At 36.9% G+C, this 62650-nt stretch overlaps 8 protein-coding genes across 10 annotated transcripts; 7 read left to right on the forward strand and 1 right to left on the reverse strand.

The window, feature by feature from the left end:
* Nucleotides 1-1510: 1510 nt before the first annotated feature.
* On the forward strand, nt 1511-5700 carry LOC129360943 (frizzled-7-A-like). The gene has a single exon (XM_055031475.1). It carries the CDS (start codon nt 1982-1984, stop codon nt 3686-3688), a length of 1707 nt encoding a protein of 568 aa, XP_054887450.1. The 5' UTR covers nt 1511-1981; the 3' UTR covers nt 3689-5700.
* A 6597-nt stretch (nt 5701-12297) lies between these two features.
* LOC129361226 (olfactory receptor 6N2-like) lies at nt 12298-13256 on the forward strand. The gene is made up of 2 exons (XM_055031972.1): nt 12298-12836; nt 12884-13256. The coding sequence occupies exons 1-2, from the start codon at nt 12298-12300 to the stop codon at nt 13254-13256; spliced, it is 912 nt and encodes a 303-aa protein (XP_054887947.1).
* A 1473-nt stretch (nt 13257-14729) lies between these two features.
* On the forward strand, nt 14730-15677 carry LOC129360944 (olfactory receptor 4E1-like). The gene has a single exon (XM_055031476.1). It carries the CDS (start codon nt 14730-14732, stop codon nt 15675-15677), a length of 948 nt encoding a protein of 315 aa, XP_054887451.1.
* A 3894-nt stretch (nt 15678-19571) lies between these two features.
* or64a1 (odorant receptor, family 64, subfamily A, member 1) lies at nt 19572-20498 on the forward strand. The gene has a single exon (XM_055031478.1). It carries the CDS (start codon nt 19572-19574, stop codon nt 20496-20498), a length of 927 nt encoding a protein of 308 aa, XP_054887453.1.
* Nucleotides 20499-21997: 1499 nt separating this feature from the next.
* LOC129361227 (olfactory receptor 4P4-like) lies at nt 21998-22930 on the forward strand. The gene has a single exon (XM_055031973.1). The coding sequence runs from the start codon at nt 21998-22000 to the stop codon at nt 22928-22930; it is 933 nt and encodes a 310-aa protein (XP_054887948.1).
* A 5812-nt stretch (nt 22931-28742) lies between these two features.
* Nucleotides 28743-29690, forward strand: LOC129361228 (olfactory receptor 4P4-like). The gene has a single exon (XM_055031974.1). It carries the CDS (start codon nt 28749-28751, stop codon nt 29688-29690), a length of 942 nt encoding a protein of 313 aa, XP_054887949.1. The 5' UTR covers nt 28743-28748.
* Nucleotides 29691-31504: 1814 nt separating this feature from the next.
* Nucleotides 31505-32434, forward strand: LOC129360945 (olfactory receptor 52D1-like). Its single transcript, XM_055031477.1, has one exon. It carries the CDS (start codon nt 31505-31507, stop codon nt 32432-32434), a length of 930 nt encoding a protein of 309 aa, XP_054887452.1.
* Nucleotides 32435-38023: 5589 nt separating this feature from the next.
* Nucleotides 38024-60173, reverse strand: agpat3 (1-acylglycerol-3-phosphate O-acyltransferase 3). 3 transcript variants are annotated; one of them, XM_055031479.1, is made up of 10 exons: nt 59936-60173; nt 47278-47335; nt 46328-46559; nt 43648-43817; nt 43387-43548; nt 41973-42126; nt 41787-41889; nt 41243-41318; nt 40939-41137; nt 38024-40824 (listed from the first exon to the last, which is right to left on the reverse strand). In XM_055031479.1, exons 3-10 carry the CDS (start codon nt 46503-46505, stop codon nt 40733-40735), a joined length of 1134 nt encoding a protein of 377 aa, XP_054887454.1. In that variant the 5' UTR covers nt 46506-46559; nt 47278-47335; nt 59936-60173; the 3' UTR covers nt 38024-40732. The 3 variants fall into 3 exon arrangements, with proteins under 3 accessions (XP_054887454.1, XP_054887455.1, XP_054887456.1); XM_055031480.1 differs by lacking the exon at nt 59936-60173 and adding an exon at nt 54402-54862; XM_055031481.1 differs by lacking the exon at nt 43387-43548 and having other exon boundaries at nt 43600-43817.
* Nucleotides 60174-62650: the final 2477 nt, after the last annotated feature.

Below are 62650 nucleotides of genomic sequence, written 5' to 3' on the forward strand. Positions count from 1 at the left end.
CAGGTTTTCAAGAACTCTGTATTTATTTTTCTTTTAATGAGAAACAACTAAAAGCTTGGGCTGTTGGAAGAAAAAAAGCAAAACTATATTAAATATTTAATAATAAACAATAAAACGCCTATAGTTAAATTAACGATAAAATTAAAAAAGGTGTCCAAGATATTTTCCTCTATTTTTGTCAGTTGAATCAGTGTGAAATGCCAAAGATAAGACCATAACCATACATACCATAACCACAGCCATAAGATAAGACTCTTGAAAAACCAAAGAATTCCTAAAGAGTTTTTAGCAGAAAGTTTGGAGTCTTTAAATACATCTGAATGATCAGTGGAGGGGAAAAACAACAGAAACCAATCAAACCTCATCATCTTTGTTTCAGTGTCACAAAAAGAAAAAGATGAACTGCAAACATTAACGTCAATAAAAATATATAAACGGTAATCAGTCAAAGACTTACTTTGGGAAGATTGTGGAAATATTGTCTGAGCTTTTATTAAATTTAAATTCATTTTTGGATGTTTTCAACAGAAACCAGTGTCATAACACAAACAAAAAGTGGTTATTTATTTTCATCTTATAAAATATCATTGAAGTATGAGCTGTTTCCTAGGTCAAAAAAATGGATAATTATAAAATCAAATTTTATTTCTTTTGACTTAGTTTCTTTCATAATTAAAAAGAATCAAACAAAAAAATTAAAGAGAAACTATTTCCCAATATGCATCCCAATATTTCACCATGAGATGTTTCTCTCTATAGAAGCTATGTTAGGGGTGATATTTTCAACAACAGGCTCACAAGCCAAATTTACAACAAATAAATTTTTAAACATTTTTTTTTAAGTTATTTTGTAGTTAATATGCTAGATACAACCTTTTTTAGATATGGTTGTTTGGGGAATTAGAAAAAGAAAAGAGAAAGTTTTCTTTTGATGGTTTCACAGTTAGAAATGTTTAAAATTTGTCCTTTCCTTTTCTCTTCATTGTAATCGTTTAAAAATTATTTTTAGACCAAATTAAAACTTGTACTCATCTTTTATTGAGTAACAAAATGGAAAACGGTCTATTTTTTATTTGTCACTTCATATATATATATTTTATTTGATAATAAATAATCTAATAAACTCTTTTTATTACAGATTCCCAATGACAAAAACGAATTAGCAAAATATGCCATTCAGTCTTCAACCACAAATCTCTTTTTTTAGGGCATCACAGGGGTAACATATTGATCAGATTAGGTGCACCAAGACGAAAGATAAGGACTTAATTAAAACGAGCAAAGATCCCACTAGAAAACTTAATTGTTTGGGTTTTAAAAAGTCTCTGGTGTAATGTAATTACTGTAACATACTTTCCTGCGGTGGGGAAATGAACACCAATCAACATCGAGTCCTGTAGGAAAACAAACGCTCTGATTGGCTGAAGCGCGATGTCGGTTTCAAGGCGGCCCGCGCTCGGTGCTGGAGAAGGGGGGGTGTCTGGTGAATGGAATGGGCGCCTTGAAACCGGCGGAATCCTCGCGGAGAGAGGGAGCGAGCCTCTGGACTTCCAACCGCCCAGCATGTGAGCCGACGCTCGGCGTGAAGTTTAGCCGAAAAGCCCTGGAAATACTGCCCGTTTCTGAGTCTGGATTTTGGACTGAGTAGCAGCTGAACGCGCTGGGGTGGTTTCATTTAGATTTTCTTTCAAACAGAAGTGAGCTGGACTGCAGTTTTCCACGGAGTGTGAGAGAAGAGTGGAGTGCTTGGAGTCACTTACAAAGAACATTAAGAAGTCATGACACGACGAACGTTTTACTCGGATTTATCTTCGTAAACTGCGCGTGAAAAGTCGACACAAGCCGCTGAAACTCAAACAAAGTGGACTAAAAGTTGGGGCTGTCGACGTTCATCGTGGATTTCCCCCCGTTTTCGGACGTTTTTAAGTCAACTTGGATCAAAGTTTTCCTATCCCACCCCTCCTCCTCCTCCTCTTCAGCTATGGCGGCGGCCAGGTTCACCGCTGGCTCCGCGCTGCTGCGGATCGTGTGGCTGCTGTGCGGGATTTCTCTCTCAACCACTTCTTCTGCTCAGCATCACAACAGCGAAAGTGGGATATCCGTTCCGGAGCACGGTTTCTGCCAGCCCATCTCCATCCCGCTCTGCACCGACATCGCCTATAACCAGACCATCATGCCGAACCTCCTGGGCCACACCAACCAGGAGGACGCCGGGCTGGAAGTGCACCAGTTCTACCCGCTGGTGAAGGTCCAGTGCTCCGCGGATCTCAAGTTCTTCCTGTGCTCCATGTACGCCCCGGTGTGCACCGTGCTGGAGCAGGCCATCCCGCCGTGTCGGTCGCTGTGTGAGCGGGCACGGCAGGGATGTGAAGCCCTGATGAATAAATTCGGCTTCCAGTGGCCGGACCGCCTTCGCTGCGAGGCTTTCCCCGTCCACGGAGCTGGGGAGATCTGCGTGGGGCAGAACACATCGGAACCCGGCAGCCCGTCTTCCTCCTCGTCTCCCCCCGAACCCGTGACCCCTCCACCCATAGGTGGTGGACAGCACCATGATCTGATCCCGAAGCCCAACTCGCCCAACCAGTTCTCCTGCCCCCTACAACTGGAGGTGCCGCCCTACCTGGGCTACAAATTCATGGGGGTCAGAGACTGCGGTGCCCCCTGCGAGCCCGGGAGATCCAACGGGATCATGTATTTTCGAGAAGACGAGGTGAAATTTGGCAGACTTTGGGTCGGGATCTGGTCCATACTGTGCTGCCTGAGCACCCTGTTCACGGTGCTCACCTATTTAGTGGACATGAGGAGGTTCAGGTACCCTGAGCGGCCCATCATCTTCCTGTCCGGCTGTTACTTCATGGTGGCCGTGGCCTATGCCGCTGGGTTTTTTCTGGAGGACAAGGTGGTGTGCGTGGATAAATTCAAGGGGGAGGCCTTCAGGACTGTGGCTCAGGGTACCAAAAAGGAGGGCTGCACCATCCTGTTCATGGTGCTCTACTTCTTCGGCATGGCCAGCTCCATCTGGTGGGTCATCTTGTCCCTGACTTGGTTCCTCTCCGCCGGAATGAAATGGGGTCACGAGGCAATAGAGGCCAACTCCCAGTACTTCCACCTGGCCGCGTGGGCCGTCCCAGCCATCAAAACCATCACGATCCTTGCAATGGGCCAGGTGGACGGAGACGTCCTGACGGGAGTGTGCTTCGTGGGAATATTCAACGTGGACGCCTTACGCGGTTTTGTACTAGCGCCGCTGTTCGTCTACCTGTTCATCGGCACTTCCTTCCTGTTGGCTGGCTTCGTGTCGCTGTTCCGGATCCGCACCATCATGAAACACGACGGCACCAAAACGGAGAAGCTGGAGAAGCTGATGGTTCGGATCGGGGTGTTCAGCGTGCTCTACACGGTTCCGGCCACCATTGTGATCGCCTGTTATTTCTACGAGCAGGCCTTCAGGGAGCAATGGGAGCGCACCTGGCACATGCACACCTGCAAGCGCTTCGCCGTCCCCTGCCCGGTCCACAACTTCGCCCCCATGACCCCGGACTTCACCGTGTTCATGATCAAATATCTGATGACCATGATCGTCGGGATCACTTCCGGTTTCTGGGTCTGGTCCGGGAAGACCCTCCAGTCCTGGCGGAGTTTCTACAAGCGTCTCAGCAACGGGAACCACGGAGAGACGACGGTGTGAAGGCGAGACATGCGCGGAAATGAGGTCAAAAAGCTTTAATTTCATTAATCCTAGTTGGATTTTTTTAAAAACTGACTTATAGTGTTTTACCGTTGTGGCAGCAGCACGCAACACCTTTAAGGAAGTTGGACAACCTTCCACTATATTCACTAACTCCCCCGTTACCCATTTTGTCAAAGAAATCATGGCTTTTGTATTCTTGGACCATAAACTGCTATGAAATGGCCATGCAAAGACTTAACCCTTTATATATACACACATATATTCCTATGTTACAATTTGAATGTACTCCCTATTCGCCCTTGAGTTTGTCACTTGAGTTTGTCAGTGGACTGTGCCAGAACAACAATGTGATAAAATTCATAAATTCATTCATTAGGGAAATTACTGCAAAGCTTTAATTGATGTTAGAGTTTGCAGGGTACAATCTCTTCTGCTTTAAATGGGTGGAATAGTTAATCATCATGTTTATGTGCCAAGTGGCTGCCTAGATTTCCCTCTTTTTTTAATCTTCCGACTGATGAATATTCACTTCTGTTTTGAATGTTCACTCCGAAGTTGAATGAAGTTATGTACTGGTTTGCACAGTGATCGTAGATGTAAAAAAAAAAAAAAAACTGTTACACCACAGATTGACCTGGATCTTGCTTTTTTGGGGGGGGGTTTAAAGGCCACACACACATGCATACTGAAACCTGGAGACACAAGGCTCATTGTTAGTCTCTGTGTGTGGTCTCTCTACTTTTGGATTACCCATCAAAAAAGCTTTTTTTTTCCCTCTTTAAAGCCTTTAAGGCACCCAAAGCACCATTTTAGTGATCCAGATTTAATCCATGGGAGTGCAAATGGTTGTTCTGGAGCTCTAATGTTATTTTATCCGGGATAAAATTGTACTCTGAGTTCGCACCTGCTTTCTGCTTGGTGTAACTCGCCTTATTTTTCTTTTAATTTCATGAAGTGTTACATTCTTGCAAGCCGACTGAACATTTTTTAGATGTTTTATTTACATGTTTTTAATTATCTGGGGTTTTTTTTTTTTTGTTTTTTTCACAGAAGCCTAAAAATCTGAGAAGTTGCATGTTGTTTCTGTGTTAGAAGGAGGTCAAATAGAAGAGTTTGTTACTGAGGAGAGGGTTGTTTTAGGAAATAAAAAAAAAAATGGCTTACCAGATTGTGAGAAAAGAAAGTTAAGGTTGTGTTGTACCTGACTTTTAATCATGATAATTTCCTAGTTTTTTGATACAGGATTGTATAGGAATAACACCTTATTTTAGGCTTAAACCAGAGGTTAATTGCTTGTAGTTAAAGCGAGACGACTCCTGTTGAACGTCTTTGTCTTATCTTGATTAGGAGACTTAATCGCCGGAGTCCTCTTGACACTTGCAGCATTTAAAACAAGAGACTTCGTCATTCAGACTAAACAAAGAAAATAGTGGCGTTTTGTCAGGAGTCAGCTGAAACTGCCTGCTTCTCGTCTCGTAACACATTTTCTCTAACAATGAGAGCCAGTCAGCAGTTTGACCTTCGTGGTTATTTAAATTCCTAAACATGCCCTGTTGTTTTGTTGTTGTTTTTTGCATATATTCTCACTAAAATTGTGCATACTTGGTACTTCATGCTGTATTTAAAGGCAGTTTGTATATACCATGCTGTTTTCTTCTTCTCCTTCTCCTCCTCACATGGATGTACTACATACCTCAAGACCTGGTTACGTTCTGCTCAACAGAAAAATGTCACTTCATGCATTTTTCCCAAACAAAGCAAAGTGATTCTGTTATTGCTACCAGACTGACACATTTAGTTTGTTCTGTTTGCAGAAGGAAAATTAGTTTTTTTGTGTTTTCAGAACATATGCAAACTAGCCAGCAAACCGAGACGCTTGATTTTTAAATGCATATTGTATTTAAGGGGGGGGAAAAATACTCATTTTGTCTTTTTTTACTTGTATTTTTTTTAAATGAGATAAGCCCATTGTACATGTACAGTTTGAATAAAAATGATAAAGTTTGTAATGTGGTGATTATCATTTTGTGAAGTGAACCTTGAGTTGAGCTAATGTTTAGTCAACACTAGTGATGTTTACAACAAAACAATAGATAAGCTAGTCTTCAGATCAGAGCTGGACATCGGACAATTAAAGTTTCTGCAAACGTATCTGGAAAAACATATTTTGAAGTGTTTGTTTCTAGGTGTCGAAGCTGTTTACTGTGCAGCAGCATTCAGTTTTACAGCCCTCTGAAGAAGTGCTTGAGGGATGAGTCAGATAACTTTATTAGTCCAGTCTGCAGATTCACTTTCAGCAAACACAGCAAAGAAAAGCTAAACGAAAGCAGAGGAGCTAATCCTGTAGGCCTTTAATGTAGATGTAATGTAAATAGACTGTCGTTTATGTTTAGCGGTCTATAAACGGGACGTAAATGTGACACATTCACCACTCTTAAAAGTTTTACAAAATCAAATAAATAAATAGTTATAGGAGGAACCGTTGTTGATTTGTTTTGCAGATAGTTGGTGAGTCATCAATGAATTAAAGTGCTTCAGATTATCCTTTACTTGGCAACTATGAGTCATAAAATTGTATTTTTAAAGTAAATACTCCTTGGAAAAGTGCATTAATCCTCGGGAGGTTCTTTCGTTTTGTGCTCCACCCTGCTCACTAAGAGCAGGGGTGTCCAAAGTGTGGCCCGAGGGCCATTTGTGACCCTTGAACTGACTTTCAGCGGCCCTTGAATTGATGCAGATGGAGACTTTTTGACCTAATTAGTACAAAACTACAACCCACAAATAAAAATGTAAGGCAACAACACAAAAATAATCTTGTAATAGCCAATCTTTCTGGTTTCTCTTTAATTTCTTAAACGTTAAAGCAAACTTTTTTGCACCTCAATCTGTTTTAATTATATTATTAACACTTAAACGAATACAGCAAGCTTTCAAATAAACAGGAAGCTAAATCATAATATTTATTGCTCAGAATAGTCTCGGTCTTTTTCAGTTTTCTTCAATTGAGCCCAAAATAAATTTGTGAGATTGTTGGTTTCTTTCAAATGAGAAAAACTTGCAAAAACCTTTTTGAAGCTTTGGATTTACAAGAATTGACATATTCCATTGCTGTAAAAAAATACATTAAAACATTTGACTATTTTGTGAATATTTTATTGTTCATTGCTGAGCAAGAAACAAATTCTCAAGATCTTAGTTTTTAAAAAATGTTTTGTATTTTGATCATTTTGGCCACCTTTGGATTAGAGACAAAAATAACTCTTTTTAAATATAGAAATATTATGTATCATAGTGTTTCCCATTTTATATATGAATGTCATTATATGCTTCAGTCCTCACTATGCACAACTATTCATTAACTTTCTGCAGTTTTGATACGACTTTGGAATATGCCTGACTTACTAACAATATACAGAAATTTAAAGAGGAGCAGCAAAAGCAAATGAGGTGGATTAGCAGAGCTTACCAACAACTGATGGTGTCATCCAGGATATGTTGCTGTGAAATATCCTGTCTACAGATCCTGAGCTGATAGCACGTCATGAGACTGTCATAAAGTAACAGTTTTGACTCAGAGGCATCTTTGGGTGTGCTGCAAGACTGACTGCTACTGGAAATCCATTACAAGTCTTTGAAGATTATTGGATAAAATAAATTGATTTCCCATTTGATTTCCCTTTTGGAGAAATAAAGAAATTTTTTGACTAGAATAAATGAACGTTTAAGCAATTAAAGTTTTTATTTTTATTTTTTTTAAATGTTCAAATTTCGCTTATTTTATACATGCAAACAGTTTTTTTTTCTGGAAATATTTTCATCAGGAATTTAAATTGGATCAGTTTTGCAGCTTTGATTAACAACTTTAAATAAACTTCTTCATTTGTGTAATTTAGACACAAATAAAACTTTTTAATCAATAAATCTTTTGTAAAGGTCGTTCATTTCAATCACAGTACATAGGACAAAAATGCATTAATTTTTATTAGATTTTTATTTTTAATTTGTAATCTTACAAAGCTCTTAAAATTCTCATCTATTTTATGGAAATTATTGGAAATCATTCCTTTTTTTTAAATAATTGTGAATAAAAACAGTTTTTCTAGTGTGGCAAAATCTGAAGACAGTTTGGTGTATTTTGTCAAACCCTTTAGAGTTAAACTTTGGTGACTGTTTTTAACAGAAATGGGAGTAAATTTATGATAAAATGTTAAATTCTGGTAAAAAAAAAAATCTGTTTTAAAGTTGATGGAAATGTGCATAGAATTAAAAAATGTCCTGGTAATGATTCTTTTTGTTTTTTTTGTACAGTAATTTTCTTATTGTGTAAAGAGAAAACAGCAGAAAGGCAAATTTTGTGATTTGAATATTTAACTGTTTACAGAATTTGAACCCTTTCTGCAATTAAACGAGAAGAAAATAACTTACATTACTTATTAATGTTCTAAAGGGAAAATATTTTCTTTTTGAAATTAAATTTAAATATGACAGCCGCACGTGCTTGGGATTTTTACCAAGAGAGAAAACATTTATTTTCAATCATTTAGCAGAAATCATTGAATGAAACACGACTACACTACAATAATCTTTCATATTTCTAACATTGTAGATGGTGGGACAGACTTTAATTTATTTTGCTAATGATATAAACAAAAGCAGGAAAAATGAGACAACAGTAAATTCCTAAGTCCACAACTTAAAAACTCTCCCAGTAATTGATCCCAAGAGTTCCACTAATTGATCCTAAGCGACTCTGTAATCCTCTGCATAAATACTAAAATCTCGGCTCATGTCTTGAGTGTTTCAAACCAGAACCACTGCATGGTGACAAGAGTTTGAGATTGATCTCATTTCGTCCAGCAGGGGGCGCACCGACATGGAAGGTTAAATCCACTTTGTGACGTGGAGCGATGCTTACATCTGGCGGCAGTAGCTGCTACATGCAGCTTTTCTTAATAATAAGCGCACAAAATTAATTTAGATCCAGGTTTCATGTTCGCATCTGTAAGGTTTCATATTTTTGTTTTTAAGAAACTTAATAGAAGCAAATCTGCATCAAAATTATGCAACTAAATTCTAAGAACCTTGTAGGAATGTTACATAAACTACACAAAGCTTGATAAAAATTAAGAAAAACTATTAATTAAGTAAATTAAGAATCATAATTTGTTTAAATTAAGTGCAAATTTGAGCTTACAAAATATTTTTAGTCAAACCAACTAATGAAAGAGTTCAATAATCACAGCAGTAATAAAAATATGATAAACTGAATTATTTAAAGACAAACGTAAAGTACAATAAAATTACAGCCATAACTACAGTTAAATTATGAATTAATAATCTTAACTGCTACAAATCAAATAAAAGCCAAGCTCAAAGAACATTTCCTGAGTTTATTTATATAAAAATCAATTAGTTCTTCTCTCAACTCTTCAGGAAGGCTATTCACAGGACCAGGTATAATAATAATAATAATACTAACTGATGGGATTAATACTATAATTGTTTTTAAAACCCCATTAAAATCTAATGTAAAATATGGAGTCATCCAAATAGTTACCTGAGATTTATTTGCTTATTGTATTTAAAGAAAACCAGAAAGCGGAGCATTGCAGTTATCATCTGTAGATTGTAACTCCCAACTCAACATTTTCACTCACTCATGAAAATGTGCAATTGTACAACCATACATCTTTGAAAAGCGGAAGTGGAGCCTCCTGCACAACCAACAAAAATAGAGCAAGTAGCTTTTGGACGGTAAGTGAACAACAAAACACTCGTCTTTTCCAGCAGCCATTGTAGAGCGCATGCAGTGGTAAGACCAAATGTGCAGGAACTCTGCCTGGGTTGCTAGGTAACGGGCTGGGCTTCACTGGGGTTGCTCGGTGATGCTACATTCTGGAGCATCTTGAAATGGCTCATTTTGAGACACCAACTTATTGGCAAAAAAGCTGGATGTTTTTACGAAAGCACTTTGACTGTTTTTAGAAGCAGTGGAGACCCAAATAAAAGTGTACAGATGTGCAAAATGTGAGTTTTGCATAATAGGTCCCCTTTAAAAATATATATCAACCATGACAACCCATTGGTTGATTTTGTTGAAGACCATTGGGCTAATCTGATTAAATTTTTGACCATGGTTTTAAATTTTGCCATTTGAACTGAAAAGAGTTAAAAAGAATGGAAGTCAATACAAAGTCCTAATATGGTCATAAATACAAATGTGTGTGTACTTGAATATCTGCCTATGTAAATATGTAAAATAATGTTAAATACTGAATGGAAAGGGATTTATATAAATACAATTACTTATTTCATGTCACTAATTTTAATTAAAATTTTAATGTTTTGTAAAAAAAAAAAAAGTTTTTACTGACATTAAAGGGATTTTTCTGTCAAAACAGCCAAATTTTGTTGATCATGATTGATTTGTAAAAGCAAAAAAAAAAACTATATGTGGTGTAGATAAGTAAATAAACCTAAATGTAGATCCATGCAAATGTATTCATAACCCCTGGATTTTTTCCCCTAAGTGAAACATATTGCAACTAGAGTCCAGTTGTGTGCATGGAAAAATTGAAGCAAGCAGCATGATAAATCTATGCATGTAATCTAAATATTTTTGGGGCAGGTTTGAGGTTATGCAGCATCTAAAATAGTTTCCATTAAAGTTTTAACTTGACAAATCTGTAATCTGAACATATCTGTGGAAAGTCAATCTGATGCAATCAGTCTGGACATCAGGGATTGTTATGTTTATGAAGCCAAAGCATAAAAGTTTGCTTCCTGTTGTGACATGAAAACACAATGATTAAACCTCTGGGTCATTAGTCCGTTCTCTCTGTATTCCCTGGACATTAATTTAAATTTAATGCCCTGGGGCTGTTTTCCATGAAGATGTAACTGTGACTAAACTCCCTTTACCCCGCTGTGGGGTAGCTGACATTAGAGAGAATACGAAAAGGAAAAACAACTGATGTAAAGGTTGTGTTTTAGTATTAAAGAAAATAAAACGATTAAAAACAATTTTTATCTAAATAAACAATAAATGTGTAATTTATGAGCAAATCTGTGTCTAGGTACGTTTCCATTGACCATATAAGAAACACTGCAATTAAAAAAAACTCATATTGAATTAAAAGTTTTTGTGCTAGGGTGCGATGGCTTCGTTAGGCTGTTTCACAAAACTGCAATAGAAACACTTATTTTGCATCACATGACCAACAACTGGATGTTACTACTGGCAGAAACAACGAAGAAGACAACAGGAAGTAGCAGGAACATGATGACGCGGTGTGTTTGTTAATGACATGATTGACCAAACTTATTCATGTGTGATTTTAATTACCCAAAATATTTGATTCAAATCAATCCCAGAAGAGTGGACTGATCAAAAATATTGATAACATCGATAACAGTGTCAATGTGTCAGTGTCAATATCAGATCAATAATAGTATTGTAAGATCGATACTTTAATTTCAGACTTCCTCATAAAATTTTACTTTCGTTTTGTATTATTTTGTGTTTTCTCTACCTCAAAAAATATTTTGTTTTGATTTATTCTCAAACGGCTCTTGCACTTAATTTAGGAAAAATCATTTTAATATGTTTTTAAAGTATTTTGTAGAAACGTATAAACTTTGTCCAAATTCTGTCTGAATTTTGAGCAAAATAAACCAAAGGAAAATTCTCAAAAACACCAGAAGGTGAGAAGTTTGACTTCATATCAAACTTAAATAAAAAGTATTATCGGTATCAGTATTGCATTGTTTATCCATTTTTGTAACTAGTCAAATGTCTGCAGACGTGAATTAGAATATGCTGTAAAAAATGATTTTTATTTCTTCAATAAAGTTTATTGTTAGAAGTATTGCAACTCTAAATAAACTAAGTTCTAAGAAAAGTACATGGATCTCTGAACAATTCTCTTTTTAGTCTGACATTCAGTAAATATTTCTGGTAGTTATTGCTGATATAAAAAGTTTACTGTGATTTGATGACAAAAAATTTTGTCCTTTTGTACAGAGGACAAAACTTTGTCCTCTTACAAAGTTTTCCTAAAGGAAAATAATTTTAATGTGTTTTCAAAGTATTTTGTAGAAACGTATACACTTCATCCAAATTTCTGGAAAAATCTGGACAATTTTTCCAGAAATTTGGAAAAATGAAAAATATAGAAAATGATAATAAAAAATAGATAAAAAAGGAAATAAATATCAAGCAAAGAACTATTATTCTGCAGCAAATGTTTTGTAAAAATGTTTGAAATGTTTATTGCTATATTGATATTGTGTGAATGTGTTTTATTTTACGGTTGGAGAGCCGAAGGAACATTTCCATCTTTTTGGACTATAATTTTATTTTATCTTTCACTGCAGTTACAGAAGTTTTCTTATTTTTCATGCCACCTTTTTGAGTAATTATGCTCTGGAGATGAACTGAGCTCTGATTGGACTCAACAGGCGCTAAATGAAAGACTCACGCAGATGTTTTTCCTGGGCAGGCGGTGAATTGTTGAAGCCGGCACATCCCTTCATCTTCACAGTCTGCAGCACACGTTCATGGAAAAAGCATCTAGGATTGACAGAGACGTGTTCAGATGAACATAATGGTCAATGCAAGCATGATGGGTTCATTCACCTTGTTGGGATTTAAGGACAGTTCAGCAAAATACCGCCTGACCCTTTTTGCTCTAACCCTGCTGTGTTACATTGTGATTATATTTGTCAATGTGGCTCTTATTCTTACTATCCTACTAGAGGAAAAGCTTCACAAGCCCATGTACATCTTTCTGTGTAATCTGTGTTTTAACAGTCTTTATGGGACGGCGGCTTTTCACCCTAAATTTCTCTTCAATCTGTTGTCCAACACTTATGTCATTTCTTACGCTGGTTGCCTCCTGCAGGTTTTCTTCATCTACTCCTATGCAACAACAGACTTCTCCATTCTCGCTGTGATGTCTTATGAACGGTACTTGGCCATCTGCCGCCCTCTGGAGTATCACTCCATCATGACCAAAGAACGGGTCACTTTCTTGGTGTGTTTCTCCAGACTGGTGCCAATGATCTGCCAGTCTGCTGTCATGATCATGAGCTCCAAGCTGATTTTATGTGGCTTCCAGATAGAGAAACTATATTGTGAGAACTGGTCCTTTATTAAACTTTCATGTCATTCAACAACGTTGAATAATATAGTTGGATTTTTTGTCAAGCACGTGGCCGCAATACAATTCTGTATTGCGGCCACGCTCTCTTCATTTTATGCTCTTACTTTCAGTTGGTTACGTTTGCTTTGAAGTATCCGGAACGCAGGAGGAAGTTCCTGCAGACATGCATGCCGCATCTAATATGTCTGATTAACGTCATCGCCACGCTTCTTTTCGACGTCATGTACGCTCGATACGGATCGGATTCGGTGTCGCAGAGTCTGAAGAGCTTCATGGCGATCCAGTTCCTGATCCTCCCGCCGATGCTCAACCCGATCATCTACGGTTTGAATTTAACTCAGGTTCGCAACAGTTTCTTCAGATTGTGCAGGTACAAAAAGCAGGTGGAGGGGAGAGGATGAGGTTGGCCATATGTATGAAAATATTCATCGCATTTGCAACGCAACTTGTATGTTTTTTTTTCCTGACATTTCGTTACACCATGACTCAATATTTTACAAGAACTATCTGCAGAAATGGTAGAAAATGTTTATTATTAGCTATTTTATAGGAAACTTGTGTAATATTTTGTTTTAAAATTACAAACAACAAAAATAAAAATAAAAATCCAAGATTATATCAATATTTTTGAGTGTTGCTTTAATAATTTTTTGCTTCCATTACTGTTTCTTCTTGTTTGTTTGTTGTTTTCCAAATATTAACAATTTAAATGACATTGTTTAGCACGTTTCCAAAAATGATAAAGGATTAGTAAAACAGTTCAGTGTGTTTGCTTAATGTGGTTGAAAAAGTTTTAATGCCACAAAAGAAACGCATGAAAACTAAAAAGTTAAAAACAAAAAGGTAAATAATTTGTCAATTCTTTAACAAAACAGAACATTCTGATTTAAACATTTAATATTAACACCAAACACATTTTTATATTTTCTTTCTTCAGGTTAATTTGCTTAATTTAACACTTAACTAGTGAAACAACCCAGTTTTGTACCTTTGACCTCTAAGTTGTCATGGAAAAGGAAAAGTTGTTGCTCATTCAGTTTGGGACTCAAATTAAGTTAGCTTAGTTTGAGATAACTTAGTTTGAGTCCCTGATTTGTTTTTAGCTGGAAACAGTCTGATGTCCATTTTCTGGCCAAGTTTAATCTTATTATACAGTCAGAAAATCCAATTAAACTTTTGGTTTAAACAGATTTTAAGAGGCATCTGTACGTGTGAATCTAAATAAATAATTACAGTTCAATTAATTCAGTGATTGTAGTTACATCTTCTGATTCCATGTGCCGTCACTTTGCTGCTGGAACACTTGAGGAGCAATGAAGAAGGATTTATATTTTTATTTTAATTTTTTTCGTCAGAAAATGAAAACCCACATTATGGATTTACTTATTTAAATTCAGTTTATTATAAAATTTGAAACTAAAAGTATGTCTATTCACTGGATACTTGATTGGGTCTCTTTTGAATGAATTATTGCATCAGTGTGGCGTGCCATGGACTTAGTCAGCCTGTGGCTCTGCTGAGGTTTTAGAAAACCTTCAGACTGTTTATAAATATAAATATTTGGGTTAATATTTGCGTTATAGACTATAAACTATAACAGCTTATAGTCTGTTATTTTTTGGACTACAAGCTGCTAATTTTTTCTCACTCTTTGAACCATGCGGCTTTGTAGGTGCATCTTATAGTGAGGTGTGCTCTAGTCTGGAAAAGACGGTAATTTTCAAAAAGTGAATTTTGTATCATAGGTCCCCTTTAAACTCCCACCCAGCAGCCCCCAATAAAGTGGAAGAGGAAGGAGGCTCCCTTCAGATTCAGCTATAAATTCAAACCTTACGCCAACAGCAGTGCAGATCAGACATTCACTCAGTAGCCAGATGAATCAAACGTCTGTTGTAGTTCTTTTTTCACTCTCAGGTTTCAATGCAACTACCAGCTATACAGTCACATTATTCTCTCTTACTTTACTATGTTATTGTCTTATTTTACTGGTAAATGTTGCTCTCATTTTAACTATAATCTTCTACCAGAACCTGCATGAACCAATGTACTTTATTGTGTGTAACCTGTGTATTAATGCGCTTTATGGGACTGCAGGCTTTTATCCTAAGTTTATGTATGACCTGTTATCTGGAGCTCATATCATAACGTACGCAGGATGCTTCCTACAAATATATGTTGTTTATTCTTATGCAATGGTTGACTATTCTGTTTTGGCACTGATGGCTTATGACAGATACGTGGCTATATGCAGACCTCTGACCTACCACTCTGTGATGACTCGGCAGAGGACTGTTGCTTTAGTTTGTTTGTGTTGGACGGTTCCTCTGTGGTGTGAGCTGCTGGTTGTCAGCCTCACATCAGTGCTCAAGCTATGCGGTTCCCACATCGACAAGCTTTACTGCGAGAACTGGGCCGTTGTTAAACTTTCTTGTGGTTCGACAAAAGCAAACGACGTAGTTGGACTCATCGTTATTGCGTTTTATTTTGCTCATGTTCTCTACATCGGCTGGTCGTACGTTCAGCTTGTAAAGTCGGCGCTGAGCTCCAAAGAGAGCAGAGGAAAGTTTATCCAGACCTGCGTGCCACATCTCATGTGTCTATTCAACGTCACCACTGCTTTGCTCTTTGACCTCATGTACTCCAGGTACGGATCGACATCTGTGCCGCAGGGTTTAAGAAACTTCATGGCCGTGCAATTTCTCATAATTCCACCAGTTGTGAACCCAGTCATTTATGGGCTGATCCTCACAAAAATTAGGAGGAGGATGATGCTTTTGTGTGCAGTGACATACCAACGATTCCAACTAAAAGGGATTGTCTGAAACATGTTTCTCTTGCACCTACAATGAATGGTTTTTACAGGGTTCAAAAGTGTAAAAGTGTGTGAAAAAAAATCTAATTAGTTTGAATACTATGAATAACCAGGATCTATTATATCTGTTTTTGTAGTAAATTGCCCTGATTTGACTTTTTTTTTTTATTTCATTAGCTTTTGACACAATTAGAAAGATTATTTTATCTGTTGTGCTTTGCCTCTTTCATGTGTTTGTTTTATTTTGATCTTTTGTTTTCTATGTTTGTTCTGCACTTTCAGTTTTACTGCTTCAAAAGTGCTTATAAAAAAGGTGGCTTGGCTTAAATTGATGCTACACTAAGTAAATGAACTGCAATGAATTGCATTACAACATGCACTTTTGTTAAACGTATCAATCAGTTTGGTCTGATCAAAACTCAAAGATGAGTGCAACTTCACTGAGAAAATAAAAATATAAATTTTACAGCTTTTTGTTTCTCTAAATGTCTATACATCAAGGTTTTGGACGTGTTGTAGTTAAGCTGTCTGGTTCGGATGAAAACCATTGGTGATTCTTTGTTTTGAACTTATGAACAAAGACATTAAAGATCTAAAAAATGTGCTTTGGACTTTTATGAATACCAGATCTGAAGCTAGTGAGATTGTGGTGACACCCATAGTTCCTTAGCTACTCTGTTGAACCCTCGGTTTTAAGGGTCGTAAAAGTTATTCTAGTGTTGATACTGACTTGTTTTGTTCTTCCTCCTCTCCTTTTGAGAGGAGAGAGGAGGAGGGGAAAAAAAAGGGAACACTAAATACTGGAGATGGGACAATCACAAGAAGGGGTTAACTGTATTGATTAATATAACAAACTGAATAGATGATTGTGTACAGGTCAATATCATCTTATGTGAATGGACGAGATGTATATTTTCTATGTTGTTCCTTAATAAAAACTTGAATTAAAAAATAAATAAATAAATAAAATAAAATAAAATAAAAAATGTGCTTTAAAAATATTTATTAGTCTAGGTTCAAGAGTTTTTTTTTTAGCCAGATTTTAAAATGAAGCTAATCAAAGTTTATCCAGGTTCTCACTCAGCATCACGTGTCCTAATTTAACATACACTCAGTAAATCCCATTTTGCAAAATGCTTTATTTAAAATGTACAAAACAAAAGAAAAGTGCTTGGAAATTTTTACATTTACAAACTTAAATCGGGAAAATTATCAAATTAAAAAATTTAAATTGTGTTGGAAAACTTTTTTTTTAAGAAATGCTAAAAACAAAAATGTATTGCATTCATGTAAAGATATACATAAAAAACTACAATAGAACCGATTAGAGCTTATGTTTGTTCATTCAAAACGTAAACCTACGCGTTTGCTAAAATGATCACAAAAAAAAAAAAGATTTTATTCATATTAGATTTTTACACAAATGTACTTCTAATCATTGGGTCATTAAGTATTTTGTAGGGGGTTGTACTTTCTTGGTTGTAGAGTAAATGTCTTTCCTGACAACAATATGGTGTGAAACATGTATCTAGTTTCGAGGAAAGTATTGCAGCTTTAGGGGATGATACTTTTGGATTACAGCCCAACATACTATTCATGCTTTCTATGAACTTTGAGATCATTTCACAGGATCTTGGAGCGATTTTGGATTTTTCAAGGTTTATACCTAATACTTTGGTATTAACTTTCATGGGACTTTCCTGGAACCTACCAGAAACTTTAATTGAAGTGCTTTCCCATAATTTATGTGAGACTTTTATGTAAATTGTCAAGTACTTTAAGGTAATTTATTTGGACTTACCTGGTACTTTGATAGAACTTACCAGGGTTTTTAATTGGATTTTTTCAGAACCTACTAGATGCTTTCTTCAAACTTATGAGTTATTTTCATACCAATTTGCTTTCAATGTAAATGTCTTCTACTTTTTTGGAACATTGTAGATTCCACAAAGTTCTCCCATGGAGTCTTCACAAATGAAAATAGTAAAATATAAAAGTACTTTGTTTTCAGCTTACCAGGGACTTTCATGAGACTTTCCTGGATCGTACCAGGTAGCTTAGATTGAATTTATCACTTACTTTCATAGAAACTACCAGGTACAAACATATAGCCTACTATTTATTGTTAAGGAGTAGATGTTTTCTTCACCAGATACTTTCCTGGAATGTCCCTGAAATAACTGCCATCACTTTTGTTCCACTGTGAAGGAATAAAAGTAATTTCCTCTTTGTAGATTAAACAATAGTTCAGTGTGATGTTCCAGAAGTGGCTGCAGTGGGAAATAGTTTCCTTCAGGGAACATTGTGGCCAATATCAAGGTAATTATTACCCAATGGTTACTCTATGCTGCCCTGTGGGATCAAATCAGAATCAAACATCTTCAAAATCTACTTAAACTGCACAGGATAATCAAGAAAGACATAATATTTACAATATAAAAGCCAGAACATTAGTTCTTTTTAAATTGTGATTCAGTGTCACATAGGAGGTCCTCAGAGAGCGTTTTGTTGTTCCTGTGTCTAAAGTGTTTTGTGGTGTAACTATAGTGAAGGTGGTCAACAGGTCATTAACAGTCCTCAGAGAGTAATTAATCCAGTGAGTCATTTTGAGCCCTGAAGCACAATAACAAACTCTTTGACAAGTTACTTTCAGTTACAGAACAGATAATAGTAATATATTAACTAACTCTTAATTCATTTTAGTTATTGTTATTCAATTCAGTTTTGTAGTTTTATTTATTTTTTTCCTTTCTAGTTAGAGTTTTCAGATTAAAAGGAGATAAGTCAGATGTTTAAAATGTGGGATTTTATTCAATAACCTAACAATGATTGTTTTCTCACTAATGTTACTCTGATGCATTCACAGAACCGCTGCATTTAAATTTAAATACAAGTACACAAAGGTTGACTTTCTTTACCATGTGTCCAAATAAAGGCCTGGGGGCCAAATCCGGCCCGCCATAGCTTTTTATGTGGCCCTCTAGATGCCAAATTACATCAATCAGTTTCCCTTTTTTTTTTTTTGTTTTTTTACAATTACAGGAATTAACTCAAAGTCAATAGACCCCTGGAATTTTTTGAGCACTAATGCATAATTATAACTTTCTTTTTTTTTTTTTTTTTTTTGCAAAGATTCCTCAAAAATGGTCAAAAACATTTGGGTTAAGTGACTGCTACCTCCCACCTGTAGGTGGCAGTACTCCTTTAATTTTACCCTGCTGCCTCAGCCTTACTTGATGCCAAGTTATAATTGATACCACAAGTAACAAAAAGTCACATTTACTGTCATAAATAAGCGCAAATGCTTCTAAATTAGAATCTCAAAATCAGTGAGTTTAATTGTGAAAAATCACAAAAACAATCATAAAATCCTGGATGGAATGATCAGTGTGAAAAGACACCAAATATTATTATCAATATTCTTTAATTCCAATAAGTATGTAGGCAGTTTGACAGTTTCTTATTAATACATACTGAGACAACTTGCCCTAGAAAACATTCATGGTCTTGATACAGCCCAAAATAAAAATGAGTTTGATTACCCTGATCTCAAATTCAGGTTTTGATTTGGGGAAAAATGGAAAACCATTTATTTATTTTCTATGCAGTACTTTGTATTTACTTCACAGTTGTATCTAAGTTCAATTTAAACAGCTGATACGTAAGATGCCACATTAATCCAAATTAAAGTGTTGGTTTGTGTGCCAATTCTCCAGAGTAGAAAGAAGAGAATGACGTCTGAAGCCAGTCGATGATAAAGACTCATTCATTTCCTGTTATTTTCACAACTCTTCAGCTCTGACTGAAACAGACGATACTACTGATGTGTTGCCTAACTTATCCGGTGTTTTCTGTTAGTGTAAACTTGTTGGTTTTGAGGCATTGCTGAATTTGACGGGATGAAATGGAAAACATCTCCTTGCCGTTCTACTTCAACCTCACCATGTTTGTGAACATTGGAAATTACCGCTTTGCAGCTTTCACCTTCTGCTTGTTGCTCTATAGCTTCATCATCTGTGCCAATCTGCTGATGATCCTGGTGATTTCCCACTGCAGCGCTTTGCATCAACCCATGTATTTATTCATCGCCTTGTTATCAGTCAACTCTCTGTACGGTTCTGCTGGATTCTTCCCCAGGTTTCTCATGGACCTGCTCTCTGATGTCCATTTGATTTCTCAACTGGCTTGTTTTACTCAGATTTATGTTATCTACACGTACGGTTCAAATGAACTGACCATCCTGAGCATCATGGCGTATGACAGATACGTGGCTGTGTGTCATCCTTTACATTATCACAGAAAGATGACGACTAGAGCTGTTGTTCTGCTGTCGATTCTGGCCTGGATCTTTCCAGCTCTCAGTCTTACGGCAGTAATACTGATGTCTACCCGCCTCCCTCTGTGTGGTAATGAGATCCAGAAGGTGTTTTGTGCCAACTGGAATGTGGTGAAATTATCATGTGTCAGCACTGCTCTACATAATGTTCTAGGAATGCTTCTGACCATCACGACAGTCTTCCTCCCGCTCTTTTATGTGCTTTACACCTATTTAAGGATCCTAATTGCATGCTGGAAAAAATCGACGGAGTTCAAGGGTAAAGTGTTGCAGAGTTGCCTACCACATATTGTTTCTTTCATGATTTATTCTGTCGCTGGATTTTGCGATATTGCCTTGAGTCGATTCAACCTGGAGGAGATAAATCCATTTGTTGCTGTTATTTTATCCTTTGAATTTGTCGTCATCCCTCCAGTTCTGAATCCTCTTGTGTACGGCTTCAAGCTGCCAGATATCAGGAGGCACATTTTAGGTTTATTTCTCCATAAAAGATGACTATGTACATTAACCCAAACCTATTTCTACAACTGAAAAGATTGTGGTAAAGCATCAGGAAACAAAACGTAACGATAGATGATGGTTAAAATTTGGCCAGACCATCACAGGAAACCAATTTAATCCATTAATGATTCAGTTTATTTGACAATATTCTACCCTCCAGTTAATACAAACTCATATTTTTATGCACATATAATTAATATAAAAAGTCTACACACCCAGATAAACCGCTTGTTTTATTTTTTTTTTAATGTGACATACAGATATGAAAATAATTAAGAGTACACTGCATTGAACCCCATTGAAAACCTCCTGGTTATCCCACCAAATATTGATCTCTGAACTCTTCCTGAGTTAAAACGAAAGTATTGTTGTTTATAAATGAATATAAACTAATTTTCTTTGCATTATTTGAGGTCTGAAAGGACTGCATCTTTTATATTATTTTGACCGTTTCTTATTTTGTGCAAATAAATGTTAATTTTTTTTTCTTGGCATTTCAGACGTGTCAGTAGTTCATAGAATAAAAGAACATTTTACTCAAACATATACCTATAAAAAGTAAAATCAGAGAAACTTAACCAAAGTGGTCTCTTCATTTTTTTTCCAGAGTTCTTTATCCAGGTAAATCAGGAGTCTGTAACCTTCAATCACAACCATTTTTGCCCTTAATCCAGCTAAAAGCTCTGCTTTATCAGTACATTGAGTGAAGCATGGAAATCAATCGATGTCCAAACATAAAACTATTTAAAACATTGTTAAAGAGGATGGCCATCACTGCATATCAACATGACAAAAAACTTATGTTGTTAATGAAGCTGTCATATGTGGTGAATTTATTAAGAAATAATTTTAATATGTTAAAAGATGAGCCTGTGCGAATTGCATGCAATTATGAATGGATGACTGTATAAAAATCTGTTATACTGTCATAACTTATGTCATGCCAGTGCAGTTGGGTAGAAGCAACAGCTTCTTCAATCATCTCTCCAGGACTCAACAACACAGAGTGTTACAGAGTGTTGACAGAGACCTTAAACCCTAAGCCTCTGCCTGAACCAATCAAGCTGGACTGCATGTTGAACTATGGTTTGCCGTCATCCATCCAGGAATTAGCTTTGGTTCAAGAAAGACGAGTTTGGGTCACCAATATGCAGACAACCTCAGTTAGTAAAAGGGCCACTGCAATTAATTTTAAAACACAAATGGAAACCAAGCGACTCCTGGTACTTGAATCACATGGTTGAATAAAGAATGTCTCTGTAGAACATGAGACATCCAAACTCTGTACTTAATGAGGCAACAGTAACTACTGTTGTGGAAGATCTTTTTTGGGGGGGGATGGGGCGGGGTTCATCTCGAGTCACCTGATGCTTACGCCTTCTGTGAAACACGTCACTGCGCAGTGTGAACTCCTGGCAACATCACAGATGAAAAGAGTCAGGCTGCTGATTCAACTTGTAATGAGCAGAGGCATGTTGAACCCATCTGCTGTGATGGATAATGTTTCGGTGATTTCCATGTTTACTCTTTCAGGGTTCAGTGGCATATTCAGCCACAGAGTCACTCTCTTTCTGCTCACTTTGCTGTGTTATTGTGCGATTTGGTTGGTGAATCTGACAATCGTTGTGACAATTATCATGGATAAAAACCTCCATGAACCAATGTACATCTTCCTCTGTAATCTGTGCATCAATGGACTCTATGGGACTGCAGGATTTTATCCTAAATTCCTCCACGATCTCCTGTCCACCAGACATTTAATCTCTGTTCCTGGATGTTTTCTGCAGGGATATATGATTCACTCCTCAGCCGGCGCTGACTTATCTTTGCTCGCTTTAATGGCTTATGACAGATACGTGGCTATATGTCGTCCTCTAGTGTACCACTCAATGATGAATACAAAAAGGGTTGGTGTTTATGTATTTTGTGCTTGGATTATTCCATTTTCTCTCATGTTTATCAGCACTGGCACAACAGTAACATCAAGGTTCTGTGGATCCCACATACCAAAGATATACTGCATCAACTTTTTGATTTCTAAACTGGCTTGTTCTGCCTCAATAGCTCAGGTTGTTGTTCCTGCTTTTAATTACACTTTTTATTTTGGCTATGCAGTTTTCATTGTGTGGACTTATGTTTTTCTGGTCAGATCCTGCCAATCATCCAAAGAGAACAGAAGTAAATTCATGCAGACGTGTGTGCCACATTTATTCACTTTGATAACTGTTGTTGGATCGTTGCTGTTTGATTTGTTGTACATGAGATTTGGCTTAGAGGAGTTCTCAGAAAATGTGAAAAATTTCATGTCGATGGAGATTCTTATCGTTCCACCAGTGATAAATCCCCTGATCTACGGTTTCAGACTGACTCGGTTAAGGAAAAGAGTCTCACATGTTATTTGCTGCCGAGGTTCAGAGTTTAGATAAAACTCATCATACAAGTCTAGTAAGTCTGTGATGTAAAATTTCATGAATAGCATTTTACAGTAAATGTAATTAGTTTAATTTCTTTTTTATTATATGCTGGTATTTTATACAGATATTTAAAGCTTTTAGTAAATTTGTAAATTATCACTGCAAGTAATCTGGCTTTCTTGTCTGTCTATTCTAAATGCTAAAAGTCATGGACATCTTACCTGGTAGATGCTGTGGTTAATTTTGTGCCTAAAATAGGTCTGGACTTTAAAAATTTAAATGAATAATTATTAAAATATTTTAGAAAGCTTATACTATGTAAATATCCATTTATCAACAAGCTTTTTGACGATACAAATTTTATGAATGGGTGCAGAAAAGAAGAGCATTAGACTTTCTCAATGTCGGTCATTTTGACTGATGGCGTCAACAAAATCTAGTCATAATTCATTCTTACCATTAAGTGCTTTTTGTCTGGAATAAAAGAAAAACATTTACTCACTGGGATGCCAGTACCTGCAGAAAAAAGAAAACCACTAATAAATTATATCATTACACTTAAATTATGAGCTATTCATCTCACAACCTCCTGGTTGAATGAACCGTTTGTTTGTGATGTCTCAGGGTTTTCATGATGATCTGGAAGATGAATACGCTGCACTGGACACCGGAATTATAAGCTAAAGGTCAGCCAAACTTTTTAAAGGTGGGAACATTTCTTCAATTGAAGCGATCAGAAGTCATCAAGACTCTGAGCGATAGGATTTCCTGAAATCCCCTCACAATAGGCCTTCCCTATCGCGGATAGGCTCTCCTATCTGCATTGAATATGAGAATCCGCAATGAATATGCGCAAATTCTCATATTCATCTTTTTGCTTTTCTTCAGGTACAGCCCACCTTTAGTGCACCTACAAAAAAGAGCCTGCAAAATTTGACTGTGGCATACAATGATAATACCAATACTGACTCTCAAAGCACAGTAGCACAATCATCATGGTTGTCTTTAGAGGCTAGGCCCGGCAGTGCAAAAAGGCCTTTGTCCTCTGGCCCCTGTTGTGTTTGCACTCTCCTGCCTTCAAAGAGGGAAGGATCATCATTTCAAGCAAATTCCTGCTGAAGCTGCCAACAGAATCTCCCCAGAGACAGTAAATCACTTTTCCATTCGTTGTTGTACTGTCCAGCTCCTTCTGTAACCAATGAAGCTGAGTAAAAGAGTGAGCTTTGCTTTACCTTCTAATTAAACCATTAAAAATATTTCTAATCTGAATATCATCTCCAGTTTGAACTCGCGTTTGGTGCAGCTGAGCCACAGCAGTGGCTTGTGGGAATTCCCCCATAAGATCAGAAAAAGCCCTCATTCAGTCTTGCCAACTTCTGATCGCTTCATTTGGAGAAATGCTACCCGATTTACAAAGTTTGGCTGAAGTGGTGCTTATACTTCCAGTGTTCAGTGTAGCAGAAAACGCAGATTTTTATATTCATCTTTTTGCTGGTTTTAAGAAACAGCCCATCCTTGGCACAACTACAAAAAGAAAACCCTGCAGAAGATAACTGTAGCAAACAATGATTCTCTGAGAAAACTAATACTGACTCCCAAAGCACAGTAGCAGTCATAATGTTTGTCAATTGTGGTGTTAGAAGAATAGAAGAAATGGATTGTCAGGAATTATTTGATGCTGTCAGCCAAAATAACATTGAGAAAGTTTAAAGACTTCTCTAACTGAGAGATCTGGAAGTTGACTCGTGTCTGTCCCACACTGCAGCCAGTGCACTAATGAACAACTAGCCCTGTCCGGTGACCCGATTGGAACCACTGCTCTCAGGGAGTAGGGTGGGAGCTGGGTGTAAATGTGAATGACAAAACGCCAGAACCGGGTTTGAAGCCAAGCAGGTTCAGAACCTGAGTGAAGTTGGCCCCCCCACCTTCTTCAAATCAGACAAAAATGGTGTCAAACGTTTGTGCTGCGTTTGTGCTGGTTTGTGCAGCAAAAATTTTCGTTTGTGCTGCTATCATTTGAAAGATATAACGAAATGTTTTAGAGGTCATCAAAGGTCAACCAGCCCCCCCACCTTCTTCAAATCAGACAAAATAGGTGTCAATCTACTCGGCTGCGTTTGTGCAGGTTTGTGCAGCAAAATTTTTTGTTTGTGCTACTTTGGCTTTGAAGATATTGATGAAAAGGTAAAGGTCAAAAGGTCAACCAGCCCCCCCACCTACTTCAAATCAGACAAAATTGGTGTCAAACGTTTGTGCTGCGTTTGTGCTGGTTTGTGCAGCAACAATTTTTGTTTGTGCAGCTATCATTTTAAAGATATAAAGAAATGTTTTTAGAGGTCATCAAAGGTCAACCAGCCCCCCCACCTTCTTCGAATCAGACAAAATAGGTGTCAATCAACTTGGCTGCGTTTGTGCAGGTTTGTGCAGCAAAAAATTTCGTTTGTGCTGCTTTGGCTTTGAAGATATTAATAAAAGGTTAAAGGTCAAAAGGTCATCCAGCCCCCCCACCTACTTCGAATCAGACGAAATAGGTGTCAATCAACTCGGCTACGTTTGTGCTGGTTTGTGCAGCAAACATTTTTGTTTGTGCTGGTATCATTCTGAAGATATTAAGAAAAATGTTCTCCAGGGGTCATCAGAGGTCAACCACTCCCCTGGCCCTACTCACATTTGGAAACATAAATAAATTTGGTGTCAACCAACTGTGCTATGTTTGTGCAGGTTTGTGCAGGAATTTTTTTTCATTTATACTGCTATTACAAATTATAGAACTATAAAATATTATGAGTTATATAAATAATAAGGTCATCAAAGGTCAACCAGCTCCCCTAACTTCTTCAAATCAGGTAAAATGGGCGTTAATAGACTTGACTACATTTGTTCAGCAAAAATGTTTGTTTGTGCAGCTAAAATTTTAAAGATATTAAAAGAAAAGTGTCTAGAGGTCATCAAAAGTCAACCAGCCCCCCCACCTTCTTCGTATCAGACAAAATAGGTGTCAATCAACTCGGCTGCATTTGTGCTGGTTTGTGCAACAAAAATTTTCGTTTGTGCTGCTTTTGCTTTGAAGATATCCATTATAGTTTAAATTTTTTGCTAGTTTTGCTTTAAAAGGTCAATGAACATCTGTTCATGCTGAAACTGTCAATTTCATTTAAATTGCCGTGTAAGTTGCTAACACATGAACATAAAGAATTTACTTTTAACATGGACGAAATTCAATTCAAATTAGGTCTCATCTAAAATGAATAGTTTGGTACATCACCTCCCAAAACAATCTCGGTGACCTGTATCTTAGCTTCTCATCACTAGAGGGTGCTATTAGACAAACTGTACTTTTGAAATACAAAAAATAAGAACAGAACATGTGCTTAGCATGTACTCAGCCTTTTTGAGGTCAATGTTAATGTTATTATCGACAGCAATCATCAGCACTTCTTTCAATACTTCATAGCAGTGCATCAAGGTAAGTTTGTCCACTTGGGCCTGCAGTATGTAAGATTCATAGCAAAAGCAGCACAAACAAAAATTTTTGTTGCACAAACCAGCACAAATGCAGCCGAGTTGATTGACACCTATTTTGTCTGATACGAAGAAGGTGGGGGGGCTGGCTGACCTTTGATGACCTCTAGACACTTTTCTTTTAATATCTTTAAAATGATAGCTGCACAAACAAACATTTTTGCTGAACAAATGTAGTCAAGTCTATTAACGCCCATTTTACCTGATTTGAAGAAGTTAGGGAGCTGGTTGACCTTTGATGACCTTATTATTTATATAACTCATAATATTTTATAGTTCTATAATTTGTAATAGCAGTATAAATGAAAAAAATTCCTGCACAAACCTGCACAAACATAGCACAGTTGGTTGACACCAAATTTATTTATGTTTCCAAATGTGAGTAGGGCCAGGGGAGTGGTTGACCTCTGATGACCCCTGGAGAACATTTTTCTTAATATCTTCAGAATGATACCAGCACAAACAAAAATGTTTGCTGCACAAACCAGCACAAACGTAGCCGAGTTGATTGACACCTATTTCGTCTGATTCGAAGTAGGTGGGGGGGCTGGATGACCTTTTGACCTTTAACCTTTTATTAATATCTTCAAAGCCAAAGCAGCACAAACGAAAATTTTTGCTGCACAAACCTGCACAAACGCAGCCAAGTTGATTGACACCTATTTTGTCTGATTCGAAGAAGGTGGGGGGGCTGGTTGACCTTTGATGACCTCTAAAAACATTTCTTTATATCTTTAAAATGATAGCTGCACAAACAAAAATTTTTGCTGCACAAACCAGCACAAACGCAGCACAAACGTTTGACACCAATTTTGTCTGATTTGAAGTAGGTGGGGGGGCTGGTTGACCTTTTGACCTTTACCTTTTCATCAATATCTTCAAAGCCAAAGCAGCACAAACGAAAATTTTTGCTGCACAAACCTGCACAAACGCAGCCAAGTTGATTGACACCTATTTTGTCTGATTCGAAGAAGGTGGGGGGGCTGGTTGACCTTTGATGACCTCTAAAAACATTTCTTTATATCTTTAAAATGATAGCTGCACAAACAAAAATTGTTGCTGCACAAACCAGCACAACGCAGCACAAACGTTTGACACCAATTTTGTCTGATTTGAAGTAGGTGGGGGGCTGGTTGACCTTTTGACCTTTACCTTTTCATCAATATCTTCAAAGCCAAAGTAGCACAAACAAAAAATTTTGCTGCACAAACCTGCACAAACGCAGCCAAGTTGATTGACACCTATTTTGTCTGATTCGAAGAAGGTGGGGGGGCTGGTTGACCTTTGATGACCTCTAAAAACATTTCTTTATATCTTTAAAATGATAGCTGCACAAACAAAAATTTTTGCTGCACAAACCAGCACAAACGCAGCACAAACATTTGACACCAATTTTGTCTGATTTGAAGTAGGTGGGGGGGCTGGTTGACCTTTTGACCTTTACCTTTTCATCAATATCTTCAAAGCCAAAGCAGCACAAACGAAAATTTTTGCTGCACAAACCTGCACAAACGCAGCCAAGTTGATTGACACCTATTTTGTCTGATTCGAAGAAGGTGGGGGGGCTGGTTGACCTTTGATGACCTCTAAAAACATTTCTTTATATCTTTAAAATGATAGCTGCACAAACAAAAATTGTTGCTGCACAAACCAGCACAAACGCAGCACAAACGTTTGACACCAATTTTGTCTGATTTGAAGTAGGTGGGGGGCTGGTTGACCTTTTGACCTTTACCTTTTCATCAATATCTTCAAAGCCAAAGTAGCACAAACAAAAAATTTTGCTGCACAAACCTGCACAAACGCAGCCGAGTTGATTGACACCTATTTTGTCTGATTTGAAGAAGGTGGGGGGGCTGGTTGACCTTTGATGACCTCTAAAAACATTTCGTTATATCTTTCAAATGATAGCAGCACAAACGAAAATTTTTGCTGCACAAACCAGCACAAACGCAGCACAAACGTTTGACACCATTTTTGTCTGATTTGAAGAAGGTGGGGGGGCCAACTTCACTCAGGTTGGTTACGAAGCAGTCTGTCAGATTTATTGGAAGAAAAAGTGAGCATGAATCTGAAGACGCTAATTGGATGTTTAAATCTCATGTGAAATACGTCACTGCATCTTAGTCTCACAAAGGAAGATAAGAGCAGAGCAAAGCTGGAAAAACTCCACTTTGCGCCATCTTTACTCTGTTCTTTATGTCTGTCAAACAGACATGAAGAACAACTTCATGTCTGAAGAACAACTTCATGTCTGTTTGACATGAAGAACAACTTCATGTCTGTTTGACAGAACATTTCTGCTGTGATGGATAATGTTTCGGTGATTTCCATGTTTACTCTTTCAGGGTTCAGTGGCACATTCAGCCACAGAGTCACTCTCTTTCTGCTCACTTTGCTGTGTTATTGTGTGATTTGGTTGGTGAATCTGACAATCGTTGTGACAATTATCATGGATAAAAACCTCCATGAACCAATGTACATCTTCCTCTGTAATCTGTGCATCAATGGACTCTATGGGACTGCAGGATTTTATCCTAAATTCCTCCATGACCTCCTGTCCACCAGACATTTAATCTCTGTTCCTGAATGTTTTCTGCAGGGATATATGATTCACTCGTCAGTCTGTGCTGACTTATCTTTGCTCGCTCTAATGGCTTATGACAGATACGTGGCTATATGTCGTCCTCTAGTGTACCACTCAATGATGAATACAAAAAGGGTTGGTGTTTATGTATTTTTTGCTTGGATTATTCCATTTTCTCTCATGTTTATCAGCACTGGCACAACAGTAACATCAAGGTTCTGTGGATCCCACATACCAAAGATATACTGCATCAACTTTTTGATTTCTAAACTGGCTTGTTCTCCCTCAATAGCTCAGGTTGTTTTTCCAGCTTTTAATTACACTTTTTATTTTGGCCATGCAGCTTTCATTGTTTGGTCTTATGTTTTTCTCATCAAATCCTGCAAAGCGTCTAAAGAGAACAGAAGTAAATTCATGCAGACGTGTGTGCCACATTTACTCACTTTGATGATTTTTAGTGTATCTGTGTTGTTGGATTTGCTGTACGTGCGATTTGGCTCAAAGGATTTGTCAGAAAACGTTCAGAATTTCATGGCGATGGAGTTTCTTGTCATTCCGCCGATTATCAACCCCGTGATCTACGGGTTGAGACTGACACAGTTACGAAAAAGAATTGCACATTTCTTATGCTGCACAGCTTCAGTGTGTAGATTAAAGGTATGAACAAGTCTAGCAAATCAACTCCTGCTACATTTGATACACTGGCAACTTCATTTGGTGTAACTTATCAAGTTACACTCAAAAATTACACCAATTATCGCCAAAAGTATAATTTTTTCTTCTGTTATAATATGGTCTATAGTCTAAGATCAGTGCAACCTGTAATGGCTCCTCTTTTGTAACCACAGTTTCTAAACATATGAAGGATTTTTTTTATCTGCTTAATGTCATAGTAGAGAACCCAAAAAAGCAACAAATGTAAAAAAAAAAACTTGGAGATGAAGAAAATAACAAAATAAACTAGAATAAATAAAGCAAAGGAAACGATTAAAAAATCTGTATTTGTAATGACAAACTGTGTAAACAACTTTCACTATAAGGTTGCATATTTTAGATTTTGTAGCACGTAAATATATGTAGTAAGAAATATGCAAATCCTCTCAAGATCATCGATTGTTGTTTTAACTAAAAGTTGCTTTTTATCTGCTTGAAAGTTTTTAAAGAGGACTCCTCTGCAACATTACAACAATGTTGATTTGTTTTGTAATGTCATGTTCAATAAATTAAAATGAGATAAGAAACACATTTTGAAAATTGCAACTTTTAAGCAGGATATTAAACATTTTTCATTAAGCCTACATTTCTGTGTTAAAAAGTTTTTTTCATTGGTCGGTTGTAATATTCTAATCTTAAATGTAATTTTTAAATACTCTTAAGCAGAAAAATATAATTAGCAGAAATAAAGGCTTGAAGACATCAGACAGTAATGTTTCACTTAGTGAAAATAAATACATTTTTCAAGAATATTATAATTTACTGAGTCTTACAGTTTGTATTTGAATCCATGCTTTTACAAACCTGAAATGAAAACAAGTTTTTTTTAAAACTTATTTCTTGTTTTCTACTGAGCTTCCCACAGCTGAACCCCAGATCAATGACAGCATTTTTTTTACATTTCCACAAATTCAATGTTAGTAGACATTTTGGGTTTGTGGCTTTTTCCCCTAACAGGAACTGTAACAGAATTAAACCTGTAACTGCGTCACATTTTTAAATGATCTTGCTTAATTAAACCTTTTCAGTCACGTAAATAAATCCTTGTGACGAGACTCTTAAATCTGGACTTCATTATATTTTTCTTGTATCTGTTAAGCTTTACACGTTTTTTGTTTGTTTTCTTATTATGATAAATTATTATTATTTTTCACGAGTCTGAGTTTTTGGCCATTTTCAAAAGGTACAAATTAACATTATTTCATATTCTCTAAGCAACCGCAAGAAATAAAACCTAACAACAAAACTGCAGGAAAGCAGATTAAAGGGGATCTACTACACAAAATTTACATTTTGCAGACATTTTTGGTTAAAAGTTAATGTTTTTGGTACCTGGAAAATTAGCTGTTTGGAAAAACCTACCAATTGTTAAGTCCCAATGGACATAACTACATAACTAGCAACTTGATCAGACTAAAATCTCATTATCTCAGAATTATGAAATAAACATTAAGAGTTATCGAGTTTATTTTGATTGAGATGATCAAAAGTCTCATAACTGACCAGTACTAATCATAAATGTGTCATTTAAACAGATAAATAGTTTGTTGCGAAGCCACTAAGGTTGGGGAATATTCAGTCGTTTTTCTGGCTTTAATTGGTTCGTTAAGTTTGCAGAAACCAGAGGATGGAGTCTGAGCGCCGCTCTGTCAGTCAGAGTGGTTATTAATATGTGAAGCGACGGGAGGAGAGCCAGAGAGCAGCGCACGCTGAGCTCCAGCGTGTTGTAACGTCTTACAGGCTGGACTCTTTGCTCTCTGATTATGGATAATGTTTCTGTTGTAAGAACCTTCACTCTCACAGGAATAAATGAGACTATGGACTACAGAGCTGCAATATTCTCACTCACTTTGGTGTATTACTGTGTGATTTTATTCCTGAACATCTCCCTCATTGTCATTATTGTCTTGGATGAAAACTTGCATGAGCCCATGTATGTCTTACTGTGCTGCGTTTGCATTAACGCGGTTTACGGCACCACCGGTTTCTACCCCAAGTTCCTGTTAGACCTGCTGTCGTTTGCTCAGGAGATTTCCTACGAGTGGTGTCTCTTCCAGGCCTTCGTCATGTACTCGTTCGCCTGCGGTGAGCTGTCCATCCTGGCCGTCATGGCGTACGACAGATACCTGGCTATCTGCCAGCCGCTGCGCTACCACTCGTTGATGACGAAGAGGCGGCTCTCCCAGCTGGTGAGTTTCTCCTGGCTGACACCGTTCTGCATCTTCTCCGTCAGTATTCTGCTCACTTCCAGGCTGGAGTTGTGCAGGCTGAAAATCAAGAGGCTGTTCTGCGTGAACTGGATCATCGTTCAGCTCGCCTGCCCCCACAGCGACACTCTCTCCAATAACGTTGTTTCATACGCAACGATTTTCATCTACGTGTCTCACGGCTTTTTCATCATTTGGACTTACGTGCACCTCGTCAGAGTGTGTGCAACCTCCAAGGATGACAGGGTGAAGTTCATGCAGACGTGCGTGCCTCACCTGGTCTCTTTGATCACTTTCCTGACGGTGATCGTGTTCGATCTGATGTACATGCGCTTCGGCTCGGCGGATATGCCCCAAAGCCTGCAGAACTTCATCGCCATAGAGTTCCTCCTCTTTCCCCCGATGATGAACCCGCTGATATACGGATTTAAGTTGACCAAAATACGAAACAGAATCCTGAGTTTGGTTTATCTTAGAGGCCAATGAGAACATATTGAATTATTGAGTGACAAATTGTGATTGTTTCTTAAGCACCACAACATAGAAAATGATTCCTGGAACTGAGATAAGAACTGATGAATGCAGAATGTAAACATAAGATCAATAAATCCTGATTTATTTATTGTTTTTCTTGTAAATTAGCCATTTTAATGCCAAATAAAATCGGCCCACATTACATAGTTTCTTTCTGTATCTTTTCAGGTTTCCAACACTGTAAAACATTTCAGCCACATTTAGTTGTGACTACCATCTCCTACTATTTAAGTCAAATAAATGTAGCCAGTTTTAGATGTTGTACCTAAATGTGCGTTTGGGAAAGATAAACTTGCAGCAGTGAGTTGTGTTAACTTTTTATTAATTTGATTAAGCCTCCAAGAGTTGAATATTCTAGAGTTTTTAGGTTAGCATTTAAAAACACTGAAAGAAGAAGAAAAAGACAGGAATACTATTTCCCAGAATGCTTAGCGGCATGTTTCTGTAGCCTGTGACGAAAATATGTTACACTGATCTGACTCAAGTGTTTTATTAAGGCAAAAGTTTATTTATTGTCCTGCTCACACTAAATATTTTTGATCCTAATTCATTGTTGTGTACAATAAAATTCATTATCAGATCAGAAATTTTATTTATGCAATTTGAAACAAGAATTTAAATTATTCTAAAGTAAAATATTTATTTTAACTTGACTTGATTGTGATTGAAAATATCAGAGAAATGTGGCTCTTTAGAAAGGGGAGGGCAGTTTATTTCTCATATATTGTGAAATTTGGTTCAAATTGCAGCATTAAGTTAAAACTCACAATTCAAGATTAATGAACTTAAAAACAACATTTAGACAACTTGTCTCTTGTTGTTAAATCAACTTCATAAAGTTTAATTTCTAACAAAAAATAATTTTCTTATTGACTTGAGTTGATTTTCAAGTTAAACCACAAATGTTAAACTTCAAATGTTTTACAGTGTAACTGAACAGGGGCCTCCTGAAATGTACCAATCTGCATAAGTGTTTCTCATTTTCTCACCTTTTTCCACTTAAACTGTAATATTTCTTCTAACTGACTAACAGAAAGTGATGCATAAAGGTGAAGTAGAAAACAAAAATCTAATAACTGTGGCGTTCATTTGGTTTTACTACTGTTTTTACTGCAGTCACAGCTGCACTTTGCACATTTTCCTTCAAAATAGTCGCTGATAACCATTTATTAAGCAGCGACTAACATTTATTTTTAGGTCTCAGTTATATTTACAGTAAGTATGAGCCACTGTAACATCTTGTGTTTAGCTATATTCATCCTTTCATCAACTATGAGCTCAGAATTTCTTATACTGAGAGCAAATTGGAGCTCAATAGTTTAGCAATATGCTGTAATAAAGGTTTTATTTTTTCTAGATTTATATTATCACATTACCTTTACATAAGACAGTAAATTCAGGTTCTGTCTTTTAAGTAACAGCTAAAATCAAAACAGACATTAACAACTGTAATTTGATTGAAAAAGTTTCAAATTGCATCTTTGCACTCCTGAATAAAAACTAAAAATATAGAAATATACTATTGAACACTTTGGTATTGGGGATTAATAAAGTTTATTCGGTCATCCATATAAACAAGCTTAAGCTTCCTTTCTGACATTTCAAGTTTTATCTAATTTATAGGTTTGTGTATCATTTCAGAGTCTGATGACAATCAATTAAGTCGATCTGGGTTTTGATTGGGTTTTTCAGACACATTTATTCAAACTTCATGTCAGCAATTAATTTTTTACTCATTGCTATTTTAACTCTTCCTACTTATGACACCAGAAACAAAGAATTTCACATGAGTTGAATCCACTATCAGTTAATCTCTCTTGGAAATTATATTAACTTTTTATGAATTTTTGAGGTAATAATATATTGTGCATATTATTTATTTTATTGTAAATTATGTAGTAAATTCTGTGTTCCTAAAAGTTTCCTTATTATTTGTCAGTTTAAGCGAAACGTGTCAAACGTAAAAACATTCCTCAGATTTTATTAAGGTTAACTGATTATATTTAAATGATAAATTAAGAAAGCTTTAAAAGTTTCCAAATAAACTCTAAATTTTAATATTAACTTGCATGTAGCTGCGATGGATGGATAAATAACATTTAGCCAATGATCTCCGCTATGCTGCAGTTGTTTATTTTCTGTGATGTTTCTTTAAAATTTTGTTCTTAAGACATTTCTTCAGCTTAAGTTTAGTAAATAAAAATAAATCCCGTTTGCATTGATTCTATCTGATGGTTATTTATATCATAAACATAAGGGGTTGCTCATCTACATGATATTAGTGATTCTTGTGATAGCGTACGTTTTGCTCATTAGTTTGGTTTCTCCAGCATCCTGAAACCCATTTGGATCGTCTGTCGAGGGGCTTGTTGCCTTTTGCTTGTTTGTTTTCAGAAAATGCAGAGTTTCTCTTTGAAGCTGCATCCTTTCTATTGTTGCCTTCAGCACTTTCTTTGTATCTTCGTTTCCTTTCTTCCTTCGTTTGGTTGCCTCTTTTGAGTTCTTTTGGTTCTTGTTTGTGATCAGTCATCGTTTATTCGAGTTCTTTATCTTTTCTCTTACAACTTGTCTTCAAAGCTGCTGTCTCCTTTGTTTTTTCATCCAGAACTTTCTTTTCCACTTCAGTCTTTTACTTGGTAGCTTTTATTAGCTTATCAACAACAGTTCTTTCTCCCCAAGAACTGTTGTTCTCCTTACTGTCCTCCAATAATCTCCTGCCGATCTCTTCTTCTGCTGTCTTTTTTTCTTGAAAATATGATCATTTCATTTTTTGCACAAAATCATTCTTAGATTATGAGATTTTAGCCATTTTCACACTCGCATGTGAAAATGGCTGCTGACAGATGCACAATTATATAACAGCACATCTTTGAAAAGCAGAAGTGGAACCTCCTGCATAATCAACAAAGATGCAGGAAGTGGTTTCTGGATGGTCAGTCAACAACAAAACACTTGTATTTTCCAGCAGCTATTATACAGCAGTAAATCCAGCTGACCAAACATACTGGAGCTCTGTTTGGGTTGCTAGATAATGGGCCGGGTTTTCCGGGTATTGCTCGGTAAGGGCATAGTGCCAGCTGATTTCTGATATTATATTTCAGAAGTTTTAGAAACAGCTAAAACTGTTTCCAAGCACCAGAAAACATTAATCCTTTACCAAAAAAGAATTGTTGGATGGTTTATTAAGCACTTTGGCTGTTTTCAGAATTAGCTAAGTCACAAATCGAAGAACCAAAAAGTGTAAAATGTGAATTTTGATTATTAATTCCCTTTTCACATGGAGATCAAACTTTGCCTTCCAAGCTTTTTTCCAACCAGCTTTTCGTTGGAAGCCAATTACATTTCTGTAATTACTTATTTAATTTTGTGGCTCATAAAATGGATTCCTTTTGGTAGATTTTTAACCAGGCCAATCAGAGAACAGAAGGAGAAGTTGTAAACTATAACGCTGAGTTTCTGGACCTTTGGCTATTGAGAAACATGTGCTTCCCCAGTCACTAAAATTTAGTGCACCACACTTTCTATTTTACCTAAATAAAAATATGTAAGTGCAATTGAGTAACTTAAATGTACAAGTGTTAGGTTACCTTTTTCTTAAATAAACAAATATATAAATCAAAGAATTATTCAAACTATAATTTTTAAGAAAATTATCAAACTTACGTCAATTTGAGCATTTTGATTGGAGTTAAAACTCTCCAGAGGGGGAATTGGGATTTTTTTTTCTGCACCTCTAATGACTGCATCAGACTCTTGACACAACCGAACTCATAAAATAAAACAGAACAAATGAGGCCTACCTTATTTTGATGACAGAAGCCTGTTGTTCTTCCACTGCGATGCGGTGGACCTCATCCAACTGGCAGGCGATAACTTCACACGGTTTCTAATCAGACTTATGCTTATTTGTTTATTTATTTTGTCAGATAAACATTTTAGATAAATAATTCCCTGTTGGGTACAAGCTGTGACTCCTCTAAACAGCAAACACCGAAAGCAGTTAAGAGATTTGTTAGCTAGCACTTACACTTTCCGTTAGCCAAGCACCCACGTACACTTGCACGCTCGCCACGTTCTTTTACGTCGCTCCTCATTGGCTGAATCCCCAAGGAGGCGTGGCCAAACGTCTTAATTATTCTTCTGCATGCAGGCGGGCATAGAGAAACGGAAGGCACTGATTAAATGAGAATAGCCCTTTGGAAAGACCCAGGGAGTGGTTCTGGTGTAAATTTCACAAAATGTGATAAATTATTTTTAATTTGTGTTTATTGGGTATTTTAACATGTTTACTTTAAACATGTTAAAATATGGCTTATCTCTACTAGCATACTTATACCAGCCGTCCCTGTCAGTATGTAACGTTTATAAAATGTTTTTACATATTTGTTAAAACTGTCACCATGTTGTTACAGTATGATATGAGACATATAATCTGAGAAAAGACAGACCTCTTCCACCTCCTGCCTGCACTATTATTGCCATCTGCATAAATGTACTGCTCCTGTCAAAAATCAACCAATCAGTCAGGGGGAGGGCCTTAGTGCTGTCAATCACCCAGGTATCCAATGCTAAACATGCTAATGCTAGATTAGGAACTTGTCATTGGGGGAAAACGCCATTTGAGCTGCAGCACTCATGGCGGGCTCTGATGTTGGATGATGCCTAGCAAAGTAAGTCTCATGCCATAATGTCACAACATAGTGACAATTTCAGCAGACAATGTATAAAAGTACTGTAGCTTTAAATAGTGATCAAAACACATGAAATCAATAAAACGGCAAAAGATACCAGAAACATTTTAGATAAAATCCCTTTAGATATCCAAAGAATCCATTAGAAATCAAGTTTTTCTGTTACACAAAGCATGATGACTACAGTGGCAAAAGCATCAAGAAACACACAGGCATCTTCCCCAGAAAGCCTCTTTATTCAGATTCAGAGTTAATGCCACAGCAGTTGCATCGTCAGTCTGTAAAAGAATCCCTGAGTCAGAATGAACTCAATTCGCTGCCTGTGCAGTAAAGCACATCATGCAATAAAAAGGAAATAAAGGAGTGCAGTAAGAAATGATTAATGACTGCTCGGACTGAAAACTGCTGTGGGAGCAAAATTTAACCTCAGTCTCCTCTGGTTGCTGTAGGTATTCATGTAAGCCTTCTGCTGCTGCCCCCGAGTGGTAGATTTGGTTGTAGCCTTAAATAACGGTGCAGTCAGAGAGTGCAATGTGGAAAACCAACTACTTCTAAACAAAGCATTGTAATTATTTACATTATGTACATAAAACCCATTGATTTTAGGGAGGAATACTAATAAAAGCAGCTACGCACAGCTCTAGTTTCTAAAGGACGTTCAGATTTAGCTTATTTACATATTAATGTGTCGCGTATTAATTTAGTGAAGTTTGTGGATGTCATGAAAAATAAAGGTGAATGAATGTGACTGAAGATGGGTGGAGAAGATGCGCTCCTTTCACCTGCATGGCTGCGTGTTCATGCAGAGAAACTCAGACAAAGCCAAAGAAATCCAAGGAGTAAGAGTTGCTTTGTGATTAAAACCTTTAATAATCTCAAGTGTTTAAAAGGAAGAAAACAAAATCCAAAGCTGTAGAAAAAAAACAAAAAACTAACCAAACAACTGATGCAAGAGGTGCAACTAACGGGAAGAACTGGAGGTTTTTCAAATGTGAAATGTTTATAGCTGGGCTTTAATTTTTTAATTAGAAATTAAAGAACAGAATAAAACAAACATTTTAGACTTTTTTTTTCCCCCCAGAAACCTGAATTTGTTTTTCAAGTGTGACAGAAATTGTTGGGAAAATTTGTATCAGTTCTGGCTATAATAGAAAGAAATATAAGACCCTTAAAAGTGGCATAAAAAAATCTGAATCGAAGGAAACTGCAACTTTACCAGATAAAAATGTCTTACATTTTCCAATTTGACATGAATTAACTTCTAAAATATAAATACTAATAATAATCAAGCAGCACTAATTTATTAAGGGCCTAAATTAAATAAATACAGCGGTCTATAAACATTAGATGTGATAATGTAGATAAAAATTTATGTATCCAATATTTCAGATTGGTGAAAAACTAACTGAAATTTGAATGCCTTTGTAAAAAATTTGAAATGTTTTCAACATTTACCAACTGCATGTTTAACAAAGAATATTTTCAATAGAAATTCAAATTACATTTAATGTTTTTCACATTGAATTACATTGTACAAATGATTGAAATACATTCCAGATGAATATTCCAAATGTATCCATCTATTTATTAATTTGCACACAATTCCAAATGAATTTAAATGCTCACATGTATAAATGCTGATTTAGGATCCATTTATTTCTTAAATTGTGTGGTTCTTTCGGCCCTTGATGCTAAAAAGGCTTGCACGAAATCTGTTTATTGACGACTACGGAAAAAAGAACTGGACAAAAATAATGATACTTTGCTTTCAAAATGTGGAAACCTGCGTGCAATTTTATATTCAAGAAATCAAAATCTTCCTATAATGTATTCAACAGTGATTTTTATTCAAACACAACCAAAAAGCTTCCTAGAAATCATCTGAAATTATTTAAAGTGGATAACAAAAGAGTTTTCTATATAAAAAACAGCTCAGATTTAAAAAAGTGGGTCTGATGCAACAAAAAACAACTTCCTATAAGTCATTTAATCAAATAAAGCAATTTATATTCTCTTACAGATTTTTTTTTTATTCCTAAACAAAACAAATAATTCCTTTTTTGTCCACTGTGAACATTTAAAGTGATTTTTCCCCCTTCAAAACAAACCCTCCCAAAAATAAAAATCCCTTCAATTAACATCTTCCTATTAGTCCACGGTTTAAATGATTCAGTCATTTTGCTAATTAACTCTTCCTACTCCACCATGCATTATTGTAATGACAGGAATGAAGGGTGAAGATTTAAAACATAACAAAAGTGGCGTTATGCGTTTCAAAGGGAGGTAAATAAGCAATCCCTTGCCTGAGCAAGCTTGATTTAAGGCAAAGGTTAAAAATACTCCTACTGCAGTCTATGCTAACAGCTGTGTGGCTACATGAGGTCAGTTGGTGACCTTTGACCCTTGAATCTTCTGCCATTCATGTTCCACTGTGAGCTGCGTTTCGGTGTCAAGGGAGAAGGAGGTCGAAACGGCACGCGTAGGAGGTCGGAGGTCGTCCGCCTTACATGTGGGAGAGAAAACGAACACTCCTAAATGTGGAATGAGGTCCGGTAGGAGAAATGGAGGAAAAATGGGAAATTTGTGTTTTAAATGAGAGCAGGTTTCCTCGGTTTTCACATTCAGAGTCCTTGCTGCAGCTCAGCAGATGCCAGCCCTTTTGAGAGACTAAAGTCAGGGTTATCACTTTATATTTAACTCATTTTTTTAAAGAATTTCCAACTAAATTAACAATTAATTTAACTTGAAATAGATTACAATGAAGCAGATGATTAGAGATGCACCGAAACATCACTCTTCAGTGTGGAAGTGGCTGCTGAAGGAAGAAAACATAAGTCGTTTACAAAAATGAGATTTTTTTTTATTTTTTAGCAACATTTGTTTTGAAATGTTGCCAAACTTTTGGAAACCTTTAGCTGGAGGTTGGATGTTGGGTTATGATTGGTGGATCTCTAATTGTCTTTTCACTGAATTATTTCCTATTTTTTTGCTTTTAGTTCAATAATTTTAGCCATTTTGCGGTTTAGTTGTAGAAATCTGAGCACTGTGTGAAACAGGCTTTGAGTGGTTTGTGTGAGCTGATAAAGGAAAGCCAGGCTGGGCCGAAAGGCACCGATTTCCATCAGAACCAGGGGAACGATGGATCCTGGTGTTGGGAAGAAGCACTGCCGCTGGATAACAGAAATTAATCAGTGTGGATCAGGATGCGCTGCATGAGTTTCAAAGGAATCAACAGCTGACAGGAAGTGGGCGTGGCTTTTAGAAAGTGACCTCAGGCTTATGATTCTTGTTTAACGGACTTAATTGGGAGTTTGGTGGCTTTACAGTACTGCATCTCCCTCCCTCCTTACAATCTGTGATACACCAGAGAGCATCATTCCCACACCCTCTCATCTTCGTCTCTTCCTCTGCTGAAGGCAGGATTTTCTTCTCTTTTTGACTCTAGTGTTGGTTTTGTTTTCACAGGTGGGCCTCCTCCCCGCCTGCCGACAGCAGGAGGAGGATGGAGTTGAGTGGGTAGTGAGACGAACACGGTGGGGATGCGGGGAGGTCACACAGTTTATTCTTTTTTCTTGGCCTCCGGGTCTCCGTAACTGGAGCCTGTTTTCTTCACCTCAGTGACCCCGATGAGACGGCGAATAGCTACTGAGGCTGGCAGAGGACAAAAAGAGAAACAAAAGACAAACAAAGGTAAAACAGGACGTCAACGTGAACACAGTTGGATTATATTTTCGTTCGGGTCCAGGCGGCGCCTGTTGAACCTACCGACGAGGAGTAAGATGATGAAACCGATGATGAGGAGCGGGGAGCCGCTGACGACCACGCCACATGCTAATTTGATGAGGGGCGACAACAGGACGGTGGCCCAGAACAGGAAGTTGAGCAGCGTCCACGGGCGGCGTGGGGGGATGATTGTGGGTCCAGGGAACTTTCCTTCCTTGCTGTACTGCTCTTGTAAGGCGTCCTGACACACAAAACAACAAAACATTGCATTCAACTCACAAAAAGACACGCATGTCTACTGAAACATGCATGACGAAGGTAAAGATCCGATTAGGTTCCATCCTACTTTCTCCTGGTAGAGCTTGTGCAGCCAGTTGGCACACTCCTGTTCATCATCCGGAATATCCTCCACAGAAAACCGCCTGGACGGGAGAAAGTCAACCGTCAGAGGGATTAAAGTAAAAAATTGGTGACAACAGCCAAATTTGCAGAACCGTAACTCTGACACTTTGCACTATCTGAAAAATAGCAACGGTTTCTGAAAACCGTTCCAGACTTTTGAGAAACATGTGGTGTGCAGTGTTTGCTTTCTGCCACCAGAGGGCGCACTGCTAATTCATTTAAATCCCATAAAGAAACTGATTTCTTTCCCAACAAGGATATCCTCATATACCAGACACATTCATGCATTTCTGTCTAATCAAGATTAAATAATCAATGATGTTGGTGTCGTTATGAATGGATTTCATCCTGTCTGTTTCTTATTTAGACCAATGAAACCATTATAATGAACCCTTTATCAGCTGGCTGGAGTCCAGCCAGCTGATAAAGGACACAACTAAATCAATTTCTCATGTTTTATTAAGCTAGAGAGCATAAAATGAACTCACTTTACGTGCAGGTCAGCTTTGTATTTTTTGCCGTTGACAATGCCCAGTAGAGTGGGAATCTTATTGTCCTTGAAGTTCAGCGTCACATCATACACTGCAGTGACTATGAAACAGAGGAAAACGAAGTGAGAAACAAAAACCTGTGGGTTTCATCACAGTTTGTGATGTCTGTGTTTGCCACAGCACCTGTGCCTTTCAGACATTGCATCGTGGTGGTGAATCCTTTGGTTCGGGGTAGAAGGTGATACTTGAGCTTGGGGAGGCCCTTATTCTCTGCCACCTGCATGCTGATTTGGTGTTTCTTCTCCGTGAAGCGGGTCCCTTCACAGTACAGCAGAAACTGTGGAGGCAGAAGCTCAACTTATACACAAAAACATCAAAGTGAAGGGTTTGGGTGTCCTCTTTTCTCTTGTCCCATTTAATCTGCTTGGTTGAATTACAGATCAAATGCACCTCAGTGAAACATGAGGCTAAAACAATGTCACCACCCAACCTCACAGGACCACTAAAGCTGACAGATGGAGGGCAAACCAACTTAACTCTGCCCGACTTATCGGGGTAATAACGTCTGATCTGGTCCAAATAAAACTGATGCTTTTAAACATGCTGAGAAAGAGACGGATGCTGAACACAAAGACACAGGAACAGGTTTAAGACCTGCATCACGACAAACGTACAAAAGAAAATCGCAAATAAATAAATCGTAGGGATTCGCAGCAGAAGCGACCCAAAGGCTAAGACGGACATTGTCCTGCCAACTGGTGATAAATTTTCCAATGAAGGATTTAAGAAAAAGTTAGCTACCACGGACATGTTAGCAGCTAGTTAGCAGCAGCTAACTTAAACTTTCACCTGACAGAAAAGTCCTGTGAAAAAAAAACACTACTAACGTAAGAGACCAAATAGTCCAACATCATTTTAGTCCTTCACATGTTATGCTAAGCTAAGGCTAACTTACAAAGTGAGACCATTTAAAACTGTAACTTTAGATGTATTTAAGACTTTTTAAGGATGTGCGGACAGCCTGAAGGAAATAATCTAATTCTGTGTTTTTATTTAGCTCTACCGCAGTTTTGTACTTTGAAAACCCAAACATAACAGCAAAAAACTCTAAATATTGGGACAATGTTAACTTTAGTCGGTTCTCTCAAGTTTTTAGAGGTATTAAGAAAAAGTCTGGTGGAAAATTTTTATTTCCGTTGTTTGTTTTTGTTTAAATAAAACCAGTAATGAATCTCCCTGATATCTCCATTTGGACAGCAATTTTTAAAGAGATACTCCCACTGATATGATTGAAAAGCTTCCATTTTGAAAAATACTGCAAAGATTCAAACAAATAGTTTCGCCTGGACTTGGATTTTTTATTTGATTTAATTTTTTCTATCTGGCACTTTTGCCCATTTTCCCTGTCTAAGTTGAAAGATTTACGTTTTGAATCAGTTTAGGTTACAGAAACTTTGTAATTTATTTGAATTATCGTTTTGTTTACTTATTTTGGAAATGTAAACCATCTTCTAGAAGATGGAAACTTATGGCGCACCCTGCAGATCTAAAACGAACAACAACCCATCCCAGCTCAGCATGCCACCGCAGAACTCACCCACATATATTCAGGATAATCTTTGAGTCTGTCCAAGCCTGCAAAAACCGTTTCTCTGTCCTCCTCCCACTTTCTTTTGCAGAAAACGATTTCTAGAAAGTACCAGGTCCAGCCGATCAGAGGGACCTTCAGTAGCTCGTGTTTGGCCAGCACTTTTGAACTCTAGAGGCAGGAAATGAACTTTTACAGTTAGAACGATGTCAAAATAAAAACCTGAGCTTCCTGCCAATGTGTGTAGACACAGTTTGGAGCTTCACTGACCCCTAGGACCCCGTATCTTTCACACATGGTCCAGCCACACAGAAAGTCGATTTCAAAGTTGTGGTTGAGGATGATGATGACATGCTCCTTGCCGAACTTGTCCACCGTAGCCTGGTCGGTGTATAGGGTGCATTCTGTGCCCGACCACCACTCCAGCATCATCACCAGCTCTGAAACATAAACAAAAACAAATGACAGAACTCAACAAACTTCAAGATAAAATGGAGGAAATGCTGAATCTGTTTAAGGTCGCCGTTTCAAAAATATCTGTCAAGGGTTAGCGTTAGCAGCTGAGTCACACAGTCTGTTGTGGAAGTAGGTGAAAGTTCAGCATCCAGCCTGGTCTCTGCTCTCTTTATAGACACAGAGTCTCACTATTAACATGTAATTGTGAAGTAAAGTGCAAGATGAATAGAGCAGAAACAAAGTAGAAGTGGTGCCACCTCTTTTTTCACTTCCGATAGGATCATTTTATTTCTGTATAAGATTCAGTTCAGTTTTATTCAAGTGCTGAATGGGCAATTCGTGTTGTAATAATTATACAGTATAAATACACAAAAATTAAGGGACAAACTATCAAAGACAATAAAGTGTGCCAAAAAAGACATCAGATCTAAATTGATAGATGATGGGAAGAGTACAGCAGGTAATATCATCAACAGCTGCTGCCAACATCTGGAACAAAAAAACTGAGAATTTAAAAACAAACTGGGTGCATTTACACCCAGATGTTGTATGAAGGCCTCAGAGGTTTGTTGGAGAACATCAGACAACAAATATGATAAAAACCCAGAAACAGACGTGCTGTGGTCGCTTATTTTTCTGTGGGCCTGTTTGTGTCTTTAAAGGTAACAGTAATTTTATTTATAAAGCACATTTTCAGCAACAAGGCAATACAAAGTGCTTTACAAGATTTAAAAGGAAATAAAAACAAAAGAAACCAAAAGAAACAGCAAAAGAAGAAAAAACTAATAATGTTGATCCACAGTAAATAAACTATATACTCATATTCAGGGTTGGTAGATAAGTATAAGTAAGAATCCTCTGGTCTAATTCCTTTTCAAAGAATAGGAGTCTAAGAAGCAGTTAGACTCCTATCTTCAATAAGTTAAGGTATTTTATCTGGGTTCCAGGTTCTGATGCCTGTTCTGGGTTGCTGAATAAGTGTAAGTAAGTCTGGACCTCTGGGATGCTAGATAAGTAAATTTCTAAGCAAATTTGTTAAAGTAATGAGTACTCTACAGTTTCAAAGTAAAAACTAAATGTTTCTGTTCTGGAAGAATCTTTTCTGGATTCTAAGTTCGTTCTAATTCCTCTTCTGGGTTGCAATAACAAGAGTCTCTCTGCCTAGTAATTTAATATTGATATAAATAGTGAGTACTCTACAGTTTCTAAACAAATAAACTAAAGAGTGACTAATGAACTAAAAAAAACAAACAAACAGAGTCTCTGTTCTAATTCTTTTTCTGGGTTAAAAGTGAGTACTCCACAGTTTCTAACAAAATAAAATAAAAAAGAGGAAAGGACTCATTGGGGGACATGGCAACATTCAGACAAAACAAAGACATGAGTGAACGTGGTGACATCACAGAGCCATGAAACCATGTTGTTCAGCCTCCCGGCAGAAATCCGTTAAAATGTTATCGAGAAATGTCCTTGGGAGCGCTCAGCTGCTTGAATAACAGGAGTGGGTGAGGTAGGAAGGAGGGTTATGTTTACAAATCTTCAAGGAGATTGGAAATATGCAGCCCTTCCAAGGCAACACAGGAAAAGCCAGTTCAGGTACAGAATGTCTCAGATTGGGTAGATTATAAATTTCAATCTTCCCTAAAGTCTCTACGATACGTCTCAGTTCCCAATTATCCAATTTAGTTTGGTCGTTCCACTGAACAGAAACTAGCAACTTCTCCCAGATCGATTCCATCCTGTTAGTGAGATTTGGAGTCCTCACCTGGGCTGCAAGTCTCAGCAAGACTCTCATCCAATTTGCGTCTCTGTCCACACCAACAAATCTGAGTGTTTGCTAGTTCGGCCAAGTCTGCCACAAATTTCTCAATAAACCAGGAATCCACAAGCTCCAAACAGTGAAAATCATGAATAAATCCAGAGTGAATCCCGCTGGGTGTCCCCCAGCAGGACAAGAGGGCTGTCATGTGCCCAGTCTTCTCGTCGAGAAAATGTTATCAATTGCATTGAGAGACCGGTTAACCACATCCATAATTTATAGATTTGGAGGATGTTCAAAGAAAGGCTCCAAAAATATAGAAAAAGACAGGACAAAAACAGAGCAAGCAGGGCAGGCATGGGCAGAGAGGGAGCAGAGGAAAAAAGTGTCTGCCTTCCCTGAGAGCAGGAGAGGAAAAAATAAAGCTAATGGTGATGATGTATCCTGCTAAAATGTCACTTGTAAGATAGTGCACTTGAAATAAGACAAAACAAAGATATCTGCACTAGAAACTAGACAATAATATCAAGATTTTGTGTTTTTGCAGTGCCAAAAACAAGCTGGGTGGGTTTTTTTTTTAAGAACTTTGGCTGCTTTTAGAAGCACTTTAGACTCAAATGCATGCACAAAAATGTGAAAAATGTGGATTTTGCCTAATGCTTCCACAAGGCTCTGTAGTGCATCACAGTGGGTACAAACGTCACGCGACACGCAGCAGGAGTTTGAGGTACTCACGACTCCACAGAGAGTAGGAGAGCCTGCAGTTGATTCTGCGGTAGAGCTGTCTGTCGATGGGCCAGAGGATGCAGGTGCAGAGCTGAATGAAGTTTATGATGAGGCCGCTCACCACAAACACGAAGCCCATCAGCAGCTGCAGGATGAACAGGCTCTTCAGGTAGGCCAGGAGAGTCATGGCTGAGGAGCCTGGAGGGGCTGAGCGGGCTCCTCTCTACACACCACGACCAACCTGCACACAGCACAGAACCAAACGGTGCATTTTACACATATATTAATAATCAATTATTCAGATAATTCATTGGTACAGTCGGCACATTTTCCACCTAAGTATTTTTATACAATACTAGAAATGCATTAAAAGACATGGACATGCAAAATTAATTGGGTTTTTTCAATAAGAAATTAATGTGAAATGCAATAACATAGCAATCCTGAACGGTTGTAGCATCTGCAAGTAAAAAATACCTCCAACATGTGAAAAGCTCAGCTTCTTGACTTATCAATACACTGTAGGAATAATTTGGGTATTTTTGGGTTAACTAATTAATAATTGGATGCAAAAGATACTTGATTTAATAGTATTTGAACCAATGTGAAGCTAAAACTCAGCCACTAGAGGAGTTCAGGGTAGAACAAATTTACAGAAAAGTGAGGTTCGTTTATCTTTAATGCAAAATTTATAGATGTTTTGTATTGTTTTGGCTTAATTACTGCTCTGCTTCTTTCAGTAAATTGCCTTTTTGTCTGCATACTCCAGTTAACGATCAATCGATTGCTAAATTAGTTGATGGTTAATCTAATAAACTGATTAATCACGATTAAGCCAATTAATCGATTCAGCGTCATTATAAACTTTGATAAAATAGTGTCAACTTAAAGATGTTGCTGCCTTAGCTTTGACTAACTTCAAGCAAATGTAACAATTTTCAGAAAAACAATGTTCTTACCACGGTGGATTTTCTTTACAAGCCGCGTTTACACGGCCCTTCAGCCAAAACCACGGACCTGTGAACAGACAGCAGATCAGAGAATGAAGGACACGTTAAGGCGACACTGATATTTATGTTAACTTATTTAAAACAACAAAAGTATAAGATGGCTTCTCATTTCCAGAACGGGCTACAAGACAAAAGGACTTGAAGAGTGAAGTTTGTTTCATCATTGTAAACCTTATTAAAGACACAAATAGGTTTATATGAAAAAAAAGTATTAAAAATAAATGATATAAAAAGAAAGACGTTTGTTTATTTGCTGTAATAATGCAGCCATTATTGCAAAAACAGTTAAACACAGACAAGACTTTCATCCTTTTCTACTTTGTTTCAGTAAAATATTTTATGTTGGTTAAACAAAAGGACTTCCAATAAAATGACATCTCCTGACATTTAAACTGACAACTTTGTTCCTTAGTTCAAAACATTTGGATAGAACTGCATCAAGATGTTGTTGCTGTAAAACCAGTTAGCATGCTACAAGCTGTTTCACACAAAAGCTAATAGATAACAGGATGCACTGTCTAGTTGATGGTTTTACTGGGGATTATGCTGTGAGAATTGCATAATGCAGTACTGGGACTTGCAGCAAAAAATAAAATAAATAAAAGCAGAGGTTATTTATTTTTGTAATTAATAAAAGCAGAGGTTATTTATTTTTGTAATAAAAGCAGAGGTTATTTATTTTTGTAATAAAAGCAGAGGTTATTTATTTTGTATTTAAGCTGCTTTGGTTCTGAGGTGAAGAGATCTGAGCTCCTCAAATTCTTATCTGAAAAAAATGTGGTTTTATGCTGAAAATTTTAATATTTTCTTTTTGTTGTAGCATCTCAAACCACCAAAAAAATCCATATTTTAGAAACCAATTACTTGATGATATGGATTCTGGGTTATTCTGATGGTGAAGAATAAGACATTATGGCAGAAATAACGACTCATTTTATAAGCAGATAACGTCCAGTTGGAGGATTAAGTGACTTGAACTATAAATATTCGATAAATACAGTAAAATTATTCAAAAAGCCTTTGTTTAGAAAAGCAGCCGACACACAATAGCAGCATGGGAAGATTTTTTTTTTTTAGGAAGCAATGTAGGTCAAATGTACAATCATTGTGTATGTACTCAGGTGACTGCACAACACACAATACTGAATGGACTGTTCCCACATCTGCAGCAAAGCCCATTAAAGTGTAGGTTAAGCCCGTTTTAACGCAGTTCCGACCAACATTTCTAATCTGTTATCTTGTGGAAACCCCACAGTTCCTCGGGGACGCTCCACTTTTCTGGTTATTCTACCACAGATTAAAGAGGGAAAAATTAAATCCCAAGCACTATTTACAGGAGATCCTCTTCTTATATTCTAAATGGATTACAAAAAAGGTTTCAAAGTGCTTAGAAACCCACTGCAGACGTTTTTTGGATATAAATCTGTCACTGCCATGAGTTAAATTTAATACCAGCTACACATGAGCAGCTCGCAATGAATCGGATATATTTTGAAATAAATGCAACATGTTTTGAGTATTTAACAAGTCACACAATGAATGTGTATCTCTATTGTGAGCAACAAGTCACAACTTCCTCAAATGCGTAAAGTCAGCCAGCAACTGTCTGGTTTCAGTCCTAAGTGTTAAACAAATATTACGAGTTTTCAGCTCTCTTTTATGAACTGGTAACATAACATTTTGCTAGAGATGCATTTATTTAGTTTGAGGGTTAAGTAAAGTAAAATATTATCTATTAATGTAATTATAACCAAAGGAAAGCAGCAGCAGCAATTTTTAAACACTTAAGTAGACTTTTACATTTCTATTTTACATTTCTAGTTGCTGTGAACAGAGCCGAGAAGAAACAATTAATTGTAATTAATCCTCAACTAATTTAGTAATAAACAGATTACTAACTGGCGTACGCAGTCTAAAAAAAAAAAAAAAACACAAAACAGATATACAGAAACTGCACAATGTAAATATAAATGATGCATTTGAAATATAAATACATTTGTCTGTAAATATATTTTAGTTTCATCTTGTTCAGATTTATGAAAGGAAAGTTGTGTTACTGCATTTAAAAAAATAAAATGATTATTTTTTTCATTTTAAAAAGGGATTAACTGTTCATGTGCATACTTTAAAGCATTTCTAACACTGTATAAAAAAAGGCCTGAGTGTTTTAATGAAAAATGTGTGGAAGGTAGAATTTTGTTTTATCCCATTAATCAGTAAACCATCAAAACAATCGACAGATTAATCGTTTACTAAATCAATTGTTAGCCGCAGCCCTGGAACAGAGGCAGCTTGAATTTAGGCCAAACGGATGTTATGAAGCCAGACTGTTGCAGGTAGAGGAGAGGTATTTTCCAGTGCAATCAATCCCACACACACGCAGCATTGAATTAATACACACAGAAAGGATAGAAACACCAAGCAACCCTGTGTGAGTAAAAAAAAGCTGCATATTAAATTAAAATTCATTACAGTTTAAGTCAAATTCTGAAGCCAGTAAATGCAGAAGTGTTCAGACACGCAGCATAGTGTTGGTTCCTTTACTGAGAGCTCATTATCAGTTTAATCAAGCATAAATATCTCAGCTTGATCCTACAAACGTGACCTTTCTGACAGTGACGGTCATATTACAAAACATTTTATCTTAAAAACCAAGAGAGCTGGTGATTAATAGACTCATACTAACATAAGGAAGGTGAGGGAATAATTTCCTACAACCAGAGCGAGAAATGGGAAGACAACTCAATTCCTTGAATCCCAATCAAGCTTAAAAAATGACTGTTTAAACGCATTATTCACTGGAAAATTCACTGTTTTCGGTAAATTTCACCAATTCAATGTAATCTAGATTACACACATTTCAGAACCACATGATTTTTGGCATCCATAACCTTCATTAAACTTGCTTGATAATTAAAGAAAGTCACATATTATGTTATTAAATCAGTATTTGTTGCTTCATATCGGTTACACAACAAGTTTACAACAACTTATCATAAATCCATATTTTCAAGATGAGCCTCATTATAGATAAACACTCTGGTCATCCCAACTATAGGAACCGACGTTGGATTTTATTATCTAAATAGGCCAGTTTCAGTATTTCTTAAAGTACTTTTCATAAGATGGCAAAGCTGCTATGGTGTGTAGTCATGGCAAGAAAGTGTTTTTACAATTGGGAGCAGATGATCAGCATCTCAAAAGCTCAAATAAAATCTGAACTCCGAATTGAAAATGATGCTTCATGGATGCCGAGCTTTCAGTCAGAGGCGTCTTTAGATCTGTTGCGAGACTGACTGCTATTGGTGAGCCTTCCTTCCTCAGCATTACAATCCATAAAGAGGTTTTGAATATATTTAGACATGTGTTACAACATTAATTTTCCATTCACAATCAAAGTATTTCTGAATTGAAATCTGGAAAAAATAAAAACCACCAGCTGTAGAATATGAAAGTGGAATTTCAATTTTATTCACAAATTAATCACGTTTTGTGAAATGATTGTCAACGACCATAATGTACCACAAAAAGTCAGAGACTCGCAAAAACAAATATTGTGTGATAAAATAAAACTGATCAGTTAGACCCAATTAGTATACCACTCACATTGTAGCAAAATAAAGACAAAACTAACAATACTAACTATATCGTCTAACTGAGGGATGAAACCAATGATTATTTTAGTAATTAAATATTCTGATGATTAATTGGATGGTCAGAATTGAAGATTTCCTATTTAACCACATACTGTATTAGAAATGCATTAAAAGATGCAAATAATTACTTCATAGTGTAAGAAACCAATGTTATTTCCTAAAATGCAATAACATAGCATTCCTTTATTGAACACGAATGTCAAAAAGTTCCTAGTAAGAGATTTATTTTTGTTTTATTACAAATTTTGAACCAAGACGAAGCAAAAGATGACATGCATTTATAGACAAAGAACTTTTTTTTTATCTTAAATGCAATACATATACGTCTTGACTTTACTGTAAATAGCAGCTAACAAATCAATTACTAAATCAGTTGATAATTATTTTAGTAATTGATTAATCGTGACTAATTCGATTAATCGTTTCACTACTAGATGATTTTGCATGACAACAAAAAGTTTTTAATGCTTAAAACTAAGATAAATGAATTCAAAACTTGACACAGACCTTGTAAATGTGTTCCCTTTTTTGCGATTAGTTCCAGAAAAACTGAAACCACACCAAAGTTAACTTCATGTGAACAGACTCTCACTTTTACCCATTGCTTAGAATATCAAAAAATCCCAGATTCATTTTACAGCCTCTCTCACATTTGTCAGAAACATAAATTCTAATTTTAAACTAATAAATAACGTCCGGCTTTATCAGATTTTTTACAATCAGGAGTAAAATTTCTACTTCATTGCTGCTCACCGTCCACAGTCAGTCGCTGTTTCATCCCAAGCTGCCCTGCAGAAACGGTTTGCTGTTGCGACATGGAGAATGAGGCATTTCCAAAGAAATCATGAACTTTGCTCTCATTTCTCTTTCTACAGCCACTCCCTTATGAGCCTATCAGTGTGATGCCACACACAGCACCTACAAAACACTCAACTGCAACAAATCTCTCCACATGTGGCTTAAATAACTACTCAACTAAAACCAAGATGTACTTTAGGCATAATAATGTCATTTATGCACATTGAACAGCTTGCAGTGCAGCTTTCTTTTCTTATCAGTCAACAGAATGGAGAAAAACTGGTTCATTTTAAACAAGAGCTTATCATATCAACCTGCTCCACTCTTACCACAACAGAAACCTTTTCTCTTCTCGCTCTGCAGAAGATCTCCAACGTTGTGGTTTTTTTCACAAAAACAACCAGATAATCTGGTTGAGGAAGACCTCACAACATGACAGCAGTCCCCAGCTAACTGCAGCTGTGTGGGTAATTATATTTTTCTGCTTGTAATCAAATACATATTAGATAAATGCCAGCAGTTTGGAGCAGCAATCCAAACAAAAGGTCAGTGACGCTTTTTTCAAGATGTCCATTTCGATAATTTCCCCATAATTTGAATTTCTTCCTGTCTGCATCAACTGGTTCACAGCAGGGGGTCTTTTCCTCCATAGTTCATTATAATGTCTATTTTACCAGCTACTAGTAATATTTTAACCAAATATCTGTCCTTTTTTTGTACATTTTCTTCAGATAAATTACTCGGATGTAATGTTCATATGAATCTTGTAGCCAAGTATTTTCAGTAGGGAATTATTTAACACCAAATTGGTGTTATGGTATCACTTTTCCAAAGGATCTGAGCAAGATGTGCCTATAATTTTCCACATTCTCACCAATGAGGTACATTTTTACTTTTAATATATAGAGTTTTATCTGAGATTTTCATATTTAATTCTGATTCTCAGTTTTCTTTTTTGTATTTGGTGGGAAAATTGTTCATGATCAACTTCTTATACAAGCTGGATGTGATTCTAACTTTACTTCTTCCATATGAGCTGATTATTACTTTGATGTTGACAGTTAATTAAAAAGAGAAATGAGTGAATGAATGATGAGAAGATCTAATGAGGAACGTCAACATCCTGTGCAGTTTTGAAAGTGTAGACGCATTTAAACCCGTCACAATAAGCAATCAATCAATGAGGCTCGATAATTTCCATTCTGATGATTAATATTTTGTTTACTGAGACTTCATAATCCATTTTATTTATTGTTTTGCTTGTGTGTGGTTTTCCTTCCCATTTTATTTATTGCTTTTGGTTGTTTTATTTTGAAAAAAGATCCAGCGCTTATTCGTCTTTGAGAGGAAGAGCTTGCATTATTGTGCCATTTACTTGAACATTGTCTCAGAATAATATCATTTCTGGGACAATTTCTGGGCCTAATAAAAGGTAATTATATTTATGTAGCACATTTTCAGCAACAAGGCAATACAAAATGCTTTACAGGAATTCAAAGAAAAGACAAACCAAAAGGAAAGAGCAAAAGAAGAAAAATAATCTCATGTTGATCTAAAGTATGTACTGGACGTGCTGATGAGTTACGGGTGAAAAAACAAAAACACTCACAGGTGGTTTGGTGTAAAAATATTCTTGGATGGACAGAATGAAAACAGGCCCCCCTTGTGAGAGGCTGGAGGAAAGATAAAGTAATGCTGACTGGGTTAAAGCTGCTTAAGGCTGGGCAGCTGCCTCTGCTCCACATCACCTGAACACGGCTACTAAAAATAAAAACCTGCATTTCTATCAACTTTCACCGCCAGAAAACCTGCGCAAATACCAAACAAGCCAGAGGAAAGGTGAGACACTTATCATTTAATATTTAAAAATTACATGATCGGATAGAACAAAATATAAAGTTCAGTGGAAAGTTCTGAATTTTAAGGGTGAAAATGACAAAAAAGTAACAAAATTAGGGATTTCCCCCCCCTAATCAGTTTCTGTAAAAAGAAATTTAACAAAAACTGCAGGTGTGTGTCTGTGTCTGCTGAAGTTTTGTTAAAACATGCTTGCTCTTCATTCAGTGGAAAGAAAACCCAGAAAATGTACTCGAGTAGAAATGCTTCATAATGAAATTACTCTACTAAACTTTAAAAGTACAGCATAGCAAAATACCGGGTTTTTTTTTCCAAAATAGTTACTCAAGTAAATATAACTGAGTAAATGTACCTCGTTACATTTACATGAAAATTTAATCAACTGATTAAATTCCCATTTACAAAATTTATTGCTTTCCTCTTCCTATCAAAAATTCTTCAGAAAGATAAATTTCATAATTCATCTTATCGTTTTTGTTGTTTTATTTATTTTGAGTATGTCTTCCAGTTCCAGTGTTAAATATCTATTTGCATTTAAAGGTTATTGGTAATTGAGAATGTGTTTTTTATTATTTTGCCATCACTACTGCATGACTTGAAAATGGCCTCAAAACAACAATATTATCGTTTATCACGATAACGATTGAGATAATTTATCATCCAGCAAAATTTGAAAAAATAAATAAATAAATTACGAGATGTCCCAGACCACCTTAAAAATATGCAATAAATGAAAATTTCTGCTAATTGACCTGAACTTACCAGTAGATATAGTAGGCCATGGCCATGAACACCATCGCCCCACAGATCCCAGTGAAGATCATCACAGCGCTCTGGTTCAGCATTTTGGCTGTTTGTTTGCCACCAAACTCAAAACCAAAGTAAATAATGTGAAAGTAGAGGCCTGCAGAGAGCAGCGGACGGTCACAGGCTGGTCTGCTTCATAGCCATGATAATCCCAGAGCAGGAAAAACGGGAGATTATGATGATGACAGCAGAATATAGCCAGATCCCAGGACCTGACGGAGGAACTGCCTGACCTGCGTGGGCGCCAAGTAAAGCGTTACCCATCAGCAGCAGGGAGAAAAATCACCAAAATAAACGCATTGCCATCATGGAGAGGAGTAAAAACCAAATTAATAACCTCTGAAGAGGATCGTTATGGATGGTTTCCTTGAGAAAGGCAGCAGCAGCTACACATGTACAGTAAGCAGAGTCTTGGATTCCCATCCTCTAATCCAGTGAATCAGATTAGTGCTGATTACCAGGCTATGTGCACCCTGAATATGTCACATTGCATTAACATTAACAGAACCAGACAGAGTTCTGCGCTACCAGGAAGCTGAAGGGATCTGTTACGGTACAACAACCACTCTGTGGATTTCCTACATAATTATTAGCTTCTGATATGGTTTATCGTATCGTTTATCATTTATTGTGATACATGTGTTATTGTTATGACAAATTCCAATAATTGTTTAAACCCTCACAAAACTGTCTGTATTGTTGGAATTGTTCATTTTACAATTGTATTTTCTGCACAGGATTACTAATGAATGGTCTACTTCCGATCTTTTTTCATATGTAAAGCGCACCAGGCTATAAGGCGCATTAAGCAAAACAAAACAGATAAGTCAGTCAGTCAAAGCAGTATTTGTATTTGTGGAGCTATGATCACAGGGTGCACCGACTGCCGTTTTCCAGTCGATTAGTTCAATCAATTAACAAGCCTGACCTGCCGATTCAGATTACTGTCGTGTGCAAAATTTACAAAAATGAGACTAAAATACATCTCAACGCAGAACCTGCTGCCCAATGAAATCACCAATGCTGATGGCAGCAACCACAATCCATATTCCTAAAGTATTTTGTGAAGGAAGTTACACTGAAAGCTGAAAATAATTTTCTAAAGCAAATAAAAATAGCTTTCAATGTATTATTCATCTGAATAACCTAAATAACAAATTAAAAATTTTGTTGTGTATTTTACAACAATTTAGCAGCAAAAATGGTTTTTGAATGAAAAATGTAGCTTATTTTGTCGATAATTTTTACTTAAAATGTAATTATATATTATCCTACAATTAACTGTTAATAAAGACCCTCCACTACTAAAAATAAAATCCCTGTGAATTAAAGCCAAATATTTACGTCATTGTTGCATGTTTGTGACAGCAGCGTCAGACAGAAACCTCTGGACGTTTTCTCCTGGTTTTTATAAGCCGGCGGAGACAAACCGTCACAGCAGCAGGAAAGTGTTAAAGGTCACAGAACCGACCGGAGGCTCAGCAACCAGAAGCAGATAAAAATACATTGTGATCAGTGGAGAGTGAATTCTGTTCATGTTTCACTGCCTCACTCTCTGCATTAGTGCACCGCCCTGAACCCAAACCACCTTAAGGAACACGGCCGTGTATTTTAAGGCTGCACTTACACTACAGCCAAACGTTTCCATCGTCGGTGAGTAAAAACAGCAGCCAGAGAGTTTTTAGTTTCAGGGCAACAGGAGACAGACAGCAACAAATCAAGACTGATCAGAGACGTAATTATACACCTAATGTCACAAATACATACTTCTATTTTGCTACAGTCATTTTAAAACTATATGCTATATTTTCTCAGATCTAAATTACACTTTTCTAGAATTAATTTTCTTATCTTTTGCAGTTTTAACACATTTTGAACATTTGCAAACAAGATAAATACTTTGATATAAAAGACTGGATTTTCATAATTTTATCTTTGTTCCCTTTATTCAAACAACAATTAAAAAAACTACACTTTTCCAGCTTTCTTAGCAGTTTATCATATCGTTTATCAATTACTGAGATTTTTTGTCATAAGAATTTTTATTTAAAAAGTGTCAGTGTTGTGATTGATAGTTTTACTACTTTCTTCACTGTTTGTTCAATTAAAGTGTCAATAAATATCAATACATTTGAAAATATGATTAAATGCATTTACCATGCTCAGTTTAGTGACATAAATGCCACATTTTTTATGCGACAGTTTTCTAAAAAGCATATTACAAATGAAGATATTTTTCAGGAGCAGTATTTTTGTCTGTGGGGCTGTGATGTTCCATGCAGAAACAGCCTAAAAAAGAGGTAATAAATACTCCTTATCGTGGATTTCATCAACATTAACACAAAATATTGTGATAAAAGTTTGCATCCATATCAATTCATATGCTCAACACCTGACTAATGATTGGGTGATTAGTAGGAGCTCTTGGTAGCTGAAGTGGTGATGCAATCATTCGGATCAGGTGGATCAGGTGGACAAATGTGATTCTAGTACAACTCCAATCATTAAGAGCTACGATCTTACAACTTTTAAATCTGAATCAAAAGTCTGAACTCTAAATCTACAGGTTATTCAACTTTACAAAGCCTGGTCATGTAGTAGAGTTGGGTGTAAAAGTTGCAGGATATTAGCTTTCTAGGACTGGACTTGTCTATAAAGTCTAAAACAAAATGGCCCTCTTTTTGTTTTGTAATAAAAATACTGAATGTGTGACGCGGCAAATTAGTGTAAAAACAAATCAATCTTAAAACAAAAGTCCACAACATGTATCAGGCATGTCTTGGGGTGTTCTTGGGAACCAAAATCGCAACATTTGTCACATTTTTCAGCTTTCCACCTTCTCACCACACCACAAAACATTCCAAATGTTTTAAAAACCTTTTTCCCTCCTGGCCTGTGGGGGTGCTGCACCAAGAACCACTGAAGAAAGCAACACAAAACCTCTGAACTTTCCTACTTCACAAAAAAAAAAAAAAAAAAAAAAAAAAAAAAAAAAAAGTTATGTGAAATTTTAGCAGTTGTAGGATTTCCCTTTTGTTTTTTGTAGAAGAGAGCTAAGCTGTCATGGTTGTTTTGGTTATATTTACCCAGAATGCCTTGCGCTATAGTTCACTTCCTGCTTTTGGAGCGGTTCCTGGTCTGATTGTCATTCACATTTGCTTTCAAACTGCACCAGAGTTTTCTTTAACTGAACAGAGATGTAGGTTTGTTGGTAGGACTGTTGCAATAAGCAATAACTCAATTAATTGCATGATAAATTAAAACAACCTCAATAATTTCCATTCACACCTCTCCAAACTAATCTGATTTTCTAATTGAACTGCAGTCCAATTAAAGTGGACCAAAAAGGACCAGTGGGAATGAGCCCTCAATGTTTGTCCGTCAAAAAAATGTATTTTACAAAAACAAAAAAACCCTCTGTGTTTGAAAATAACCCTGAAAGTATTAAGCCATGATAAAGCGGACCGATACCAAAACTATTAAACTATTTTATCACTTATTAAATAAATAGATAAAAAAGAGCCCCATCTATTTCTGGGTTATTCCTGAACAACATCAGACATGCAAATGGTCAAAGCTAATTGGCCCTGCAGACCTAAAACACGATTATAACCTCCTAAAAGCCGCCTCAGCACTTCGCGAGGATGCAGAGACACTAATAGGCTGTGCCGTGACTGATAACACTGGAGGATTCCTACGTGCCTCGTAGGGATCCTCAAGTGAGAGGACTAATGGCAAAAGGGTGAAGTTTCTGCTACGAATACAAACAGCTAAAGTCACTGTCATTCTTCAGTTAACTCCATTAATGAAAGAGTAAAGATAAGGTCTTATCAATGTTTATAGACCTCAAAGTCCTACAGGCCAACACTGAGCTTGACAGGAGGATCAACGGGTTACTACTACGTGTCTGCATTGGAGTGAACTTCGCACAATCACGCTTTGCAGAAGCTTTAATTTGAACTTGCACATTTTTCTCAGCAGCAAAAACAAACAAACAAACAATTACTTTCCAAACTTTGATTCACGGCTCAAAAAACAGGCTGTTGGATGTTTAAGAGCTCATTTAAACAAGACTGAACATGCAAAGACCAAGCATTTCACAACCTCAGGATGGAATAAAATTAACATTTCTCACAATTATGCTGTTTTGAACAATACTCCAATAGTGTCATTTTCCTACTATATGCTGCAGCTTTTACGCACTTTACTGCATAAATTTTACCAAGACAACATGTGCATTCGCCAAAAGAGATTAAAGAAAAGCAATTATGCCATAGGTAGGGCTGTCACAATAACACATTTTGCTGAACGATAAATTGTTCCAGAAGTTATTGCCATAAATGATAATAGTTTTTTTTGAGAGCATTCTCAATGGTAATAGTACAATAATGCATTAATTTAAATTCAAATAAATATTTAACACAGGAACTGGAAAACATTTTAAGTATCCAAAATTAATAAAGCAACAAATAAAATGAATTATGTAGTCTCTAAATAAAATTATCCTTCAAAAAATGTCAAGACCAATTCACCAAAGTGAAGAGCATCATTGTCTAGTTTTTGTCAGAAAGAGAAAAGTGAAAATTATTGAAGGTCAGTCTGATTAATTGACCTCTGGTTACTGTGACAGGCCTGGTCATTGGCTTTCTGAATGCAAATTAATCAGGAAAATCTGAGCGGAACAGACACACTTCCCCATTTAAACTGTAGTATTATTATAGCTCCTGGTGGTAATTCTTTTTTAAAAAAGTTACAACAAAACTGCAACTTAACACTGTGCATCATAACATTTTCCTACAAGTCAGAATATTGCTTCTAGGCAGAAAAAAGAAAAAGGAAAAATCTGCCTTAGTTTTAAAAAATAACATTCCAGCACTGAACAATGCACTGGTTCATGCAGAATGAAACGAACTCCAGTAACCTTTCTGCTGGTGTGAGTGTTGCAGCATGGGTCACTAGTAAATATAGCCTGTCATGACTAACTGTGCAGCCCCAGCTCTCCAGCATGTGTCTCTAAACGTAACGCTGCGCCACGACAGCCTTGATAAACTGGGCAGCACTGACAAAGCTTATCTTATCACACACATGGCTTACTGCGGTTTGATAACTTACAGACCGACTTAAAAACACATGACATTTGTTTATTAATAATAACAGTAATAATAGTAAGAAGAAGAAGAACTGCCACAGTAATGTAAATGAATGAAACCTGACAGGAAACTCCAACATAAAATTGCTGCAACTCAGGAGAAGGAAGCTAGCGACACATGCTAGCATGCTAAGTTGGCTAAATTTATGTCGCAACCCGAAAAAAAAATGTTTTAAATGACTAAAGGAGGAGTCATTTTATTTATCTAATATCCGATAATAAATGGAAACTTTTCCCACACTGACTGGATTCACTGTAAACTGGAGCTGAGCTGAGTTAAGCTAAGCTAGTTAGCTGCTGACATTAGCAGCCGGAGTCAGTAACGGTCCCCTGCTCTTACCTGCAGGAGGATCAGTCCGGACTCGGTGGGTTTAGCGACACTTCCCTCCGCTTTCTGCTCCCTCCGAGGGCGAAAAATGCATCTGCCAATGAACTTCTCCTCCTCTGCCTGGAAAAATGTGCAGCAGAAATGAGTTGAAGTGATCGGATCTAGACGAGCGCTATTGTTTGTCCGTAAAAGCAGCAGCAGCACATTTCCTCAGAGCCCAGTTGAAGAGAGCTGCTGGTCCCACATCCGGTCCGGCCCCTCATTTATTTCCACACAGATCAATACGAACTCCGGCTGCCGACCTCTGCAGGTTCTGCCACCAATCACAAGGAAACCAGCCGTGTTTTGTTAGGTTTTATTTGGTTATTATTGGTGCAAACGCCCCATTCATTCAGCACAAACAATGCTTCAACTCCACATAGCTTCTGATTTATTCAAATGAGAAATTATAGAAGAAAGCAAATCGGAGTGACCATTAAAAATAATAACATTCACAAGACTAATAATAATGCACACTAGAAAAAAAAATAAAAATAAAAAATAGATGTCTCAGCTGAACCAAGGTATAATGAACAAAGCTTCAGGGCCCCAAAGAGTATTAAACTTTTTCCAAACAAATACATCTTGTTGCGTTAAAATATATTTGAAAAGTTAGTTACTTAAAAGTAAGTTCAACTAATAAATTATTATACACAGACTGACATATTTAAACATCTTAAAACAAACAAAGAAGGAGGGTATTTTCAAGAATGATGAAAAATCTAACAAGATGAGTTAAATTTAAGCTACCCTTTTTTCGAATTATACATATTTTAACTGAACAATTAAACTGAACTTTGTCAATAACTGACAAAGTTATTGATCAGAAATGTTTTTTAATGTGGATCTTAAGAGAATGCACGTTTATCTCTAGAGTCATAAGTAGTAAATCCTTGTTTGTTCTACAATGTTATGAGAAATATGGCTGACTTGGTTTTCTTCTTATTGAGGGTAATCCTCTAAAGTTCTTTGATAGGAAAACTGTTTTAAATGACTATCAAAATATGTTCTCAAAAGGTTAAATGGAAGGACAAATGTTGTGGAAACTGAGACTTTAAAAGGGCTGTAAAGCAAAAACTTTCTTCTTTAACACATCAACAATGTCACAGTTTGATCGACTGAAAGCAGTGCTGATGCAGTAATTCTTGCAAAATGAGCCTAGTAATAAATATTAGCTCTACAATGCAAGGACACATTTGTACATTATTGGTCTTTTTTAATATTTCACATGTTAGTTCTGTTTGTCTTATATATATATATATATATATATATATATATATATATATATATATATATATATATATATATATATATATATATATATATATATATTATATATATATATATATATATATATATATATATATATATATATATATTATTTCTACATTTGCTTGTGGTATACCTAGGTACTTGTAACTGTCCTCTATGTCTGCTATTGTTCCTTGTAGGAGTCTCACTCCCACAAGGAACAATAGCAGACATAGAGGACAGTTACAAGTACCTAGGTATACCACAAGCAATGGCAACCTCGATGAGGTCACAAGGAAGGAGCCACAGCTAAATACCTCCAACGAATAAGGCAAGTCCTGAGAAGCCAGCTCAATGGCAAGAACAAAATCCGTGCGATAAACAGCTATGCCCTGCCAGTAATCAGATACCCTGCTGGAATAATCAGCTGGCCAAAGGAGGAGATAAAAACCACAGATATTAAGACTAGAAAGCTACTAACCATGCATGTAGGGTTCCATCCCAAATCCAGCACCCTGAGACTGTACACGAGCCGCAAGGACGGAGGCAGAGGACTAGTGAGTGTGAGAACCACTGTCCAGGACGAAACAACTAAGATCCATAAATACATCAGGGACAAAGCCTCAACAGACAATGTGCTCAGTGAATGTCTCAGACAACAGGGAACGGAGGTTGAGGTGCCAGAGATACCATCATGGGAGGACAAACCCCTACATGGGATGTACCACCAGCAAATAACCCAAGTGACTGATATCAGTAAATCCTACCAATGGCTGGAAAAAGCTGGACTCAAGGACAGCACAGAGGCCCTCATCCTGGCCGCCCAGGAACAGGCCCTAAACACCAGAGCAATAGAGGCCCAGATCTACCACACCAGACAAGACCCAAGGTGTAGGTTGTGCAAGGAGGCCTGAGACAGTCCAGCACATCACAGCAGGGTGCAAGATACTGGCAGGGAAAGCGTACATGGAAACATAACCAAGTGGCAGGCATAGTGTACAGAAACATCTGTGCATATCTGTGCAGAATATGGACTGGAAACCCGAGATTAAAGTGGGAAACACCCCCAGGTGTGTGGAGAACGCCAGAGCTAAGATCCTGTGGGACTTCCAGATCCAGACAGACAAAATGGTAATGGCGAACCAACCAGACATTGTCGTAGTGGATAAACAACAGAGGAAAGCCGTTGTGGTAGATGTAGCAATACCAAGTGATTGCAACATCAGGAAAAAGGAGCACGAGAAACTGGAGAAATACCAGGGCCTCAGGGAAGAACTGGAGAGGGCCTGGAAGGTGAAGACCACAGTGGTGCCTGTGGTCATCGGGGCCCTCGGGGCAGTAACCCCCAACTGGAGCAGTGGCTACAACAGATCCCAGGAACAACATCAGACATCTCAGTGCAGAAATGTGCAGTCCTTGGCACAGCCAAGATACTGC

This window comes from Poeciliopsis prolifica, unplaced genomic scaffold (assembly GCF_027474105.1).
Source record: "Poeciliopsis prolifica strain line A6 unplaced genomic scaffold, Auburn_PproV2 SCAFFOLD007, whole genome shotgun sequence".
NCBI classification, from domain to species: domain Eukaryota; kingdom Metazoa; phylum Chordata; class Actinopteri; order Cyprinodontiformes; family Poeciliidae; genus Poeciliopsis; species Poeciliopsis prolifica.

Coding starts and splice junctions, on each gene's coding strand:
- LOC129361228 (XM_055031974.1), top strand. CDS start 28,749: ATGGATAATGTTTCGGTGATTTCCATGTTTACTCTTTCAGGGTTCAGT.
- LOC129361227 (XM_055031973.1), top strand. CDS start 21,998: ATGGATAATGTTTCGGTGATTTCCATGTTTACTCTTTCAGGGTTCAGT.
- or64a1 (XM_055031478.1), top strand. CDS start 19,572: ATGGAAAACATCTCCTTGCCGTTCTACTTCAACCTCACCATGTTTGTG.
- LOC129360944 (XM_055031476.1), top strand. CDS start 14,730: ATGAATCAAACGTCTGTTGTAGTTCTTTTTTCACTCTCAGGTTTCAAT.
- LOC129360945 (XM_055031477.1), top strand. CDS start 31,505: ATGGATAATGTTTCTGTTGTAAGAACCTTCACTCTCACAGGAATAAAT.
- LOC129360943 (XM_055031475.1), top strand. CDS start 1,982: ATGGCGGCGGCCAGGTTCACCGCTGGCTCCGCGCTGCTGCGGATCGTG.
- LOC129361226 (XM_055031972.1), top strand. CDS start 12,298: ATGGTCAATGCAAGCATGATGGGTTCATTCACCTTGTTGGGATTTAAG. Junction 12,837..12,883: donor AAACTATATTGTGAGAACTG/GTCCTTTATTAA, acceptor TGAATAATATAG/TTGGATTTTTTGTCAAGCAC.
- agpat3 (XM_055031479.1), bottom strand. CDS start 46,505: ATGACTCTCCTGGCCTACCTGAAGAGCCTGTTCATCCTGCAGCTGCTG. Junction 41,319..41,786: donor AAAGCTGACCTGCACGTAAA/GTGAGTTCATTT, acceptor TCTCCCGTCCAG/GCGGTTTTCTGTGGAGGATA. Junction 41,138..41,242: donor ACAAGCTCTACCAGGAGAAA/GTAGGATGGAAC, acceptor TTTGTGTGTCAG/GACGCCTTACAAGAGCAGTA.